General features: G+C 46.0%; 2 protein-coding genes and 1 pseudogene across 5 annotated transcripts; 1 reads left to right on the forward strand and 2 right to left on the reverse strand.

The window, feature by feature from the left end:
- Positions 1 to 6,424: 6,424 nt before the first annotated feature.
- On the reverse strand, positions 6,425 to 8,332 carry LOC123413562 (annotated as a pseudogene).
- A 1,204-nt stretch (positions 8,333 to 9,536) lies between these two features.
- On the reverse strand, positions 9,537 to 26,722 carry LOC123413447 (uncharacterized protein At3g28850-like). 4 transcript variants are annotated; one of them, XM_045106385.1, is made up of 3 exons: positions 25,959 to 26,722; positions 10,160 to 10,204; positions 9,537 to 10,078 (listed from the first exon to the last, which is right to left on the reverse strand). In XM_045106385.1, exons 1-3 carry the CDS (start codon positions 26,554 to 26,556, stop codon positions 10,053 to 10,055), a joined length of 669 nt encoding a protein of 222 aa, XP_044962320.1. In that variant the 5' UTR covers positions 26,557 to 26,722; the 3' UTR covers positions 9,537 to 10,052. The 4 variants fall into 4 exon arrangements, with proteins under 4 accessions (XP_044962320.1, XP_044962319.1, XP_044962321.1 ...); XM_045106383.1 differs by lacking the exons at positions 9,537 to 10,078; positions 10,160 to 10,204 and adding exons at positions 17,635 to 18,017; positions 18,100 to 18,301 and having other exon boundaries at positions 25,959 to 26,711; XM_045106384.1 differs by having other exon boundaries at positions 9,537 to 10,204; positions 25,959 to 26,717.
- LOC123413445 (disease resistance protein RGA4-like) lies at positions 13,960 to 17,262 on the forward strand. The gene is made up of 3 exons (XM_045106382.1): positions 13,960 to 14,823; positions 14,929 to 16,886; positions 16,991 to 17,262. Exons 1-2 carry the CDS (start codon positions 13,988 to 13,990, stop codon positions 16,865 to 16,867), a joined length of 2,775 nt encoding a protein of 924 aa, XP_044962317.1. The 5' UTR covers positions 13,960 to 13,987; the 3' UTR covers positions 16,868 to 16,886; positions 16,991 to 17,262.
- Positions 26,723 to 72,089: the final 45,367 nt, after the last annotated feature.

Here is a 72,089-nt window from a genome sequence, read left to right on the forward strand (position 1 = left end):
CGTAATCAGAAGACACTGACTATCTTTGATCAACTGGCTAGCCAACTAGAGGCTTGCTAGGGACGGTGTTTTGTCTATGTATCCACACATGTAAATGAGTCTTCATTCAATACAATTATAGCATGGATAATAAACGATTATCTTGATACAGGAATTATAATAATAACTATATTTATCATTGCCTCTAGGGCATAATTCCAACATGGAGTAGGACTCCTCCACCTCCAATTTCGGCCAAACCTTGAGGGTTTGAGGCTGCCTCTTCCCTCCCCCTCCCTCCTATATATACTGAGGTATTAGGGCTGATTTGAGACAACTTTTGCCACGGCAGCCCGACCACATACCTCCACGGTTTTTCCTCTAGATCGTGTTTCTGCGGAGCTCGGACGGAGCCCTGCTGAGATTAGATCACCACCAACCTCCGGAGCGCCGTCACGCTGCCGGAGAACTCATCTACCTCTCCGTCTCTCTTGCTGGATCAAGAAGGCCGAGATCATCGTCGAGCTGTACGTGTGCTGAACGCGGAGGTGCCGTCCGTTCGGCACTAGATCAGAGCGGTTCGTGGGACGGATCGTGCGACGGTTCGCGGGGCGGATCGAGGGACGTGAGGACGTTCCACTATATCAACCGCGTTTCTTAACGCTTCTGCTGTGCAATCTACAAGAGTACGTAGATCAGAAATCCCCTCTCGTAGATGGACATCACCATGATAGGTCTTCGTGCGCGTAGGAAAATTTTTGTTTCCCATGCGACGTTCCCCATCAGTGGCATCATGAGCTAGGTTCATGCGTAGATGTAATCTCGAGTAGAACACAAAAGTTTTTGTGGGCGGTGATGTGCGTTTTGCTGCCCTCCTTAGTCTTTTCTTGATTCCGCGGTATTGTTGGATCGAAGCGGCTCGGACCGACATTACTCGTACGCTTACGAGAGACTGGTTTCATCGCTACGAGTAACTCCGTTGCTCAAAGATGACCGACGAGTGTCGGTTTCTCCAACTTTAGTTGAATAGGATTTGACCGAGTAGGTCCTTGGATGAGGTTAAATAGCAATTCATATATCTCCGTTGTGGTGTTTGCGTAAGTAAGATGCGATCCTACTAGATACCCATGGTCACCACGTAAAACATGCAGCAACAATTAGAGGACGTCTAACTTGTTTTTGCAGGGTATGCTTGTGATGTGATATGGCCAACGATGTGATGTGATATATTGGATGTATGAAATGATCATGTTGTAATAGTTAATATCGACTTGCACGTCGATGGTACGGCAACCGGCAGGAGCCATAGGGTTGTCTTTAAACTAACGTTTGTGCTTGCAGATGCGTTTACTATATTGCTAGGACGTAGCTTTAGTAGTAATAGCATGAGTAGCACGACAACCCCGATGGCGACACGTTGATGGAGATCATGATGATGGAGATCATGGTGTGACGCCGGTGACAAGAAGATCGTGCCGGTGCTTTGGTGATGGAGATCAAGAAGCACATGATGACGGCCATATCATGTCACTTATGAATTGCATGTGATATTAGTCCTTTATGCACCTTATCTTGCTTAGAACGACGGTAGCATTATGAGGTGATCTCTCACTAAAATTTCAAGACGAAATTGTGTTCTCCCCGACTATGCACCGTTGCGACAGTTCTTCGTTTCGAGACACCACGTGATGATCGGGTGTGATAGACTCAACGTTCACATACAACGGGTGCAAAACAGTTGCACACGCGGAACACTCGGGTTAAACTTGATGAGCCTAGCATGTGCAGACATGGCCTCGGAACACATGAGACCGAAAGGTCGAGCATGAATCGTATAGTTGATAAGATTAGCATAGAGATGCTTACCACTGAAACTATTCTCGACTCACATGATGATCGGACTTGAGATAGTGGATTTGGATCATGTACCACTCAAATGACTAGAGAGATGTACTTTTTGAGTGGGAGTTCTTAAGTAATATGATTAATTGAACTAATTGTCATGAACATAGTCTAATGGTCTTTGCGAATTACGATGTAGCTTGCGCTATAGCTCTACTGTTTTTAATATGTTCCTAGAGAAAATTTAGTTGAAAGTTGATAGTAGCAAACTTTGCGGACTAAGTCTGTAAAACTAAGGATTGTCCTCGTTGCTGCGCAGAAGGCTTATGTACTTAATGCACCACTCAGTGTGCTGCACCTCGAGCGTCGTCTGTGGATGTTGTGAGCATCCGACATACACGTCTCTGATGACTACGCGATAGTTCGGTGCAAAATACTTAATGGCTTAGAAGCGTGGCGCCGAAGACGTTTGAAACGTCACGGAACATGAGTGATGTTCTAAAGATATGAAATTGTGATTTCATGCTTGTGCCCTTGTTAAGAGGTATGAGACCTCCGACATGATTCTTTGTCCACGAAGTAGAGGAGAAAAGCTCAATCATTGAGCGTGTGCTCAGATTATCTGAGGACGACAATCGCTTGAATCAAGTGGGAGTTGATCTTCCAGATAAGATAGTGATGGTTCTCCAAAGTCACAGCCACCAAGCTGTGAGAGCTTCGTGATGAACTATAACATATCAAGGATAGATATAATGATCCTTGAGCGATTCGCGATGTTTGACACTGCGAAAGTAGAAATCAAGAAGGAGCATCAATAGTTGATGGTTAGTAAAATCACTAAGTTTCGAGAAAGGCAAGGGCTAGAAGGGATACTTCATGAAACGGCAAAGCAGTTGCTGCACTAATGAAGAGACCCCAGATTAAACCCAAGCCCGGGACTTAGTGCTTCTGTTATTGGGGGAACGGTCACTGAGGCGGAGCAACTCTAGATACTTGGTAGATAAGAAGGCTGGCAAAAGTCGAAAGAAGTATATTTGATATACATGATGTTGATGTGTACTTTACTAGTACTCCTAGTAGCACGAGGGTATTGGATACCGGTTCGGTTGCTAAGTGATTAGTAACACGAAATGAAAGCTACGACATAAACGGAGACTAGCTAAAGGCAAGGTGACGATACGTGTTGGAAGTGTTTCCAAGGTTGATATGATCAAACGTCGCACACTCCCTCTACCATCGGGATTGGTGTTAAACCTAAATAATTGTTATTTGGTGCTTGCGTTAAGCATGAACATGATTGGATCGTGTTTATTGCAATACGATTATTCATTTAAAGAGAATAATGGTTACTATATTTGCTTGAATAATCACCTTCAATGGTTTATTTAATCTCGATCGTAGTGTTACACATGTTCATGATATTGGTGCCAAAATATACAAGGTAATGATGATAGTACCACTTACTTGTGGCACTGCCGCTTGAGTCATGTTGGTATAAATTGCATGAAGAGGTTCCATCCTGATAGATCTTTATACTCACTTGATTTTGAATCACTAGTGACATGCAAATCATACCACATGAGCAAGGCCTTGTTTTCATTGAGATGAAACAAGATAGTAACTTGTTGGAAGTGATACATTTTGATGTATGCAGTCCAATGGGTGCTGAGGCACGCAGTGGATATCATTATGTTCTTACTTCAATGACGATTTGAGTAGATACAAGTGTATTTACTTAATGAATCACAAGTCTGAAATATTGAAAAGTTCAATTCTGTTTCAGGAGTGAAGTTCGTCGTAACAAGAGGATAAACTGTCTACGATATGATCATAGAAATGAATATCTGAGTTACGAGTTTTGGTACGCAGTTAAGACAATGTGGAAATTGTTTCGCAGTTCATGCCACCTGGAACATCATAGTGTGATGATGTGTCTGAACGTCATAGCCACGCACTATTTGGTATGGTGCATGCTATGATGTCTCTTATCGAATTACCACCATCGTTTATGGGTTATGCATTAGAGACAACCGCATTCACTTTAAATAGGGCACCGCGTATTTCCGTTGAGATGACACAGTATAGATTGAGGTTTAGAGAAAACTAAATTGTCGTTTCTTGAAAGTTTGGGGCTTCGACACTTATGTGAAAAAGTTTCAGTCTGATAAGCTCGAACCCAAAGCGGATAAATGCATCTTCATAGGATATCCAAAACAGTTGGGTACATCTCCTTCGGTATGTTACTTGCCCGAGATTCGATCGTCGGTATCCGCATACCTATTTCAATCTCGTTTACCGGCAAGTCTCTTTACTCGATCCGTAATACAAGACCCCGCAACTTACACTAAGTCACTTTGCTTGCAAGGCTTGTGTGTGATGTTGTATTACCGAGTGGGCCCTGAGATACCTCTCCGTCACACGGAGTGACAAATCCCAGTCTTGATCCATACTAACTCAACTAACACCTTCGGAGATACCTGTAGAGCATCTTTATAGTCACCCAGTTACGTTGCGACGTTTGATACACACAAAGTATTCCTCCGGTGTCAGTGAGTTATATGATCTCATGGTCATAGGAATAAATACTTGACACGCTGAAAACAGTAGCAATAAAATGACACGATCAACATGCTATGTCTATTAGTTTGGGTCTAGTCCATCACGTGATTCTCCCAATGACGTGATCCAGTTATCAAGCAACAACACCTTGTTCGTAATCAGAAGACACTGACTATCTTTGATCAACTGGCTAGCCAACTAGAGGCTTGCTAGGGACGGTGTTTTGTCTATGTATCCACACATGTAAATGAGTCTTCATTCAATACAATTATAGCATGGATAATAAACGATTATCTTGATACAGGAATTATAATAATAACTATATTTATCATTGCCTCTAGGGCATAATTCCAACATGGAGTAGGACTCCTCCACCTCCAATTTCGGCCAAACCTTGAGGGTTTGAGGCTGCCTCTTCCCTCCCCCTCCCTCCTATATATACTGAGGTATTAGGGCTGATTTGAGACAACTTTTGCCACGGCAGCCCGACCACATACCTCCACGGTTTTTCCTCTAGATCGTGTTTCTGCGGAGCTCGGACGGAGCCCTGCTGAGATTAGATCACCACCAACCTCCGGAGCGCCGTCACGCTGCCGGAGAACTCATCTACCTCTCCGTCTCTCTTGCTGGATCAAGAAGGCCGAGATCATCGTCGAGCTGTACGTGTGCTGAACGCGGAGGTGCCGTCCGTTCGGCACTAGATCAGAGCGGTTCGTGGGACGGATCGCGCGACGGTTCGTGGGACGGTTCGCGGGGCGGATCGAGGGACGTGAGGACGTTCCACTACATCAACCGCGTTTCTTAACGCTTCTGCTGTGCGATCTACAAGGGCACGTAGATCAGAAATCCCCTCTCGTAGATGTACATCACCATGATAGGTCTTCGTACGCGTAGGAAAATTTTTGTTTCCCATGCGACGTTCCCCAACATGAAGATGCTCTAGTCAGTAAGATTGGAAGTCGTCACTCTTTCAACAGCTTTCTTCGATTCATACATGGTTGATTGCAAGGGCTCTCTATAGATTGGACCTAAAGAGTAAAACACCTGACACTTCTCATTATCATAAAATTAATAGGAATGACAACTCATTAGAAGGGTCTGTCTAGTTTTTTATTAGTCATAATTATACTTAATCAAAGTTGTACGATAACAACTACTACCTCCATTACGGTTTAGAAGACACAGTTAAACTTACGTACATTTTCATAATAGACATGATTTAAGGCGCATTGCATTTACTCTTGGCAGCTAATTAATAGTATTTCATTGTACTACTTATATGTGCATGTGTAGTATGAATACTATTTTTTACCTCATCTCATAGCCAATCAATAACCACCTAGCTTCGGGAGAATTTTCAAACACGTCTTCTAAACCGTGACAGAGGAAGTAGTAAACGAGGTAAGAGCGCTTATTCCAAAATTTATTGATTTCCATTAAGTTCAATTGAATTAAGGAGCTTTGAGTCCCACATCATATTTAATAAAAATAAGGAAATTATTGGTCATGCATGCATCTTTTTTTACATGCATCCTGCAAATTCAATGAAAAGAAGGGTGTTGCACTTAGGCCAACTCCACCGTGCGACCCCAAACGAATGTCCGTTTTGCCATGATTTTGTCCGTTTAGGTGGGGAGATGGGGTCGTGTCCGGCCCTGTCCTGGGATGCGCTTGCCACGTGCTAGCCCAACGCGCTGCCGCATCCGTTTTTGCCCTATCTTGTCCGCCCCTGTGTTGTAGCTGAGAACAATGATTCAGATGCTAGCGGCCTAGTTCATGTCAGCGGCCCTAGTTCACGCCGGCGACATAGCCAGCGGCCTACATGTCCTCGCCAGCAACAAAGCCAGCGGCCGGCAACACAGCCAGTCTCCAAAATGAATAGTTTTTGCCGGCAACACATCCAGCGGCCGACAACACAGCCAGCGGCCGGAAACACAGCTAGACTCCAAAATGAATATGTTTCTCGCTGGCACACAACCAGCGGCCCAGCGGGTGGCACCCATGCCAGCATCCAAAAAAGAACGACCACGTCCGATCGGACGACCTAGTTCAGGTCGTCGGCGTCGAACATCTCCTTCTTCCTGGCTTCGAACCAGCTCCCCGTCTTCTCGCTCATCTTCGTCAAGTCCACGCTCATGATCGCAAAGGGCCACCTCCTTCACTTTGGTTGAGACATTGGTGGCCTCGATGTCGAGCTTCCTCTTCCTGGCCTCGACATTGGCGGCCTCGATGTCGAGATGGCTTTGCCGGGCCTCCTCCTCCAGGTCGATCTTCCTCTTCTTGGTCGCCTCCTCCATCTCTAGCTTCTTCCTTTGAAGCTCCAGGCATTGCTTCATTTGCTCGTCCTTGCTTTGCCGCTTCTTCTCATCCCTCATGTCCTTTTGAGACATCATGCCATGCAAAGTCTCATGCATGGCCATGGATGCGGCATCACGTATGTCGTCCACCTTGGAATTGGTCTTGCCCCTCGGCCTCTTCAACGCCTCGCCATCTCCACCTCCGGCAAACTTGGTCGTCTTCTTTCCTCTCTTCCTTTGAAGTTCACGGTATTGATCCTTGAACTTGGGGCAATCGTTGATGATCGTCCAACAATGCGTATGCGTGAATGGCTTGTCGTTGTGTCGGGCCTTGAATGCTTCCAAAGATTGAAATGCCTACGCCACATGATCAACAAAGATTTGGACATGCAAACATATACAAGGCCGAAGCAAGGAAAGGACTAGGATGAGGAGAGCATACCATGTTCCCAATGCCGAGACCACTCACATGCCGTGCTTCAATGCTCTCCAATGCGGCGCAATACTTGTTGCACTCTTGTTGGATGAACTACCACCTCTTTTGAATCGAGGTGATGCCACGGCCCCTTGTGATTTGATAGGGCTCAAACATCTTCCTTTCATGGAAAGTTTTGTGGACTCTTGTCCAAAAAACTAGGCCTTTTTGTTATGCGCCCGTCCTCGGATCTTGGCTAATCTCCATCCAAGAGTTGCAAATCAGCTTGTCCTCATCTTGGGTGTATGAACCCGTGCGAATGCTCTTCTTCGTCTTTTGTGCTTCTGCACTTTGGGTGATCTCGTCGATGAACAATGCTCACAATGTCATTGACTTCATCTTCATCGCCATCGCCTTCGCAATAGATGTCGTCGTCTCCATGCCACGAGTCACCATGGTCGTCGGCCTCTTCATCGGCAATGAACTGGGCGCGGCCATCCTGACCTTGGGTCTCGTCGGGATCGTAGGCAGGGACATGCCCACCGTTGTAGATCACGTCCTCTATGAACTGGTCGTAGGTGTCGTCGAACGGTGCCATTGGTGTTGGCATTTCGTCGAACAGGACGCGCGGGGACGGGATGATGCGTGCAAACGGCGGCCGTGCTTGTTTTCTTTGCATCTCGACGGACGCCCGGCCGCCGCTGCTGGACCCAGGTGCGACGTTGAGGTCGATGCAGGCCTAGGTGCGTGGGGTGGAAGGCGCAATCACGCTCACGTCCGGCGACCCCGAGAAACGGGTGTGGGCGTCGTGACTTGGCAGGGGGTAGCCGGGCAACACAGTCGTGGTCCGCGATGTCGGCGATTGGCATTGAGGAGGCCGGGTGACCGACGAGCCTGTGCTCGCAGGGCCGACGACCGCTGCAGAGAAACCGGCCGGACGACAAATGCCAAGCATGAGGAGGGTGTGCGCTTTGTTGACGATGGCCTCCTTCTCCTTGACCCCGATCTTGCGCCGCGCGGCCTCCATCGCATCGCGTTCGGCGGCGAACTTGCGTGCGGCGGCGTTGTCCTTCACGACCGCCCTACGGTTCCTCCTCTTCGCCGATTCCGCATCCAGCTTGGAGATCTCCTCCGGCGTGCACTCCGCCCGCGGCTTCCTTGGTGCCTTGGCCTTCTTCTTCTTGGGCATTTCGGGCTGGTCGACGGCCGGGCCGCCGGAATTCGCGTGGGCGTCGGCCATGGACGGGGGAGAGAGAGGGAGACGGCTGGAAGTGGGAGGGTTCGGGGGGAAATGGCGCCAAAAGGGGTGGGGTGGGTTTTACTTTGTGCCACCGACTGGCGGGCCAGGGGCGGACGAGCGCGCGCGTCCCGCCTGTTCGCGCGTTGTCCGTTTCACCCCAAAATCGGCGCAAAGTTGGACCGGGATGGGTCAAAAACGGACACAAAACGGACAAACGTCTGTTTGCTTCCGCACGCTGGGTCGTCCGTTTCACCCCAAAATCGACGCAAAGTTGGGCCGGGATGGATCAAAAACGGACACAAAACGGACAAACGTCTGTTTGCTTCCGCGCGCTGGGTCATCTGTTTTGTCTATTTTACCCAAAACGAACACGCGCGGACAGGATGCGGTCGCGCGACGGTGTTGGCCTTATTGCCTCCGAAGTTCAATGAGTAAGGAATATTTCATTTGGACAGTTTTGTATTCACAAAACTCGTGTCATCCACTCATAATTTATATTGATTGATGAGATTTTACATTTAAGTCCTACAAATAGGAAAGGAGGGATTAGTAGTGCATTCAATATATATATAGTATGGCTAGCTCAGTCTCGTTTTTCAATTGTTAGATTGAAGTCAGCTCCGAGGGATGAGCGCTGACTTTCTAGATTTTTTTAAGCATATAAAAGTTTTGAGATAAATGAAAAAAATACCATCCCATGGCCAGAATTATCTCATGGTTACAATGGAAGAAAAAAAGAGAGTTGGATAGAAGATAAGACCTGCCGAGTCATGCCGAGTCAGCTAATAATTGTCGACCTTTCACTATGTTCGAGGCATGGGCATGATATCAATGTGGTAGCTGTGCGGGCATGGGCATGTACTGTAGGTGATTCCACTGTAACAATGAGAGAATTCTGGCCATGTGCATGTACTGTAGGTGATTCCACTTTGAATTATTGGTTAGCATCTGTCATCCAACAACACACGACTCTCTCTCTTTCTTCCATTGTAACAATGGGAGATTTCTGGCCATGTGCATGTACTGTATACTGCCACCGTTCGTCACGGTAAAATTTGTCACAGAACCAATCAATGTTACTTCGCAGACTAAATGATAGACCTTCTAAATCTAGTGTCTCCTTTGGTTTCGAGGAATATTATAGAAATTCTATAGGACAAGATTTTTGTAGACTAAATTTCGCATGTTTTTTTTTTCAAAATAATTATGTTTACCAATGCATTAATTGCAACGCATGCACGCTTTATCAATAAATAACTAAAAACTTTTACATGGATTGATGATTTTTTTTAATCTTTACATGCATTGATTTAACGCACCTTGATATCTGAGCTTGTGATTGGAAGCAATAAAAATAAGACTTACATATAAAACGGAAAAACGATAGTTTTGAGATAAGCCCTATAAACCAGAAAAATGGTACTACTACTTAAGCAGCAAAATTTAAATAAATATTAATTGTTGGATGCTACTTTCCAATAATATTATAATATTATATTTAGTATTCAGTAACATTATAAATAATCAAAGCATGACTCGAAATACGAGAATAACTGGTAAACGAGGTAGTATTACATTCACATATACTAGTACGGCTAGCTCAGTCTCGTTTTTCCAATTGTTAGAGTACTGAAGTGAGCTCCGAGGGGTGGGCGCCGACTTTCAAGATTATTAAAGCATATAAAGGCTTGAGATAAATTGGAAAAATAGTACTACCATGTCATGGCCACAATTCTCTCATGATTACTGCAAGAGCAAGAAGACCCTTACAATGAAAGAAAGAGAGAGGCGAGAGAGAGAGAGAGAGAGTTGGATAGAAGATAAGACCTGTCGAGTCATGCTGAGTCACATCAGGTGGGTAGAAGATAAGACCTGTCGAGTCATGCTGAGTCACATCAGGTCTAATCAATATAATTGTCCTTTCACTACGTACAACGAAAATGGATATCAAAGTGTTAGCTGTGCGTGCATGTGCATGTACTACTTTGTGCTTCCACCTTGAATTATTGATTGTCATCTGCCATATACATCAATGGTGCCATTGTTCGTCGCAGTAAAAATTCCCGGAAAAAAAATGGCACTATACATCAAGACACGACATGCAACCGCCGTACGCTGCGTCTATAGTGCTATCATTTCTTTTTGCGGGAACTATAGTGCCATTGTTCGTCGCAGTAAAATTTGCCACACCACAATGACAGACCTTCTATATCTAAGAGGGCCTCCAGAAACTGTAATCTCCCTTGTCTCAGTGATTTTTTGATCGTTTTAGTGATCTAAAAGGTCTTATATTTCATTATAGTGAGGGGGAGTACCAAATTACTCTACATAAAATAATGCTATACCTGCCCTAGCTAAACAACGGACTAGTCCGTACTCTCGTGTGTGGGGACAGGAATCAAGTATAACTGTTGTCATTATCAGCAGAAAACGTGTGTATTATTAAGAAAATCCAAGTTAAAGCGCGCACACGGCCGCGTTTTCACGGACCACCTTTTGCGCCTCTAACATTGCGAGCTTCTGCGCATAAAAGCATCACCACAACTCAAAGTACTATTTAAGTATTTTGCAAACTATAAAATATATCTCAGTGTTCATCATGTACCTTGATTGAAGAGATTTTTAAATTGACTACTATAAACAAAAAAGGAGGGAGTATGAAATTTATTCCACTAATCACCATCCCCTTTGGTTCAAGCCATATAAATCAATAAAGAAAGGAGTAGTACACGGGACAGTAGAGTGATAAATGCTGTGACAATGTGAACGACCAAGACTTATTAGACTAGCCATGCATTAATTCATGACCTCGAAATCTGCTTGTCCTATTGCGTGAAAAAGAATCTCTGCTTGTCCGTCTTCTTTTGAAGCGGGGCTGCAGCCGGCAGCCGGTCACATGCATCTGAGTGACCGGGGCAGTAAGGCCTATGTTATCTCAGTGCATCGTCTTTTATTACGCTATTTTAGAAGTATTAATAATTTAAGATATAACTATGTCAATATATTGTTTCTTATGAGTTATATTTATATTTAATAATTTGGGGTAATGCATGTATACGATTAGGCTAGAATTTTTTTTTATATATTAGTTAAGATATAACCTCACTCTCTTTCTTTGTTAACTAGTATGCCACATTCGTAAAATGCCTATAAAACGGTGTTAAGAAGCCAGCATTAGTACAAGCGGACCAGTAAACCGCTCGCACCCGTTTGGACCGTACTGTCCTCACCGCGAAAGCCATTCAACACGCTACAGTATCAGTTATGGAACGGTTCAAAGATGATTTCTTCCGCAAACTGGAGACAAACATGGGGACCCGGCCCGCGTTCGATGCTATTTTCTCCCCTCTCAATGCCGCATCGCAAACGTCGTGGTTTATTGATACCCTTTGTATTTTGTGTCAAATTATGAGCTTAGATTTAACTAAAAAAAATCTTAATGCATGTCACCAGAAATAGCATCATTGAGAACTATATACAAATACGAATTCAACGATATAATTTTTGTGAGATGCATTCATATTTTTTTAATTAAATTTATGAGTAAAATTTGACACAAAATACAAAGGTGAGCAATAAACCAGGACGAGGTAGTAATTGACAGGCTACCTGCCGGCAATCTTCTCATTAAATGGGACGCGCGTAACTACTCACTCCGTCTCGGTCTATAAGTCATCTTATAAAAATTTAATGATTTTAAAACACTTAGACACGGTGCATAACTTTTACCTCGATTATTGTTTTATGAAATGAATAAAGGAATCAACCAATAAGTGATGTGGGATGTGTATGTTTTTAATGAGTTGAGACTAACTAGCACGACATGCAATGGTCAATTCATTGCATGCAATGATATTAATTAGCAAACTGACATTAATTTCTCTTGTTTTCCTTTCTGTCTTGATTGCGGTGCACAGCTAAAATGACCTATACACCAAAATGAAGGGAGTAATACAATTTTAAAAAGGTAATGCATGAATTACATGGGAGTCGACTGGAATATAGCACCCACCGTTCTTAAATATATGTCTTCTAAACATTTCAATATAAATTATGCATGGTGAAAAATAATTGAGTTTACATTCTAAAATATGTTGATGTGCATGGATTTTTAGTTCATATTAAAATATGTTGATGTGCATGGATTTTTAGTTCATATTAAAATGAGGGAGTACAATATATTGTCACACTAATCTCCCTATAATTGAAGAGTCCACGTTCAATTGAGGTCTCCAATTAACATTGTGACACTCGATTTTGTCATGGTTAATAATTTCTCAAAGCTCTTACATTGAATTATTTTATTTATTTATATCCTATAACATTATACTACTAAGTTTTAAAGATTCACATTTAATTTAGGTCTACAAGACTCCAATTAAAATTGGGTCATCCGATTTTGATCGGATCAACAATTTCTCAAAACTCTCTCATTCAATTCTTTAGGCAAATACATTATGCTTATTAAAGGGTTTGGTTTATGATTTTGACCGAATTAACCGTTTTTGAAATCAATCAACAACAACTCGCAGCTGGCAGTTTGTGTGCCATTCCTCGTCGCCAGAGCGGGCCACTTGACCATTGGCCATCAGGACATGTCCTACTCGGAACCACGTCACACATAACTGATGATCGATTCAAGTTCTGTTTTTTGTCCATAGTAAAGGACGACCGATTTATGTTTTTACTTTTTTTTCATAGTTCTATAGCAAAGCACGGGCACTACGCTAGTCTAATGACAATAATTTGATATATTTATCTATGAATATTATAAAATTTAAGAGGTTTGACATTTAGAAAAACATATACATTGTATTTTGAAACAACGCGATTAGATTTGTTTTAATCTAAAGGCGCGGCAAACCGCGCCGAGTCCTTCTAGTCGTAGACTCAATCCTAAGGGTGAGTTCTTTTGATAGCTTCTAGAATAAGCTGGGTAGCTTATTCTAGAAGCTCAATCAAATATACTCCATCCGTCACGGTTTAGAAGACGTGCATGAAAATTCTCTAGAACCTAGGTGATTATTGATTGGCTGTAAAATGAGTTGAAAAATAATATTCACACTACACATGCATATGGAAGTAGTATAACGGAGTACTAGTTAGCTGTTAGGAGTAAATGCAATGCGCCTTAAACCTTGTGTGTTGTGGAAATGCACGCAACCTTAACCGTGCCTTCTAAACTGTGACGGAGTTAGTATTCTTTTAGAAGCCTACTAATTAAGTCTTGATTATTAGGCTTTTAGAAAAATATTTTTAATTGGATTTCTAGAATAAGCTGGCTAAGGGGCAGCTTATTCTAGAAGCCCTAAAAAGCTACTCCCTTGATTCGGAAATACTTGTCTAAAAATGTATACAAAGGATACATAAAATAAGTTTAGATACATCCATTTCTAGGACAAGTATCGCCGGACGGAGGGAGTATTAAAAGAACTGGTCGTTAAGCATAGTACGCAATGGCCGTGAGAACAAGATATTACGGTGGCATGATCGTGCGTGCGCGGGTTCCAATTTTTAACCGATACAGTAAAATCGTACACTAGCTCCTATCCTGAGCCTGACCGGGCTCAATGCTTTAGCTCAACCTCATCCCGTCATTGCTCCTCATGATGTGAGCTTGCAAAAAAAAAAAAAAAAACACAGAGAGTGAGAAAGATGGAGGTTGTGGCGACGGCGGCGGCCACCTCTTTCGTGGAGTGGATGGTGCCGAAGCTCTTTGATTTCTTAGATAAAAATCACGAGCTTCGGAAGAACCTGGAGCGTGACATCAATTTCATCAAGTATGAGTTTGGCATGATTTCTGCCGTCATCCAGGATGAGCAAAACAGTCGCCATGGAAGGGGTGAAGAGGTGCATAAGGAGTGGATCAGGATGGTACGTGAGGTGGCGCACGCCATCGAAGACTGCATCGACCGCTTCATGCACCGAGTGAGGATGGCCAAGACAGGGGCCGGGTGGCTCCGACGGGCTGTCCACCGGGTGAAGACGGTGAAGGCCCGTAACGAGTTCGCCATGGCTATCCAGGAGCTCAAGAAGATATCAGAGGATGCGTCCAAGCTCAGAGGAGCATACTCCTACTGTGGCAGTGGCAGCACCACCTCTGACTCTGAGCAGACAGAGACGGCAGCCGCGACCCAAGAGGATGAAGACGACGACCATTCAGCGGCAGCATCCTGCCCTGTTCCCATGGGTATGGATGTTCCCCGCGACGAGATTCTGGATCTGATCCGGCAGCAGCAGCAGCAGCTCAAGGTGATCACCATTGTTGGGTTCCATGGTATGGGCAAGACTCTGCTGGCCGATCATGTGTACAAGGCAATTGAGAGCCAAAGCCAATACGAAGCACGGGCTTGGGTTCCTCCAGCGAAACTGGGAGTGGGAGGAACAGCCTCCAATACTCTCAGGCATATACTCGAGCAACTTGGCCATCCCACCGACGGCCGTCTCGCCAAGCTTCAGCAAAGCATCAAAGATTGCATTGGGGACAAAAGGTAATTTACCTACTACTCGATATCGATGTACCAAACTCCTTCGTCGATCATTGTATTCCTTGTCTAATTAGCTTGTCATGTTTAATTTGGTACATATATATATAGGTTCTTCATTGTGATTGATGGCTTGCGGAAAGCAGGACATTGGCACGATATAAAAGTGGCCTTTGAGGGGTTAAGGGGCAGATTTCTGGTGACGACAGCTATTCAGCGTGTAGCAAATACGTGTAGCAGCTCAGCTGTTCATGATCATGTGTACACAATGGCAACTCTTGCCAATCAACACTCGAAACTATTGTTCTTCAAGGAAATTTTCCAAGATGATGATATACCACCAGATGTGGAGGAGCTCGGCTCCGAAGCGCTCAAGAAATGTGATGGCCTCCCGCTTGCTCTTGTTACCACTGCCAGGTTCTTGCAAAGCGCAGGTAATCCGACACCCATGAAATGGGCCAAGTTATGCGCCGACCTGGGTACACATTTGGAAACCGATGAGCTATTTTCAAGAATGAGGAGTGTGCTTGTGCAGAGCTACACCAGCCTTGATAGCCAGGTTGCCAGGACATTCTTGCTATATTTGAGTACCTACCCAAGTGGGCGTCCAATCAAGAGATCAACCCTGATAAGGAAATGGTTAGCCGAGGGGTTTTCACCAGGAAACATTACAAGCAATGCCCTCGACGCCGCTACCAGCTGTTTTGATAAGCTAGTTGACCGGAGTATCATCCAACCTATTATTGATGCCGGTGGTAACAGCACAGAGGTGAAGACATGCCATACGCATGGCATGATGCTGGAGTTTGTCATCCGCAAGTCCATGTCTGACAACTTTCTTACCTTGTGTGATCAGCCGTCTGCTCCGCCCCTACCCAGCAAAATCCGCCGTCTGTCTCTGCATCATGCGAGGCCCAGAGAAGTGAATGATCTATCTCTTGTACGGTCATTGACTGTCTCCGGCGAGACGCACCCATCAATCCTAGACTTTTCCAAGTATGAACTCATGCGGGTTTTGGATCTGGGAGAGTATGACCATCAGTTGGGGGATACCGATCTCAAGTTGGTATGCAGTAGCCTGTTGCTGCTGAGGTACCTAAGCCTCGGAGCCGCTGTTACGGCGCTACCAAAAAATATCAAGAAGCTTCAGTTCTTGGAGACACTGGATGTAAGAAGGACGAACATAGAGGTTCTGCCAACACAAGTCATGGAGTTGCCATTTTTACTTCATCTGTTTGGGAAGTTCAAGCTGAAACAAGATGTAGGAGCCCGCAGAATGAGTAAGCTACAGGCTTGGTTGTCAGCCAACAGCAAATTGGAAACAGTAGCAGGATTTGTCGTGGACAACAACAAGAGCCAAGGATTTGCACAGCTCATGGATCATATGAAGCATTTGACAAAGGTGAAAATATGGTATGGGTCTTGCGCCGATGCCAGCAGCACAAGTACTCTTTCGAAGGCCATCAAAGGGTTCATCGAGCGAGCCACCAATTTCACAACTTCACATGCAGTCTCACTCAATCTCACTGGTGAACGGTCTCAAGACTTGCTGAATTTCTCCCTACAAACTGGCAAAACCTTCTATCTTAGCTCACTCAAGCTACAAGGGGACGACAATATACTCAGCCTCCCTCCCTTTGTTACCATGCTGGCTGGTCTTAATAAGCTGTGCCTTTCATTCCCTCATCAGCTGAGAAGTGACATTATTGCTGCCCTGAGTGAAATGCGCGGCCTGAAGCAGCTGAAGCTGACTGCAACTCAACTGGAGAAGCACATCATCGGAAAAGGTGCATTCGGAATCCTGCAACACCTATGCATCACGGTGGAAGTGATGAGTGAGCTGGAAATCCAAGATGGAGCTCTGTCATGCCTCAAGTCGCTCCGGCTGCTATGTAAAGATCTAGATGGCTTTTCCGGCACATCGGCGATCAAGTACTTCAAACATCTCGAGGAGATTGCTCTTCATCGTGAAGTGGGTGGTGACACCAAACAGGAGTGGAAAGAAGCAGCAAGGAAACACCCAAGATGTCCCAAGATCTTGTTTGTCTAAAAGGCACATCCACATCCAGGTAATGAATTGTGTCGTACTTGCCTTGCATTGAGCTTCCTTCTCACCTCTCTACAGTGGCACAGTTCACATCCTGGTAATGCATGACACTTTTTTATTGTGCAGGCAGTACAGGCTGCGACTTGCTAATGGCACAGTTCACACTCTGGTATGCTGCAACATGATCAAGTGCGTCAAATAATTTAGTCCTCTTTGCTCTCGTGTCGATTAAATGCGTTCCCCGCCGTTTGTACTTTTATGTTCAGTCACCACTAGGACTTATTTATTTTTAAAGAATCGAAGTTAATGACCTGTTAAGCGGAGCAAACGATTTTCTTTTCAAGAACTATGGGACTTCCTGCTGTAATAAATAAGTTTACTCTGTTTGTTGTTGGACATGTATTTGGCTATTTCGGTTCTAGTCAACTTAATTGGCTTCTACGGAGTATTATCTCTTACAAATTTAGCACTACAAATATCCTAGTACTTGTTTGGGATAAATTCTGAAATCTTAACTATTGGCTGGTAAGGTACCTATCAATTCTGAAATCTTTCTATTTATCAAGGATAATACACACTAGACTGTGTGATACTCGATCTACGGCGTCAAAAACCCGAGCTACCTAGGTATAGACCGAACAGGTAAGTATGAAGACGCGACAAGCGACCTCTACCGCAACCGCCGCCTCCAGCTTGATCGATCATGAACACCAGGTACACCAAGCTGGAGCTGCAGAAACCAAGCAAGCAAGCCATCCAGTGCTCATTGGTTGACAATCACACACCAAACCAATCCGATCAATGTTTTAGTGATCTGTGTAGTTGGTTTATAAAAATTACTGGAGAGGTTAGAAATTTGATGGCTGTCATAGTTGCTGCTTTAGTTTAGAGTACATGGATAGCTAGAAATGATGTCTCCAAAAACATGTTTCCTACTGCTAATGGCTTTTCAATGTCTCCAGAACTGACTGATAGAGACTGCAATTGTGCTCTTCTTCCTCTGCTTTTTCTAAACTCTGAATGTTCCTGTAGTCCTCCTCTGCTCTGCTCTGCTCTGCTGTGTTTTCTCAACTCTGAATAGTTGCATGCCCCTTCCTCTGGTTTTGCTCTGTTCCTGAGCTCTCACTATTTGGCTGTAGACTCCACACGGGGCCTGACAGACAGAAATGCACACAACTATATAATATTTAGATACAGCGCTGGATTGACAGTTTTCTCAGGAACCCAACACTTACATATCAATCGAGCTCTGGGACAGGATGGTGCCGGCGCTGGGCCACCGCCACCGCTGGACCAAACCGTTCGCTCGCCGCTTCTCCGCAGCAGAGTTCAGAGAGACGCCCCCGTGTGGCCGTGTCAGCGGCGACCTTTGCTCACACGAATCGCGGCGTGAATCTGACGGCCACGGAACTCGGTTGCTGCTCCGCAATGGCTCTTCTATTTTCAGATAATCCATAATATCGTCACCAAAGCACTCGTGACAGTATATCATGTCGTGCTTCATCAACCAAACACAAATTAAGCTTGAACTTTTATTTACTTTCATGCAATTAAATTTAAGCTGTGTGGTCAAACGCCAGCCACCGTGTAGAGACGCGAGGATGGCGGCCCCCAGCCTGCGACGCACCACATGGCAAGGGGAGGAGGATGCCCGAGATCCACGCCCAGCCGAGTCCGACGGCCAGCCACGCCTCCGCCACCACCACACACCCATCATCGAAGTCGCTGCAGCCCTCCATGCCGATGCAGCAAGAGTTGCAGTGCTTCCATGCCCCATGCAGCATGGCGCCTCCGCCTGGCGAAGTCATCCCGAACCAACCTCCACCACGTGGAGGAGAGAGGAGGCCTCGCCGCCGCCCATGCCGTAGGGCTTCGCCCGCTGGCGAGATCTTGCGGCGGCTGAGGGAGGAGGCGTGAGAGGGGCCTAGGTCCGGCGGCGGTGCAGGTTGCCCCTTGGTCGCATGCGGGCCAGCGCGTGGGGGGGGGGGGGGGGGGGGGGGTTGAGTCTAGCAGGCTGGGGTTCCTTCTCTTGTTTTCTTTAAATTGGTTTGTGCTTTCTCTGCTTAAGTGATGAATGTGTGTTTTGGTTCTTGCATCTTGCAATGATCAGGTAGGAGGGGTAGTGGCAGTGGGTAGGTTCTCTATCTCTCCCTCGCCGCTTCTCGCCTCTTCCTCTGCCTCTCCATCGCCGCTCCCTCTACCACCATGCTGTCGCGCAGCCGTGCATCCTCGGGTTAATGCCGCGTCAGTGTGTGCCCCTCCGGCACCTACTACGCCGAGATCCGGTCCGGCGACGTCCGCCTCGACCTTGGCACGTTCATGACCGCGCACGAGGCCGACCACACGTACGACGCGGCGGCGTGGCGACTAGGAAAGCCTCGCGCGCAGATGAACTTCACGAAGTCTACACGCGCGAGCAGGCGTAGAGCCTCGCCCCTCCCCCTCGTCTGATCACGGAGCAAGACCGTCAAGAGCACCGTCGACAGCAGTGTCGGCTCCTCGTCGCCGAGGAGGACGAGCGAGCCATGGCGGAGTGACGCCGGCACCACCCGGAGGACGTCGCCGCCGAGAACGCCTACTGGGCGGAGAGGACGACAACTCGGCAAGGCGTCGCGCGGAGCAGCAGGACAGGCGTCGGCGCAAGTTACTTGCCATATCGCAGTGCGGAGCCGTCCATCTTCACTTCCACGATGAACGTTGGGAGGCGCATTTCTATCTACCTCGGACAGCACCCACAGTGACGACTTGGAGTAGTTTTATCTATATATGCTAGTTTTATTATCTATGTGTTGAACTAGTTTTATTATCTATATGTAATATATTATCTATATTATCTATGTTTTATTATCTACATGTAATATATTATCTATGTTTTATTATCTATATGTAATATTTTATCTATATTATCTATATGTTTTATCTATAGACAACAATGGACTATATGCGTGTCGGACAAGTTTTTGATGTTATTTGCAGCGACTGCTGGAACGGTGCGCGCGCTAATTATGCTGCGACCGCTGGAGCCGGCGCTTGTCGACGCCTTACAAAAAGCTAACCGCACACTGTAAATCATTTTTTGAACGCCGGTCGAAGCGTGAGATGCTCTTAGTAGGTAACCATTATGTGAAGGGTTAGTGATAAGGGAGATACACATGTGTTGCTTGCCTGACAAGGTCTCGAGATAGGATTTGTTATATGGGATTCAGGTAAGGGAGATACACATGGTCTTCTCACAATTTTCCTTCTTTTCTCTGTAGCTTTGGCATTAACAAAAGATACAAATTTAAGTAACTTGCCTTCACGTTCGTGATACTTGGTTTGATGCTCATAATAGTTTAGAGGACTTGTTTCTTTCTGATGGTTGTTTGTGTTACTCCCTCCGTTAATGAAATCTGGACAATGCCTAAAGTTTAGGCCCTAAACCAGGCTGATTTGTCACTGGTGCCTCTGCTTTGCTTGGTAGCTCCTCATCCAATATTTGTTTCTCTGCTGTTTGTTATCAACATTTACTTTTCAAAAACCAGGTTGATCTAAGAAAGTTACAAGTAGCCCACTACTAATAATTTTGTATGTACCTACATGTGCACTCACCCCTTCTATATACATATGTTTTAAAAGCAGGTGTTACTGTAGATTTGTTTCCTTTGCTCCATACAAAAACTATAAGTGTTGTTCCTGGTATTTCCCTTCGCCTAAATATACAACAGACCCTCTCCAGTCTCCACACCCTCGTTTGTTTTTTTCCTTTCCCTAAATATACTATAGACCGTTATGTATGCAGTCCTGACTAATTGGTGTATACAATATTTTGTGATCGATAGCATAGCACGGACATCTTACTACACTAGTAGAAAAACTACTTTACGTGAGATACTTTCGTCCCGGTTTGTAAACATTAGTGCCAGTTCCAATGGCTAGAGGGCCGGCATCATTAGTCCTGGTTCGTGTTGAACCTATGATACTGGTTCGTGACACAAACTGAGACTAAAGGGGTGGTGGCAGGCTGGGGCCCCACTAGCACCTTTAGTCCAGTTTGATAACAATAACCGAGACTAAAGGGTCTACCTTTAGTCCGGATTGATAACACCAACCCGGACTAAAGGTCCTTCATAGGCTAGTCCAAAAGCAAAGCATCTCACCTAAGGTCCCACGTGCTTTGTAGTTGGGGTGGTAAGCTGCCTAGGACATACACATGAGGTCTTGAGTTCAAATCCCCTAGGTTGCACTGGTGGGAGCATTACATTTTTGTAGCCTGAAGGACCTTTACTCCCGGTTGTGACAACCGGGACTATAGGATCATGCTTTTAGTCCCGAATCCATAGTCCCGGTTGGGATAACCGGGACTAAAGGGGGTTGGGAACAGGACTATATGTCCTTTTTCTACTAGTGCTAGTATGATATATAATGCTTTGACGGCTTGCTGATGTGCTAACGTCTTTTCTATGATGTATGTAGTTGCTGCTAAATGCATTGTAGGAAGAGGACCAGAGGAAAGCACATAACAAGGGAGGGGCAACATGTTGGAGAGAACACAAGGTTATAAGTATACCTCCAGTTTACATTTTAGCATGATTTATGTTGCCTGTCTCCGTACAATTGTCAGACGATTCTGGACATGTTGTTTGTGGATGCGACTGGTCACATATGTATTTCTTTCTTACCAATGATTGAAATATATCACAATTGATATTTGTGGTTTCAAGAAAGATTGTGTATGTATGTGGGGATACTAACTAGTCTACTTGTGGTTGATGCCCATTTCTCCTATGGTCATGGATTCATGGCTTATCTCTGTCCATGTACTTTATATAAGTAGTGTTAATGGTGCGAAGCTTATCTCTGTCCATGTACTTCAATAATTATAGAATTTACATTTTGTGTTTGTTCCATTGAATATTTCTTAGAAGGAAGGTGGAATAGCTGATCATGAACTCATGGTCTTATTTTGAAGTGAAAACATGAGTGTGTGCTGAAGGCCAACTACAGCAACCACTGCTCCAACGACAAATGGTGGATACAACTTTTAACTTGAGTCCAGAAGAGGAGCTAAGGCGACGACTAAAAGCTGTGCCAACGACGATCTAGCCGTTGTGTCAAGACCGCATCATGACGGTCTTATTTGGTTCAACTTGTTTAGTTTTGTTTTATCTCCCCAAAATAGTAAATATGCCTTGTCTGGATAGGCTCCAACAGGATTCTCCATGTGTGTTTCTCGCTTTTTTTGGGTTCATGATCAGAGTGATTAGGAGAACAATTTAGTTGTGAATGCACTGGATCCAACCTGTGTTTGTATGGCTGTATAAGTGATGGATATTACATAGTTGTGGGCTCAACTGAAGTTGCCTGTGTTTTGTTTTTGTTTTCTGGAATTAGTACTACTCACGAGCTGTATGAAGCATTCGTCACAAGTGCATGCATTAGCACTGGCGGGCAGTACCAGGTACCAGTGGCCGGCCAAAATTCATGCCTGCCACTGCTACCTAATTAGCAGTGGTGGCCTGGGTCCGCCACTGTTGGCCTTTTACCAGTGGCAGGAAGTCAGTGGCGGGTTTGCTTGGGCCAGTAGCCCTTCACTGATGGCCATTTTTCAGCCGCCACTGCTAGCCACTTGTGCAGTAGTGGCAGCATCGGGGAGGTGGTGCCATCGCTAGGACGTCATGTAGGAGCCCCACTCTGGATGAAGATTTTGTTGAAGGTGCATGCATCCCGGTCTCCCGTAAGGGAACTGCTGTCCCTTGCTCCCAGAGGAAGGCACCCCACTTCTAGGACAGCAGAAGATGTCAACTTACGTGTTTATCACAATGATGCGGATGCGAATGCCACATATGCCAACGCCTTCAAGAAGAAATAAGCGCCCTCGCGCCATCATGTTCACACCTGGCCGAAGAAGACTAGGACAAGGATTTTCATCCTACATGTCGACACTGACCACCAAAGGCTAGCACATTAGCAGGGGTGACTGCACATTGAACAAGGTAATGTCACAAGTTCATCACTACTGATCCCAACCAATAAATACAACAACAAGAGTTTACACCCAGGACATGAAGCGATGTTCCAATCATCGTCTTGAACATGGATCTTTTGGGAGTTGGCATGTATTCAATGCCATTCCAGGAAGGCAGGGAGTGGGTGGGAAGTAACATCCACCTTGACCCCGGGACCGTTGGACCAACGTCCTCTACATGAGCCACCTACACAACATCGCACGCCACTCGACCTACCACTCGCAGCCGCCCAAGGTCGTCGCATCATTGTCTGCAGCATGCAGTCCGCTCACACCACCACACTATCTACCGTCATAAGTTGTTATGTTCCCGAACCACCAGTAATAGATCGAGATAGGCAAGTGAACTGAAGAAGACGTCACCAACACCATAGCCGATGTAACCATGGTGCACACCACACCGATAACTCACATAAGTCGACGGATGAGAGGTAGAGGCATCCCCACGGCATGGCATGCACTGTCATGGGAGGTTGTCTCATGAACTCGATGACTTCTTATACGTCGTCATCATCATCTATGATCACACTTTCTCCTTCGATCCTCTCCCTCCTTATTGAGACCTTCCATGTCAATGGACATGGGGTCAGCCGCCTATACCACCGTGAACACTGCCCTGCTACTGCCACAAGAGGTTGGGTTAGGATTAATGTTGCAATTGTTGTAGTCTCCCCTCCCTCCATAGCGGTCGTGTCGAACCCCAATGTATGAGAAACTCCTACTAGAGTAACCAATAGAGTCGATGGTGTAGTTGTCGGTTTGGCCTCGCGTGTGTACGTTACGACCATCACCTCGCGTGGAGAAGTCGCGAACATGGTCCCTATAACCAATATGTTTCTATCTTCCACTGCCGTACAAGCTTGCACTGCCGTCTGCATGGCAGTCACTGTGGCCGTAGTCTCTAGGTGCTGCTCCATTGAAGAAAAACATGCCAGTGATCGTCAGGGAAGACTTGGTGGTCGGGAGGAAGAGATCGCCTATCTAGTTTATCTTGATTGGGAGGTTCCTTTTTTGCCAACTGGCTCTCATTGCTTTGGTCTTGTACCACTTTGTTATTTGCCAGCATTTTCTCATTCTGTGTGTCCGTTCGAGCGTATCCTAGTTATGCAAACGTCGGGTGTGCATTGGTTGTATTTGTATCCCCTTAATGCTTCATTTTGAGTGAATAAAATCCATTCTTCATTGATCTTTTGGAATTCCGACGACTATTATTATTGTCTGTAGATGTTGTCGTCCTATTGGCTCCTTATCATTACGTGGTACTATGAAGTTAATGTTGGGTTTCAGTTCTTTTATGCCCTGATATTTTGTGAGATGAGTCCTTGATTGCTAAATTCCGAAAGCTAAGTTATTTTGCTTAAGATGGGCCAATTGTCGTTTGTGACCTGCTACTCGCCGAGGAGGATACCAGTTCCATGTTTCATCTCCCCTTGTCTAGTGTAGCCTTTCAGGAGTATTGATGCATTGTCATACATGGCTTGGAGCAATCACAGGATGGGTGACCAACTAGAAAGTTTATCCAAAGTGTGCACGAGCGAGTACATAGTGCACATGAAATACTAGTATTGTCGTAGATGGTAGTCAGGCATACCGACCATACACATGCTAAGGAAAATGTTGCACGCGAGAGGAGGACAAGCATGACGACCTCACCTCACAAAGCAAACTTCATCATATACCATGGCACACAACGCAAGCTGTCAAACTAGATCACCACTAAAGACACATTTTGAAGCAACCACCACTGTCTGCACATCCCCCATGCCGAAGACCCGACCACGACCACGTTGTCCCAAGGTGACACCTTCAAGAAGGACATAATGTCGGGGTATCGTTGCCGCACAAGCCAAGGAATTTGAGATTTCACCTAGACCCACGAAGGAGGAGAGAAGGGGATGTACTTCGATGTCGCCTATTGGAAGGAGGACGACGCTCCTAGTGTCACCGTGACCGCCATAATAGGCAAAGAGTTTTCCCCGTTCCAGAGCCCTATCCCCAACCACCCCCAACCAGCCACCGAATTCGGAAAAACCAGAGTCGGCCGAGATCCTGGGTCAGCGGACCGGATGAGAAGCGCGTGCGAAGATGCCATCTTCAGATCCCACGAGAAGGGTCATCGGGGCAGCCCATGCGCCAAGAACAATGCATGTCGCCGCCTGCACGACCAAGGGCATCTCCCAGCAGCACCCACGGTAGTTACCCGCTGCCAAGATGGAGACGCTCTCGCAGCCGTGCGACCAAGCCCGACGACAACCTCTAGGAGTGGCAAGGTGAGGGTATAGGAGGGGAGATGGTAGTGGTGGCGCTAGGTTTCACCCTCATGCCGCCAAGAGTGAATAGAGCTATCTACTAACTTGCAAGGGAGATCGTGCGCGGGAAAATCTTGTAGGATACCCACAATTGCATGCGACTACCATATTATTATTAGTATAGAAAGGCCACCATACACAATATATGGCATCACTTCAACAATCTCGCCGGAAACCTTTGTGAGTTCGAAGAGAGTATCCACATCCATCACAATGTTAAAAGTATAGGGGCTAGTGGGTCACACTGATGGAGTCCACCTTCGTCATAGATTTTTGTAGCGACCTCAGGTCAAGAGATGAAATTACGGACCCCACCGCACAATTTCTCAGAAGAGGCCTTCATTCTTATATAGTATCCCTTTGTTTTTAAATATAAGATTTTTTAGAAATTTCACTACGGACTATGTACGGAGCAAAATGAGTGATCTATACTCTAAAGTATGTCTATATACATCCGTATGTAAACTATAGTGAAATCTCTAAAAAAAACTTATATTAATGAAGAGAGCAAGTATAAGATAAGAAAGGTAGTTTCCATCCAACGAGTTTTCTTACGTAGCACATGAACTATTGCTTGCCAAAAATGGACAGTAGTGTAGATGTATTACTGCCAGTAGTTTCAGGTTCAGCACGAGTTATGTCCTTGATAAAATTGTCAAGAAAATAATGCAGCATCCGACTATATATGTTATATGTAGATGAGAAAGAGTAATAAAGTGCAACTGAACTTTTTACCTACTGGTTAAAAGGAAGGAGAGAAACGAAGAAAAGTGTTTACCTTGGGTTGGATAAAAAAGGACGACCCTCTCCTCCTCCTGCTCCTCCTCCATAACGCCATGATCCAGCATCTTGTTGCGGGCCTGGCTGCACTTTGGGCAGGGCGCGGATCCCACCCTCTTACAGGCTTGGCACACGAAGGCGCGGCACGGCCTTGGGGCGGCGTCGAGGAGGTGCCGCAGCCCGCCGGTCTGGTGCAGCTTCCTCACATGGTCAGGGCCGCCCACGGGCCGTCCACCCACGAGGAGCTGCGGCAGGGAGAAGGCGCACCCCCGAGCCGCAAGCAACGACTTGAGCTCGCTGTGGTGTGCTCTGCTGGTGGAGACGTCGCGCTCGTCCATGGTCAGGCCGTAGCCACGCAGCAGGGCGCGCAAGGCGTAGCAGCGGTCGGCCGAGGTTTGCCCTCTGCGGCGCGACGCCGACGCAGACGCCGTGTAGAGAACCACCTCCGGCTGCAGCTCATGCTTGCCGTGCGGCCCGGACGACGAAGAGCTGCCGTCCGGCGGCCTCATCGGCGAAGTAGAGCGTAGTGGCGAGAGGAGAGCGGAAGCAGATGATTGAGAAGGGAACAAGCTAGTGGTGCCTACTCTACTTTTCATCTCCTTACATTGTCACATGCATCGCCTCTACTGCCGTGCCTGCTGCCCTGTGTTTATTTTAGTAACAAATTCCTCGGACGCCATGCCTCTTTGTCGATTGCCAGTGCTGCGTTACCTTGCCAGTGCTGATTACTTCTAAATACTGAAATCTGATTGGACACTCTTATTGGATTCTTCTCTGCTCCCGATTTGAAAGAAAAGTACTTTGCTAACTACTCTCTTTGTCTCAAAAATAACTGTCACAACTTTATACTATCTTTCATATAAAATTATATTAAAACTTAAATTACACATGCACCAATTGATTATTGTTTTCAAAGAGATTCTAGGTCAGCCGGCCCACGCATGCATGGAATGAGACAATATGGCACAATATGGCACGGTCGCTCCTCCGTGTACCCTCACCTTCATCACAACATGTCGCATGCACATGACAAAGAGTCGTTACGATCGTTGGTGGGACGATCCATGCCAACACCATGGCGAAAAGGTTGCTCGGAGTTAATTTGCCCGTGACTCTTTTTGACGGTTGGCATTATTAATTCTTGCGGCATGCTGCTGATCGCTTGTTAGGTGCCATATCTTTTATTCTGCCTTTATTAATAACTTGAATTTATTCATGCTCGATGCCTTGTCTAGATCTTCACATCGCTATTACAAGAGTCATGTAAACTATTCAAAATTCAAAGATCCGGCAAACAACAAATTAATGTTTCCACAAATGCTATTTTTAGGAAAACATCATTATTAATAATCAGCTAAGGGTGTCATCAAGATAGACCCCCAAACCGCCCGCATCCGCATCCGGACCGCGGGAGTTATTCAACGCAGGTCTATATCGGTCCACGAGACGATCCGGACACGATTTCTTCCGCAAACCGGACACAAAAGTGGGGGAGCTTTGCGGGAGTCGAACTTGGGAAACATAGGAATCTGACACCCCTGACCCACCCAAAACCCTTTCCGTACCCGCGACTTCATCCTCCCAATTTTCTCTTGTTCCTTCTTTCTTTCTTGCCTTTGCAGGCGCTCCACCCCCCATCATGCCACATCCCCACCCAAACTCTATGTCTCCGTCACCTCCAGCGCTCCAGCAAGGCTCCATCCCCTCTTCTGCTCCGTCTCGGTTCAACCCCTGTTCTCCAGTCGCCCCGCCAGGTTCCATCCGCTACTGCTATTCCCGCCATGCTCGACCACTGTTCGATAAATCACCGGAGCTAAAAACACTTGTCCCTCCTACTTTTTAGCAATGAATTCTGATTTGGAGTACATATACGAGCAATATTGAGCCGTCGGACGAGGAGTACTCCAATAAGATGGTGATGATGCATGCGCTCCTTGAGGATGTGGAGTGTGCGGGGGGAGGATGTTCTCAATTTCAATGGCTTGATCAAGGGTCACTGAGTGCTCAACCGCAATAGTGCGCGCACCCATTTGACACTGATGGCCGACTACTCTACCCCCAGTGCACTGACATTATTGTCGGCGTTTTCAGATAAGTAAGGGTGTCTACGATCGTTTGTACCATGACGTCCGGTCCTCCAATGACTACTTCATCCCAAATAAGGACTTTGTGGGGATGATTGGGTTCTCTGGTTACCAGAAGTGCACGCCGCTGATTCGTGAGACAAGTACGGAGTACCTTTGGATGTCTGAGAGCACATGCCGAAATGCCATGTTCAGGTTCTCTACTGCCGTGGTCGAGGTGTTCGGACCTGAGTACTTGAGAGAACTAACTGTGGGAGACGCCGAGAGGTTCTTGGCAGTCTCAGAAGCAAGAGGGTGGCTAGGTTTGCTTGGATCTCTTGACTGCATTAATTGGAAATGGAAGAACTGTTTGAACGCTTTACAAGGGCAATATGGGGGGGGGGGGCATATTAAGAATACCACCACCATTCTTGAAGAAGTTGCATCTCAAGATCTTTGGATTTGACACACTTTGTTTGGCATGCCCAGGTTTCACAATGACATCATTGTGCTGCAACGATCACCGTTGTTTGCGAGGCTGACTGAAGGAAAAGCTCCTCCTTGCCACTATATTGTCAATGGACATGAGTACAACAAGGGTTACTATCTGGTTGTCAGTATCTATCCTCCATAGGTTACCTTTATCAGCACCATCTCAAACCCAATTGACCAAAAAATGCCTCACGTTGTCCAAAGACAAGAAGCAACTAGAAAGGATGTCGAGAGGGTATTTGGAGTTATGTAGGGCCGTTTTGTGGTTGTTTGTGGATTTTCTAAACAACAGGATCCGAAAACCTTGTGGGAGGTGTTGGCATGTTGTGTGATCATGCATAACATGATTGTTGAGCATGAGGGTGACAATGCTGCCGCAACTCTAGAATTTAAAAACATGGGTGATTATATCCAATCTCCGGACCAGAATTTTGGCCACATTTGAAGAGTTTATCCGAATGCATCAAAAAAATTGGCAGCGACCAACTCACGAGCAGGTGAAGTAAGATCTAATTGACCATGAGTGGCCGGTGAAAACAATGTTTGGATGTAATATTTTTTTTTTAATTTGAACTAGTGTTGCATGCAACTATTTGAACATTTAGTACACTTTTTATGAGGCAATTTAATCACACATAATTAAAAGAAAATGAAGAAGGCCGGATGTATGCGGCTACGGTTCGATGGTTGTCTCTTGCATCCGTTTCCACGGACTAGTACCCTTGTCCGTGGACTGATGCAGAAAAAAAGGTGGGTTGCCGTTGGAGATGCCCCAAGGAGTCAGGCCGCACACCATTCAAGCAACTTCCAGGGCACAGAGGAGGCAGATCCACCCGGGGCCTGGTGTATCATCTTGATATTAATATGTTGCACTTGAGCTTGCGGTGGCCTCTCGCTCCAGCTCATTCAAAATAAATACCTATGCGGCCGGTCGCTCGCATTTTGTCAGAGATCGGAAGGCTCACAGTCCTCACATTCAGTCATCCAACTACTCCCGGTTCTCCGCATCAGGACCTCCATTGAGGTGGGCTCCTGGACCTCCAGTATATTCTGGTTCGACCGATGGGCGGGCAAGACCCCCTTTGTTGCCGCTTCCTCGACATGTTTGCCATCGCAGTAGACCCACCGATTTCCGTCAGGGCAGCCCTTATTGACTTAGGACGATTGACTTTCCATAGTCCATTTGGGCCCCCGGACACCGTCGCATGTCACAAACTCCTTGCGACCGTCGCCCTGCACGAACCGGACATCGACCAGTCTGCCGATCACACTTTGTGGCATCTATAGCCTTCGGGCAAGTTCTCCGCGAAGTCTTTATACCGGGCCATCGTTGTCAATCCCGCTCCGAAGCCCTTTGAGCTGATTTGGAAGAACAGGCTCCGCCTGAAGATTAGAATCTTCATGTGGCAGTGTATCTGCGGACGGGTCCCATCCGGATTGGAGGTGCTCAAGCGACACGGCCCGGGAGACGGACAGTGCCCCCTTTGCGGGATTGCAGAGGACTCCAACCACATCTTCTTCTCGCGCGTTTCCGCGCAATTCCTCTCGTCCTGCATCCGTGAGACCATTGGGGACCTTTGGTATAACACCAACTTCCCCGACCTATGTACCGATATCCAGGCCTCCCCTTCTCCGTGAGGGCACATTAGATTGCTGGTTATTGGTGTCCTCGTGTGGACGGTCTGGACAGTCCGGAACAAGCTTGTTATTCAACGTGTGCCTCTTCGACGGGGAACTGACGTGGTGTTCAAAATGTGTGGCTTTATGCAGCTCTGGCGGTCGCTTAGCCATCAACGGGACCAGGACGCCATCAACTCCATCATCGCAGACCTCCGGACGATGGCCATCCGCTTAACGCCGCAGCTACCCCACCACCCCCGAGTCAGATTAGCTTTTGCATTCGCGGTCTTTTCCGCATGTGTGTTGTTTTGCTTTTAGGGCTTGTTGAGTTGTGCCCTTAGCAGAACCCCTAGTACTTGGCGTCGTGATACCTTAGAGTGTGTGTGCTCGAATTTGAACCTATGCTTGTACTCGTAGTTTGGTGGTTGCTTTATATATAAAACGGAACGAAAACCTATTTCGGTAAAGCACACTAAATTATATCAAGTGAATTTTCCTGGGAAAGTCATGTTTCAGGCTTGTTCTATTTCCTCTCTTTTATTTCTTATCAAATACTTTTTTTGATGTATTTCTTCTTGTATTCCAGGCTTGGTAGTATATAATGATATTCATATCAATTAAATCTAGATCCTTGACTTCTTCGCAAACAATTAGTACTCCCTCCGTAAAGAAATATAAGAGTGTTTATATTAGTGATCTGAAAGCTCTTATATTTCTTACATTGAGGTGCTAAATTCGTGACAAAAAGTATTCCAATTAAGTTGACTGGGAACAAATACATATCCAACAACAAAGTAAAAGCATTTGCTACAGCAGGAAGTTGATGCTGTTTAGACAAAAAATTAATAAATCTTGGGACGTCTTGGGTGTTTCCTTGCTGCTTCTTTCCACGTATGCTCTGTGTCAACACCCACTTCACGATGTGTCTAAAGTACTTGATCGCCGATGTGCCACAAAAGCCATTTAGATTTTTACATAGCAGTCGGCTCAACTTGAGGCTCCGTGTTACACGACGGAGCTCCGTCTTAGACTCACGCCATTTTTTCACCATTGCCAGATCCTTCGTATTGGCCACAGCTCAGTTGCAACCTTGGGAAGGGCAGAAAAATAAAAAGGATCAGATGCAGCTTAGAGTTCACTGACCTGTTACTAAAGCACTACAAGCATCCTGAGAGCAAGGTTAATAATATAGCCAACTGCTGGATATAAGCCATCTTATAACTCATCTTATAGCTAGCTTGTACAATAGTTAGCTATAAAAGAGTACTACTTTTATGGTATATGATCCATCTTTCATTCTCACAAAGCACCTAGGAGCACGTGCTAGAGCTAGCTCTTCACGAAGAGCCCGCTTCCCTTCTCTCTCCTCTTCTCTCTCATCCAACTCAACAAAATTATAATATTCTAATCCTTACAGCCTGCTGATTGTACCTTATTGTACTTGCTCTGAGTCTTCATGTAAGTTCACAGTTACCAACAAAAGATATTACTTGTGGACCGCTGCAGCGCGTGTTCATAGGTTTTCTAACTCATCTCCCATGTCTCCACCCCATTGATCCAAGCTGTGTATTAGTTTAGTCTCACTAGTAGAAAACAGGCCTTTGGTTCGGGCCTGGCCAGCCCATTAGTCCCGGTTCTTTAAGAACTGGGACCCATGGGGGGCATTAGACCCGGTTCATGAGCCCAGGGGCCGGCCGGGGCCTCGTGGGCATTGGTCCCGGTTCGTCTGGACCCATTTGTCCCGGTTCTAGGCACGAACCCGGGCCAATGGACCGCGCTCCTGGCCCACATCCATTGGTACCGGTTCGTGCCTTGAACCGGTTTAGAAGGGGGGCTTTAGCCCCGGTTTATGCCACGAACCGGGAAAAATAATTTGCCTATATATACCCATCGCCGCGGCAGAGCACTCTGTTTTTTCTGGTCGACGATGGGAGAGCATTTGGGTGCTCTAGCTCACCTCCTATGCACATGAGGTGTTCGATGAAATGCCCGAACCACACTAGTTAAGCTTTCTCTTCTTGAAGCTCGACCTCGGAGCTCCATTTTTCCCGAGATTTGTCTAGATTTAGCGGTCCGTCACGCCCCGTCCCCGTTTTCACCGCTGGGGCACGTTCATGTGTATGTCCGCAATGTCGTCTGCAAGCTCCTCCGCAGACAGTGAGGTAAGTCGATTTGGATTTTCGGTTGACATTGGATTTGGGGTTTTCTCATCTAGGGTTTCGCGGGATGGGCCGTAGTATGCGCCTTTCTGGCTCGTAGGTGGATGGCTGCGGGATTGTGCAGTTCCAATCCGAGTTTTTCATTCCCAATCCAAGTTTCTACGGCCTTGAGGAGCGCTCGAATCACCGTTGCCCGGGGCATGGGCTAATTCCTGCTCGCCGTGTTTCTTGGGGTGGAGCAAGCACGGGAAGAAGGTTTTTGGGTTGTCCACTCGATGTAATTCCTCAAAACATCATTTGGTACTCTGTTTTCATCGATTTATTGCAAAGTTATGAATTTCACCTAATTATGTGAACTCTGATTTAACAGCTTCCTGATGAGTGTGATTCGGTTGTTTGGATTGACCCCCCTCCCACTAAGCTAGTGGGGCAAGCTTTTGAGGAGCTCCATGGTGGCCTTGAACGTAGTTGGATGAAAGCTAGTAGGATGGAGAAGAAGGTTATGGATCTGAACAATGAAAACAAGAAAATGCAATTGAATTCAAGAAAAGGAATGAGCTCATGGAAACAATGGGGTTTCTCTTTGTAACAACCTTAGAACTGGTACTAAAGGAATCAACTAAAAAGCTTTTATAAACCTCTAGTATTATTGAAACTAAAATTATATAGAATTTATGCAACTAAAATTATCAAAGTATTTTCTGTTTAAAACATTAAAAGCAAAAAAGAATTATCATAAAAGAAAATAAATAAGTAATTACAATTTTGTTACAAACTTCAAAAGCAAAAAGAATTATCATAAAGGAAAATAAATAAGTAATCAGAAACAAAAAAGAAAGCAAAATAACTGTTTTTTTTTAAAAAAAGTGCCACCTACACGGCCACCACGGCCCACATACGACAAGAAACCCATTACTAGGGCCAGGATGCAGGCCCGCAATAGGCTCAATAGGACCACAAGCACATAGAATGATTTTAGGCCCGTAAGCCTGCAGTAGAGAGGAGCTCGAAGTGGTTGGTTCGGCAGGGCTTATAAACCACTCCGAGCCCCTCTCGGCTAGCGAGGTGGGACTAAACAAATGATACGTCTCCAACGTATCCATAATTTTTGATGGTTTCATGCTATTACCTTGTCAAACTTTGGATGTTTTGCATGCCTTTTATATATTTTTTGGGACTAACTTATTAACTCAGTGCCAAGAGCCAGTTCCTGTTTTTTCCATGTTTTTGACCCCTTTCAGAGGAGGATTTTGAACGGAGTCCAAACTGAATGAAACTGCCAAAAAGATTTTTTCCGGAACAGAAAAAGATTGAAAAGCCGGAGAACAAGGGCAGGGGGCCACCAGGGACCCCACAAGCCCTCATGGCGCGGCCAGGGGGACCCGCGCCCCCTGGCTTGTGGGCTCCCTGAGGCACCTTTGCCCTAGGTTTTGCGCCTATATATTCGCTAAAATTCCATAAAAAATCAGGAGATCATCAAAAGTACTTTTCCGCCGCCGCAAGCTTCTGTCTCCGCAAGATCCCATATGGGGCACGTTCTAGTGCCCTGCCGGAGGGGAGATTCGGATACAGAGGGCTTCTTCATCAACACCATGACCTCTCCGATGATGCGTGAGTAGTTCACCATAGACCTACGGGTCCATAGCTAGTAGCTAGATGGCTTCTTCTCTCTCTTGGATCTTCAATACAAAGTTCTCCATGATCTTCATGGAGATCTATCCGATGTAATCTTCTTTTGCAGTGTGTTTGTCGAGATCCGATGAATTGTGGATTTATGATCAGATTATATATGAATCTTATTTGAGTTTCTTTTGATCTCTCTTATGCATGATTTCATATCCTTGTAATTTTCTTCGAGTTGTGGGTTTTGTTTGGCCAACTAGATCTATGATTCTTGCAATGGGAGAAGTTTTTGGTTTTGGGTTCATACCATGCGGTGACCTCACCAAGTGACAGAAGGGGTAGCGAGGCACACATCGTGTTGTTGCCATCAAGGGTAAAAATATGGGGTTTTCATCATTGGTTTGAGTTTATCCCTCTACATCATGTCATCTTGCTTAAGGCGTTACTCTATTCGTCATGAACTCAATACACTAGATGCATGCTGGATAGCGGTCGATGTGTGGAGTAATAGTAGTAGATGCAGAAAGTATCAGTCTACTTGTCTCGGACGTGATGCCTATATGTATGATCATTGCCTTAGATATTGTCATGACTTTGCGCGGTTCTATCAATTGCTCGACAGTAATTTGTTCACCCACCGTGATATTTGCTATTTTGAGAGAAGCCTCTAGTGAACACTATGGCCCCCGGGTCTACTCCACACCATATTTTTGTTGGAAATATGCCCTAGAGGGAATAATAAATTAGTTATTATTATATTTCTTAGTTCATGATAATCGTTTATTATCCATGCTATAATTGTATTGATTGGAAACACAATACTTGTGTGGATACATAGACAAAACACTGTCCCTAGTAAGCCTCTAGTTGACTAGCTCGTTGATCAAAGATGGTCAAGGTTTCGTGGCCATAGGTAAGTGTTGTCACTTGATAACGGGATCACATCATTAGGAGAATCATGTGATGGACTAGACCCAAACTAATAGACGTAGCATGTTGATCGTGTCATTTTGTTGCTACTGTTTTCTGCGTGTCAAGTATTTATTCCTATGACCATGAGATCATATAACTCACTGACACCAGAGGAATGCTTTGTGTGTATCAAACGTCGCAACGTAACTGGGTGACTATAAAGATGCTCTACAGGTATCTCCGAAGGTGTTAGTTGAGTTAGTATGGATCAAGACTGGGATTTGTCACTCCGTGTGACGGAGAGGTATCTCGGGGCCCACTCGGTAATACAACATCACACACAAGCCTTGCAAGCAATGTAACTTAGTGTAAGTTGCGGGATCTTGTATTACGGAACGAGTAAAGAGACTTGCCGGTAAACGAGATTGAAATAGGTATGCGGATACTGACGATCGAATCTCGGGCAAGTAACATACCGAAGGACAAAGGGAATGACATACGGGATTATACGAATCCTTGGCACTGAGGTTCAAACGATAAGATCTTCGTAGAATATGTAGGATCCAATATGGGCATCCAGGTCCCGCTGTTGGATATTGACCGAGGAGTCTCTCGGGTCATGTCTACATAGTTCTCGAACCCGCAGGGTCTGCACACTTAAGGTTCGACGTTGTTTTATGCGTATTTGAGTTATATGGTTGGTTACCGAATGTTGTTCGGAGTCCCGGATGAGATCACGGACGTCACGAGGGTTTCCGGAATGGTCCGGAAACGAAGATTGATATATAGGATGACCTCATTTGGTTACCGGAAGGTTTTCGTGCATTACCGGAAAAGTTTCGGGCTCATCGGTAGTGTACCGGGAGTGCCGGGAGGGGTGCCGGGGACCATTGGGAGGGGTGTCACACCCCAAGGGGTCTCATGGGCTATGGGAAGAGATAAACCAGCCCCTAGTGGGCTGGAATAAGTTCCCACTAAGGCCCATAAGGTTTGAGAAGGAAAAAACACAAGGTGGAAAGAGTTTCCAAGTGGGAAGGTGGAATCCTACTCCAAGTAGGATTGGAGTAGGACTCCTCCACCTCCAATTTCGGCCAAACCTTTAGGTTTTGAGGCTGCCTCCTCCCCTCCCTCCCACCTAAATATACGGAGGTTTTAGGGCTGATTTGAGACGACTTTCTCACGGCTGCCCGACCACATACCTCCATAGTTTTTCCTCTAGATCGCGTTTCTGCGGAGCTCGGGCGGAGCCCTGCTGAGACAAGATCATCACCAACCTCCGGAGCGCCGTCACGCTGCCGGAGAACTCTTCTACCTCTCCGTCTCTCTTGCTGGATCAAGAAGGCCGAGATCATCGTCGAGTTGTACGTGTGCTGAACGCGGAGGTGCCGTCCGTTCGGTACTAGATCGTGGGACTGATCGCGGGATTGTTCGCGGGGCGGATCGAGGGACGTGAGGACGTTCCACTACATCAACCGCGTTCACTAACGCTTCTGCTGTACGATCTACAAGGGTACGTAGATCACTCATCCCCTCTCGTAGATGGACATCACCATGATAGGTCTTCGTGCGCGTAGGAAAATTTTTGTTTCCCTTGCGACGTTCCCCAACAGTGGCATCATGAGCTAGGTTCATGCGTAGATGTCTTCTCGAGTAGAACACAAAAGTTTTTGTGGGCGGTGATTTGCGTTTTGCTGCCCTCCTTAGTCTTTTCTTGATTCCGCGGTATTGTTGGATTGAAGCGGCTTGGACCGACATTACTCGTACGCTTACGAGAGACTGGTTTCATCGTTACGAGTAACCCCCTTTGCTCAAAGATGACTGGCAAGTGACTGTTTCTCCAACTTTAGTTGAATCGGATTTGACCGAGGAGGTCCTTGGATGAGGTTAAATAGCAACTCATATATCTCCGTTGTGGTGTTTGCGTAAGTAAGATGCGATCCTACTAGATACCCTCGGTCACCACGTAAAACATGCAACAACAAAATTAGAGGACGTCTAACTTGTTTTTGCAGGGTATGATTGTGATGTGATATGGCCAACGATGTGATGTGATATATTGGATGTATGAGATGATCATGTTGTAATAGAAATATCGACTTGCACGTCGATGGTACGGCAACCGGCAGGAGCCATAGGGTTGTCTTTATACTAACGTTTGTGCTTGCAGATGCGTTTACTATTTTGCTAGGATGTAGCTTTAGTAGTAATAGCATAAGTAGCACGACAACCCCGATGGCAACACGTTGATGGATGATCATGGTGTGGCGCCGGTGACAAGAAGATCGTGCCGGTGCTTTGGTGATGGAGATCAAGAAGCACGTGATGATGGCCATATCATGTCACTTATGAATTGCATGTGATGTTAATCCTTTTATGCACCTTATTTTGCTTAGAACGACGGTAGCATTATGAGGTGATCTCTCACTAAAATTTCAAGACGAAGTTGTGTTCTCCCCGACTGTGCACCGTTGCGACAGTTCTTCGTTTCGAGACACCACGTGATGATCGGGTGTGATAGACTCAACGTTCACATACAACGGGTGCAAAACAGTTGCGCACGCGGAACACTCGGGTTAAGCTTGACGAGCCTAGCATGTGCAGACATGGCCTCGGAACACATGAGACCGAAAGGTCGAGCATGAATCGTATAGTTGATATGATTAGCATAGGGATGCTTACCACTGAAACTATTCTCGACTCACGTGATGATCGGACTTGAGATAGTGGATTTGGATCATGTACCACTCAAATGACTAGAGAGATGTACTTTTTGAGTGGGAGTTCTTAAGTAATATGATTAATTGAACTAATTGTCATGAACATAGTCTAATGGTCTTTGCGAATTACGATGTAGCTTGCGCTATAGCTCTACTGTTTTTTTTATGTTCCTAGAGAAAATTTAGTTGAAAATTGATAGTAGCAAACTTTGCAGACTGAGTCTGTAAAACCGAGGATTGTCCTCGTTGCTGCACAGAAGGCTTATGTCCTTAATGCACCACTCGGTGTGCTGCACCTCGAGCGTCGTCTGTGGATGCTGTGAACATCCGACATACACGTTTCTGATGACTACACGATAGTTCAGTGCAAAGTACTTAATGGCTTAGAAGCAAGGCACCGAAAACGTTTTATGATGTTCTAAAGAGATGAAATTGTGATTTCATGCTTGTGCCCTTGTTAAGAGGTACGAGACCTCCAACAAGATTCTTTGACCACAAAGTAAAGGAGAAAAGCTCAATCGTTGAGCATGTGCTCAGATTGTCTGAGTACGACAATCACTTGAATCAAGTGGGAGCTAATCTTCCAGATGAGATAGTGATGGTTCTCCAAAAGTCACTGCCACCAAGCTTTGAGAGCTTCGTGATGAACTATAACATATCAAGGATAGATACAATGATCCTTGAGCGATTCGCGACGTTTGACACTGCGAAAGTAGAAATCAAGAAGGAGCATCAATAGTTGATGGTTTGGAAAACCACTAAGTTTCAAGAAAGGCGAGGGCTAGAAGGGATACTTCGTGAAACGGCAAAACAGTTGCTGCGCTAATGAAGAGACCCAAACCCAAACCCGAGACTAAGTGCTTCTGTAATAAGGGGAACAGTCACTGAGGCGGAGCAACTCTAGATACTTGGTAGATAAGAAGGCTGGCAAAAGTCGAGAGAAGTATATTTGATATACATAATGTTGATGTGTACTTTACTAGTACTCCTAGTAGCACAAGGGTATTGGATACCGGTTCGGTTGCTAAGTGATTAGTAACGCGAAGTAAAAGCTACGACATAAACGGAGACTAGCTAAAGGCGAGGTGACGATACGTGTTGGAAGTGTTTCCAAGGTTGATATGATCAAACGTCGCACGCTCCCTCTACCATCGGGATTGGTGTTGAACCTAAATAATTGTTATTTGGTGCTTGCGTTAGGCATGAACATGATTGGATCGTGTTTATTGCAATACGATTATTCATTCAAAGAGAATAATGGTTACTCTATTTGCTTGAATAATCACCTTCAATGGTTTATTGAATCTCGATTGTAGTGTTACACATTGGTGCCAAAAGATACGAGTTAATGATGATAGTACCACTTACTTGTGGCACTGCCGCTTGAGTCATGTTAGTATAAATTGCATGAAGAGGGTCCATGCTGATGGATCTTTACTCACCTGATTGCGAATCACTAGTGACATGCAAATCATACCACATGAGCAAGGCCTTGTTTTCATTGAGATGAAACAAGATAGTAACTTGTCGGAAGTGATACATTTTTGATGTATGCAGTCCAATGAGTGCTGAGGCACGCAGTGGATATCATTATGTTCTTACTTCACTGACGACTTGAGTAGATACAGGAGTATTTACTTAATGAATCACAAGTCTGAAATACTGAAAAGTTCAATTCCGTTTCAGAGTGAAGTTCGTCGTAACAAGAGGATGAACTGTCTACGATATGATCATAGAAATGAATATCTGAGTTGCGAGTTTTTGGTACACAGTTAAGACAATGTGGAAATTGTTTCACAGTTCATGCCACCTGGAACATCATAGTGTGATGATGTGTCTGAACGTCATAGCCACGCACTATTTAGTATGGTGCATGCTGTGATGTCTCTTATCGAATTACCATTATCGTTTATGGGTTATGCATTAGAGACAACCGCATTCACTTTAAATAGGGCACCGCGTATTTCCGTTGAGATGACACAGTATAGACTGAGGTTTAGAGAAATGTAAACTGTCGTTTCTTGAAAGTTTGGGGCTTCGACACTTATGTGAAAAAGTTTCAGCCTGATAAGCTCGAACCCAAAGCGGATAAATGCATCTTCATAGGATATCCAAAACAGTTGGGTACATCTCCTATCTCAGATCCGAAAGCAAAGTGTTTGTTTCTAGAAACGGATCCTTTCTCGGGGAAAGGTTTCTCTCGAAAGAATTGAGTGGGAGGGTAGTAGAACTTGATGAGGTTATTGAACCATCACTTCAACCAGTGTGTAGCAGGGCATAGGAAGTTGTTCCTGTGGCGCCTACACCAATTGAAGTGGAAGCTGATGATGGTGATCATTGAGCTTCGAATCAAGTTACTACAAACCTCGTAGGTCGACAAGGTCGCGTACTGCTGCAGAGTAGTACGGTAACCATGTCTTGGAGGTCATGTTGTTGAGCAACAGTGAACCTACGAGTTATGGAGAAAGCGATGGTGGGCCCAGATTCCGACAAATGGCTGGAAGCCATGAAATCCGAGAGAGGATCCATGTATGAAAACAAAGTGTAGACTTTGAAAGAACTACTTGATGGTCATAAGACTATTGAGTAAAGATGGATCTTTAAAAGAAGACAGACGATGATGGTGATAAGTCACTATTAAGAAAAGCTCGACTTGTCGCAAAGATGTTTTCGACAAGATCAAACAGTTGACTATGATGAGACTTTCTCACTCGTAGCGATGCTAAAGGTCTGTTAGAATTATGTTAGTTGTTGATGCATTATTTATGAAATATTGCACGTAGGATGTCAAAACATTGTTTCTCGACGGTTTCCTTGAGCAAACATTGTATGTGATACAACGAGAAGGTTTTGTCGATCCTAAAGATACTAGCAAGTATGCAAGCTCCAGTGATCCTTCAATGGACTGGTGCAAGCATCTCGGAGTTGGAATATACACTTTGATGAGATGATCAAAGTTTTTGGGTGTGTACAAGGTTTATGAGAAACTTGTATTTCCAAAGAAGTGAGTGGGAGCACTATAGAATTTCTGATAGGTATATGTGGTTGACATATTGTGGATCAGAAGTAATGTAGAATTTCTGTAAAGCATACAAGGTTGTTTGAAAGAAGTTTTCAAAGGAGTACCTGGATTACGCTACTTGAACGTTGAGCATCAAAGATCTATGGAGATAGATCGAAAACGCTTAATAGAAGTTTCAACAAGATGCATGCCTTGACAAGTTTTTGAAAGAGTTCAAAATAGAACAGCAAGGAAGGAGTTCTTGGTTGCGTTGTGAGGTGTGAATTTGAGTAAGACTCAAAACCCGACCACGGCAGAATAAAGAGAATAGACGAAGGTCGTCTTCTATGCCTTAGCCGTAGAATCTAAAGTATGCCATGCTGTGTACCGCACCTGATGTGTGCCTTGACTCAAAGTCTGTTGAGGGTACAGAGAGTGATCCATGATTGAATCACTAGCAGCGGTCAAAATTTATCCTTAGTAACTAATGGACTAAGGAATTTTTCTCGATTATGGAGGTGGTTAAAGAGTTCGTCGTAAAGAGGTTACGTTGATGCAAGCTTTGACACTAATCTGAATAACTATGAGTAGTGAAACGGATTCATATAGTAGAGTAGATATTTGGAGCATTTCTGAATAGCACGTAGTAGCAGCATCTATAAGATGACATAAAAATTTGTAAAGAACACATGGATCTGAAAGTTTCAGAACCGTTGACTGAAAACTCTCTCACGAGCAAGACGTGATCAGACCCCAGAACTATATGGGTGTTGGATTCGTTGGAATCACATGGTGATGTGAACTAGATTATTGACTCTAGTGCAAGTGGGAGACTGTTGGAAATATGTCCTAGAGGCTATAATAAATTAGTTATTATTATATTTCTTAGTTCATGATAATCGTTTATTATCCATGCTATAATTGTATTGATTGGAAACACAATACTTGTGTGGATACATAGACAAAACACTGTCCCTAGTAAGCCTCTAGTTGACTAGCTCGTTGATCAAAGATGGTCAAGGTTTCGTGGCCATAGGTAAGTGTTGTCACTTGATAACGGGATCACATCATTAGGAGAATCATGTGATGGACTAGACCCAAACTAATAGACGTAGCATGTTGATCGTGTCATTTTGTTGCTACTGTTTTCTGCGTGTCAAGTATTTATTCCTATGACCATGAGATCATATAACTCACTGACACCGGAGGAATGCTTTGTGTGTATCAAACGTCGCAACGTAACTGGGTGACTATAAAGATGCTCTACAGGTATCTCCGAAGGTGTTAGTTGAGTTAGTATGGATCAAGACTGGGATTTGTCACTCCGTGTGACGGAGAGGTATCTCGGGGCCCACTCGGTAATACAACATCACACACAAGCCTTGCAAGCAATGTAACTTAGTGTAAGTTGCGGGATCTTGTATTACGGAACGAGTAAAGAGACTTGCCGGTAAACGAGATTGAAATAGGTATGCGGATACTGACGATCGAATCTCGGGCAAGTAACATACCGAAGGACAAAGGGAATGACATACGGGATTATACGAATCCTTGGCACTGAGGTTCAAACGATAAGATCTTCGTAGAATATGTAGGATCCAATATGGGCATCCAGGTCCCGCTGTTGGATATTGACCGAGGAGTCTCTCAGGTCATGTCTACATAGTTCTCGAACCCGCAGGGTCTGCACACTTAAGGTTCGACGTTGTTTTATGCGTATTTGAGTTATATGGTTGGTTACCGAATGTTGTTCGGAGTCCCGGATGAGATCACGGACGTCACGAGGGTTTCCGGAATGGTCCGGAAACGAATATTGATATATAGGATGACCTCATTTGGTTACCGGAAGGTTTTCGTGCATTACCGGAAAAGTTTCGGGCTCATCGGTAGTGTACCGGGAGTGCCGGGAGGGGTGCCGGGGACCATCGGGAGGGGTGTCACGCCCCAAGGGGTCTCATGGGCTATGGGAAGAGATAAACCAGCCCCTAGTGGGCTGGAATAAGTTCCCACTAAGGCCCATAAGGTTTGAGAAGGAAAAAACACAAGGTGGAAAGAGTTTCCAAGTGGGAAGGTGGAATCATACTCCAAGTAGGATTGGAGTAGGACTCCTCCACCTCCAATTTCGGCCAAACCTTTAGGTTTTGAGGCTGCCTCCTCCCCTCCCTCCCACCTATATATACGGAGGTTTTAGGGCTGATTTGAGACGACTTTCTCACGGCTGCCCGACCACATACCTCCATAGTTTTTCCTCTAGATCGCGTTTCTGCGGAGCTCGGGCGGAGCCCTGCTGAGACAAGATCATCACCAACCTCCGGAGCGCCGTCACGCTGCCGGAGAACTCTTCTACCTCTCCGTCTCTCTTGCTGGATCAAGAAGGCCGAGATCATCGTCGAGTTGTACGTGTGCTGAACGCGGAGGTGCCGTCCGTTCGGTACTAGATCGTGGGACTGATCGCGGGATTGTTCGCGGGGCGGATCGAGAGACGTGAGGACGTTCCACTACATCAACCGCGTTCACTAACGCTTCTGCTGTACGATCTACAAGGGTACGTAGATCACTCATCCCCTCTCGTAGATGGACATCACCATGATAGGTCTTCGTGCGCGTAGGAAAATTATTGTTTCCCTTGCGACGTTCCCCAACAATTTTCAGCCTTACACTTTTTACTTCGTTGCACTTTCCGCCTTCAGATCTCACTTTGCAATCAATCTTGAAGGGATTGACAACCCCTTTAAAGTGTTGGGTGCAAGCTCTTTTTTGTTTGCATAGGTACTCTGGACTTGACGAGATTCTCCTACTGGATTGATACCTTGGTTCTCAAACTGAGGGAAATACTTACTGCTCCTGTGCTGCATCACCCTTTCCTCTTCAAGGGAAAAACCAACGCAAGCTCAAGAGACGATAGAAGGATCTCTTGCACCATTGCCAGGGAAGTACTTTTGTTGCTGTAGCAGAAGGATTTCTGGTGCCGTTGCCGGGGAGGATCAAGTCAAGAACTCATCCAAGTAGGTGTCGCAAACTCATCTCTTGCATTTACTTTGTTTGCCAGATGCCTCTCGTTTTCCTCTCCCCCACTTCACAATTTGCCTTTTTCGTTTGCCTTTTCGTTCGCCCTTTTTCTCGCTTGCTCTTTGTTCTCTTGTGTGCTTGCTTGCTTGCTGAAGTCACCATGAATGAAAACATCAAACTTTGTGACTTCTCGAATACTAATAATAATGATTTTATTAGTACTCCGATTGCTCCCTCCACTAGTGCGGAGTCATACGAAATCAATGCCGCTTTGCTGAATCTTGTTATTAAAGAGCAATTCTCCGGCCTTCCTAGTGAAGATGCCGCATCCCATCTCAATACCTTCATTGAGCTTTGCGATATGCAAAAGAAGAGATATGTGGATAATGATGTGATTAAATTGAAGTCTTTTCCTTTCTCGTTGCGAGATCGTGCAAAAACTTGGTTTTCCTCTTTGCCCAAAAATAGTATCGATTCTTGGGATAAGTGCAAAGATGCTTATATATCCAAGTATTTTCCGCCGGCTAAGATTATCTCTCTCTGTAATGATATCATGAATTTCAAGCAACTTGATCATGAACATGTTGCACAATCTTGGGAGAGAATGAAATTGATGATTAGAAATTGTCCCGCTCATGGCTTGAGTCTTTGGATGATTATACAAATCTGTTACGCTGGCTTGAATTTCGCTTCTAGAAATATCTTGGACTCCGCCTTAGGTGGAACGTTCATGGAAATCACGTTAGGGGAAGCCACAAAGCTCCTAGACAATATCATGACGAATTACTCTCACTGGCACACTGAAAGGTTACCTACTAGTAAGAAGGTACACGTTATAGAAGAAATTAACTCGTTGATTGGTAAGATGAATGAGTTAATGAATTTGGTTGCTAGTAGAAGTGCTCCTTTAGATCCTAATGATATGCCCTTGTCTTCTTTGATTAAGAGTAGCAACGCTAGCTTGGATTTTAATTTTGTTGGTAGGAATAATTTTGGTAACAACAATGCTTTTAGAGTAAACTATGTTCCTAGGCCTTTTCCTAGTAACTCCTCTAATAACTTTGGCAACTCCTACAACAATACTCATGGAAATTACAATAGATTACCCTCTTATCTAGAGATTAATATCAAAGAGTTCATAAACTCTCAAAAGATTTTCAATGCGTCCATAGAGAAAAAAACTACTCAAAATTGACCATTTGGCTAAGAGCGTTGATAGAATGTCTAGTGATGTTGATGCTTTGAAAGTTAGATGTGCTCCTCCCAAGATCAACATGGATTAAACTTTGAAAGCTATGCGTGTTTCCATGATTGAGAGCAAAGAAAGAACCGCCCAAATTCGTGTTAGACATGAATGGCTTAAAAAGGCGTGTTCTCGTGATAAGAATCACGAAGATCTTAAAGTGTTTGGTGTGACTCCCATTGAATCTTTATTTTCTTGTGTCAAACCTAATGATGATGGGGCTGGATATGAATCCACTTTGGTTGAAAAGTGCCCCAATGATTTGGAGTCCATCTATCTTGATGCTAAAAGCATTGAAAGTGGAGTAGAAGATATTAAAACTTTGAGTAGTAATGAAATTACTACTATGGATTTCAAGGAATTCAATTATGATAGTTGCTCCTTGATTGAATGCATTTCCTTGATGCAATTCATGTTAAACTCTCCACACACTTATAGCCAAAACAAGGCCTTTACCGATCATATCGTCGAAGCTATGATAAAATCTCTTGAAGAGAAACTTGAATTGGAAGTCTCTATCCCTAGAAAGCTTCATGATGAGTGGGAACCTACCATCAAAATCGAAATAAAAAACTATGAATGCAATGCTTTGTGTGATTTGGGTGCTAGTGTTTCCGTGATTCCAAAGTCTTTATGTGATGTTCTGGGTTTTAATGAGATTGAAGAGTGTTCTTTTAATTTGCATCTTGCTGATTCTACTGTCAAGAAACCCATGGGAAGGATCAATGATGTTCTTATTATTGCAAATAGGAACTATGTACCTGTGGATTTCATTGTGCTTGCCATTGATTGCAATCCTACATGCCCTATTATTCTTGGTAGACCTTTCCTAAGGACTATCGGTGCTATCATCGATATGAAGGAAGGGAATATTAGATTTCAATTTCCTTTAAGGAAGGGCATGGAACACTTTACTAGAAATAAAATAAGATTGCCTTATGAATCCATGATGAGGGTCAGTTATGGTTTGAGCACCAAAGACGACGATACGTGATTCTATCGCTTTTATGCCTAGCTAAGGGCGTTAAACAATAGCGCTTGTTGGGAGGCAACCCAATGAATTTATCTTTTTCTTTCTGTTTTGTTGTGTCCACACGATCATAATTCTGTTGTGATTGTGTTTTCTGTGTTTCTTTTTGTGTTTGAGCCAAGCAAAACCTTTATAACTAGTCTTGGTGATGGTTGTTTGATCCTGCAGGAAAAAGACAGAAACTTTTCGCTCACGAGATGATTTTTCATTTTTATTCAGAAAGAGATTTTGAGTTGATTCTTTTTTCTTATGGTTTGTAAGCCTTTTTCCCAGGAAGTCGTAATTGTTCAGAATTTTTGAGGTACTAGAAGTATACGAAGTATACAAATGGCTACAGACTGGTCTGTTTTTGATAGATTCTATTTTTGTTGAGTTGGTTGCTTGTTTTGATGAAACTATGGTTAGTATCGGGGGTACTAGCCATGAAAAAGTGAGAATACAGTAGCATAACACCAATATAGATAGAATTCAAGTTTGCTACAGTATCAAAAGAGGTGGTAGTTTGTTTTCTTGTGCTAATGTTATCACGAGTTTCTGTTTAAGTTTTGTGTTGTGAAGTTTTCAAGTTTTGGGTGATGTTCTCATGGACAAAGAGATAAGGAGTGGAAAGAGCTCAAGCTTGGGGATGCCCAAGGCATCCCAAGCCAAATTCAAGGACACCGAAAAGCCTAAGCTTTGGGATGCCCCGGGAAGGCATCCCCTCTTTCGTCTTCAATCCATCGGTAACATTACTTGGAGCTATATTTTTATTCACCACATGATATGTGTTTTGCTTGGAGCGTCTTGTATTGTAGGAGTATTTTCTTTTTGTTGTGTCACAATCATCCTTTCTGCACACCTTTTTGAGAGAGAGAGACATGCACTCATCGTGATTTTGCTACAATGCTCATGGTGCTTCACTTATATCTTTTGAGCTAGATAATTTTGCTCTATGTGCTTCACTTATATATTTTAGAGCACGGCGGTGCGTGACTTGGTAGTTGGCTTATGCTATGAAAGTAGTCCCAAAGGTGATAGGTACCCAAAGAGGATGCAAAAACCTCCATCTTCATGTGCATTGAGTAAAAAGAGAAGTTTTGATTCCTCTCAATTAGTTTTGAGACGTGGATTTGGTAATATTAAGAGCTATGATAGTAGGGTGTTGTGAATCTAGAAATACTTGTGTTGAAGTTAGTGATTCCCGTAGCATGCACGTATGGTGAACCGCTATGTTAGGAAGTCGGAGCATAATTGATCTATTGATTGTCATCCTTTGTGTTGAGGTCGGGATCGCGCGATGGTTAACACCTACCAACCTTTCCCCTAGGAGTATGCGTTTAGCACTTTGTTTCGATTACTAATAAAAACTTTCGCAACAAGTATGTGAGTTCTTCATGACTAATGTGAGTCCATGGTATAGATGCAATTTCACCTTCCACCTTTGCTAGCCTCTTTAGTGTCGCGCAACTTTCGCCGATGCACAAATCCAACATATGCCTTCCTCAAAACAGCCACCATACCTACCTACTATGGCATTTTCATAGCCATTCCGAGATATATTGCCATGCAACTCCCACCGTTCCATCTCATGACTTGTGACGTCACTCTCATATTGTCATTGCATGATCGTAAGATAGCTAGCGAGATGTTTCAACGTCATATGCCAAGCTAGACCATTGCACATCCCCGTACACTGCCGGAGGCATTTCCTATAGAGTCATCATCGTTCTAAGCTTTGAGATTTGAATAAGTAAAAGTATGATGATCATCATTATTAGATCATTGTCCCATGTGAGGAATAAAAAAAAGAGGCCAAAGAGCCCAAAAAAAGAGAAAAAAAGAAGAGGCCTAAGAGCCCAAATGAAAAAAAGAGAGAAAACAAGAGAAGGGACAATGCTACTATCTTTTTCCACACGTGTGCTTCATAATAGCACCATGTTCTTCATGATTGAGAGCTTCTATCTTTGTCACTACCATATTCTAGTGGGAATCTTCATTATATAACTTGGCTCATATATTCCAATGATGGGCTTCCTCAAATTGCCCTAGGTCTTCGTGAGCAAGCAAGTTGGATGCACACCCACTAGTTTTCATTTTGAGCTTTCACATACTTATAGCTCTAGTGCATCCCTTGTATGGAAATCCCTACTCATTCACATTGATATCTATTAATGGGCATCTCCATAGCCATTTGATACGCCGAGTCAATGTGACCATCTCCTCCTTTTTGTCTCACAACCATCACAACACTCTATTCCACCTATAGTGCTATATCCATGGCTCACGCTCATGTATTGCGTGATAGTTATTAAAGGTTTGAGAAAGTAAGAGTGCGAAAATAATTACTTGGCCAATACGGGGGTTGTGCATGATTTACATTAGTTGTGTGAGGATGATGGAGCATAGCCAGACTATATGATTTTGTAGGGATAACTTTCATTGGCCTTGTTGTTTTGAAAGTTCATGATTACCTTGCTAGTTTGCTTGAAGTATTATTGTTTTCATGTCAATAGGAAACTATTGTTTCGAATCTTACGGATCTGAACATTCATGTCACGTGAAAGAAGTTTCAAAGGACAACTATGCTAGGTAGCATTCCACATCAAAAATTCAGTCTTTATCACTTCCCTGCTCGAGGACGAGCAGGAGTTAAGCTTGGGGATGCTTGATACGTCTCCAACGTATCTATAATTTTTGATGGTTTCATGCTATTATCTTGTCAAACTTTGGATGTTTTGCATGCCTTTTATATATTTTTTAGGACTAACTTATTAACTCAGTGCCAAGAGCCAGTTCCTGTTTTTGCCATGTTTTTTACCCCTTTCAAAGGAGGATTTTGAGCGGAGTCCAAACGGAATGAAACTGCCAAAAAGATTTTTTTCGGAACAGAAAAAGATCGGGAAGCCGGAGAATCAGGGCAGGGGGCCACCAGGGACCCCACAAGCCCTCATGGCGCGGTCAGGGGGGCCCGCACCCCCTGGCTTGTGGGCTCCCTGAGGCTCCTTTGCCCTAGGTTTTGCGCCTTTATATTCCCTAAAATTCCATGAAAAAATCAGGAGATCATCGAAAGTACTTTTCTGCCGCCGCAAGCTTCTGTCTCCGCAAGATCCCATCTGGGGCACGTTCTGGTGCCCTACCGGAGGGGGGATTCAGATATGGAGGGCTTCTTCAGAAATACCATGACCTCTCCGATGATGCGTGAGTAGTTCACCATAGACCTACCGGTCTGCTGCGGCAACAAAAGTCCTTCTTTGGCGCTAGGAATTCTTCTTGTTACTTCTCTGGTTTGCGTCGGTTTTTTCCTTGAAGAGGAAAGGGTGATGCAGCATAGGCGCAGTAAGTATTTCCCTCAGTTTAAGAACCAAGGTATCGATCCAGAAGGAGGGTGTCGTGGGTATAAGTCTGACAGTAGATGTGTAGGGTACGAAAGGATGGGCAGAGCCTTAGATACGGCGAGGTTGTATGAGTTCAGGCCCCTCTACGGTGGAGGTAAAAGCCCTATGTCTCAGTGCTCTTGAGAGCTTAGTGTCGAGTGGAATATAGGATTGCAGTAAAAGCCAACCCCTGCACCAGTGGGGAAGGGCGGCTTATATGGAGCGTGCTGCCCTTCACAACGGCCTGGTGGGCAGGGGTGGAATAGTGGCGAATAAATGCCTACGTTACAGGTAACGTATGCCTTAAATGCTAATAATGGTGTATGAAAACGTATGACCGTTGCCCTCCTGGGAGGTTAAGATGTACAGAGTGGAATCCAGTCGGTATGTTAAATACGCTCCGATTGCTCGTCGCCGACTGGATGATGGGGGAGTCCTTAGTTCAGTCGGAACTGACTAAGGGCCTTGTCTTCTATGAAGGGTAGTCCTTGGGTAGGACCTGTAGGGCAGGCCTATGACCCTACCCTGGGACTATAACCCCATCATTAGTCCCCGAATGGATCGGGGTTGAAACGATGAAGTGATGCTTGGAGTACGGATCCGATTGGTATGGATGTGACTTTGGCGTTGTTTGCCTCGATCCATTCTATCCTTTCAACCAGTGATCTGAGTGAATATACCAGTGAAACGAACCGTCAGGGACCGAGTGCTTCCGCGGAATCTTTCGATGTGACTGGTCAAACTGACAACGGCGGATTTTCTGGGATCCTCAAATTTCGGTTGCCGCACGCTCAACGGGGATGATGACATCGCCATCGAGTAGTTTCTACCGCCTCGATTACCGTGCCTTTATCTTCTCCACTAACATCGCAGCAGCCGGTTTCTTGTTGCGCTGCCCTTGTTACTCGCATTCACCTCGCTCCTCCCGTAGCTCCCTGCACCGTCCAAGCCTCCTCCTTCCTCTCCTCCTGTGCGGATCTGTTGCCTTCACCATGACGAAGGGGCAGACGAGCAAACTCGAGTCGTAGAAGAAGAAGAGGAAGGGGGCGGCCCCTGCTCAGCGGCGACAGCGGGCACTGCCGGCAGGTTGGATCCAGGGGGATTTCCTCCCCTCCACGGTGACGGCGGACGACTTGCTGGAGCTGGTGGAGCACGGCATGATCGCCAACAAGTCGTGGAGGCTGCCGGCGGAGGGCGAGACGGAGCCGGCGCCGCATGAGGGGGAGCGCGTCCTGCTGCTCAGCCCTGTGTTCAGAGGCTTCTCCTTGCCTCCCCACCCCTTCTTTAGAGGTATTATGAATCACTTGGGGGCGCAGCTCCATCATTTTCCTCCGAACACGATAGCCCATCTTGTCGCATTCGTCACCCTTTGCGAGTGCTTTATTGGATGTCCCCCCATTGGGGGCTCTTCAAGTACTTCTTCTCCGCTAGGTCCCAAACTGTCAAAAAGCTTAGCCAGTCGGACGATAAAACCCATCTCTTCCAGCTCTGCGGGGGCCTTGGCTTCCAGAAGAAAACGAAGAGTAGCTACCCCCTCTCCAGTTGTCCGAGTCAGTTAGGAACTGGCAGTCGACCTGGTTCTATTGCCAGGACATCGCTTGTCCGAATGTTGTGACTGGGTTGCCACCCTTTAGCCTAGACCGTCTGGCTCCTCCTAGGCAGCTTGCGCTCTCAAAGGCGAGAAAGATCCAGATCCAACCTCTGGTTGACGCGCTGATAGCTGTCGTCCGCAAGGGAGTCACCAGCACAGATTTGCTGGAGACTTTTCTGGGTCGGCGCATCCAGCCGCTGCAAGCCCGACACCACGCCATGTGGCACTACGTGGGGCCTGAGGATTCCACTCGGACTCATCTAGAATGCGTGACCGGGGAGGTTGTGATAGCGTGGGTCCACGGCATCACAGGCGCATGCGACAACCCCCGAGGAGCCCGGCGGGTGAAGCCCTTCCGCGCCGATAATCCTCCTCCGAATGAGGTGATCACCTCTTGTCGAGTGCTTTCAATCTTCTTAGATTTATCGCTTTTCCTGTATCACCGCCTGACGTCTGACGTTGTCGACTGTATTTTGTGCATGAGTGGACCAACTGGTATTCTCCCGTCTCGAACGGGAATCCAGCAGAGGAAGAGGAGGGCAGCCAGGAGGGCAGTGTGGATAGCACCGAGTACGTCTCCGACAGTGGGGAGACGGAGGAGGAGACTGAAGAGGAGGAGGGGGAGGTTGGGGAGCAGAGCTCGCCACCTCCACCATCAGAGCCTCGAACTAAGCGCCGTCACGAACCCGCGGCTCCACCGGCTCCTCCAGCGGCCCCGAGTGCTCCGCCAGCCTCTCCTGTGGCTCCGAGTGCTCGGAGCGTGAAGAGGACTAGGGACGCTGCTGCTGAGCCCACAGACCAGCCGTCCAAGGTGGCCAAACCTAGCGGGCCCAAGCCTCGGAAAGCTTTGCCTCGGATGAGGATCGCTGTTCCAGTTGCCTCAGCGTAAGTGTCTTGGTCTCCCATCTTCCTTCAGTATCTAGTTGAACTCATGCTTATCCGTCGAGTGGATTTTACTCGACAGAGCTGCTACCTCCGCCACCTCTCTGCCGCGCCAAGACGATGATCCCATGGATACGGATAACACTGCCACATCTCAGCAAGGTACGTTGTCCCGACTCCGAAAGTTTGTATTATTGTTTCGCCAGTGTTGTCTTTAATCTTGCCCTTTTTCTGCAATTCCATGTTGTTCAGTTGGGCTTCCTTCGGAGGTGATTCATCTGGAGGACGACAACCGGAGGGGGTGAGGGCCAGCTTTGGTGCTTGTCCTTGAGGTTGTTCCATCTGCTGCTGCTCCCACCACGAACGTGCCGCCGACCGAGACGATGCCGCCGACTGAGACGGTGCCCCTCGCGGCGGAACCGACTGGAGCGGAGCTTGGGATGCCCAAGGAGTGTTCTGTCGTGCCGGGTCCGTCGACCATTTAGTATGATGCCCGACACCTCCCGGAAGACCAAGTGGGGGCCGCCAAGGAGGCCATGGTGCAGGTGGAGTTGATGGTGGGTGACGCCAAGGGAGCGTATGACTCCATCGCGTCTTTGTACAAGAAAAGCTTGGAACTCCGGGACGATATCCGAGTAAGTGCGCTAGTAAGTGTTTACTTTCCTCTTGTTACCCACTGGGGGTTTCAGTGATAGACTCGGATACGGTAAGATGTTTTTGGAGTGGGTTCACTCCGAGTGAACCCAGTGGGTGTAGTCCCCGAGACTTCTGTCGAGTGCATGCACCGGCAGTTGTTTTTATATGTATTTTCCATGACCTGAACAGATCAAAGCTGATCTACCCGAATGGTACCAGTGGGGCACTCCGAGTGCACCCACTGGGTGTAGTCCCGAGAGTAGTGTTACTCAGGTCGGGTAATAGTACTCTCATAAATTTGTCTATTTGTCATGTAGCTCAATAGGGCCGACCTGTTCGAGCTTCATGCCAGTGGGGTCACTCTTAGTGAACCCACTGGGTGTAGTCCTCAAGACCGCTGTCGATTGCTTGCGTCGGCAGGGGTTTGAAGAACTTTGAGCTTTGATTGTTTTCCTTGTTGAACGTGTCTGATCTTCTCTTTGCGCTTATTTGGCAGAAGACTTGCGAAATGGGATCCGCGTACAATGCTCTGAAGGCTGAGAAGATTCAGCTTGCTGCGGACTTGGAGGCGGCTGTGAATGACCAGGCTGGTGTGAAGGGGGCTCTTGCGGACCGAGAGAAGTCTTTGGAGGAGTCCCGGGAGACCAACAAGGCATTGGTAGCCGAAATTGAAAAATTGAAGAGTCAAAGAACCGAACGGATGGCTCAGCTGAATTTGATGAACAATCGGTGCATGGCGCAGGAGAAGTACGTCAGTGACTGGGCAAGGAAGATGGTTGCACTGCTCGGTGGTAAGCTTTGTGCCGAGTGCTTCTTGACTTTGTAGTTCATTCTGCGCTTACTTTCTGCTTGTCTTTGCTTTGCAGATTTTTGTCTGGACGCTGAGGCTGAAGCAGCCGACATTGAGCAGTCGGTTGTTCCGAACGTTCCACTCGGCAACGAAGCCAATCGGGACTTGCTCCGAGCGCATATTCACCTTGGCAGAGTGGGACCTTTCATTGGCCGTCTGAGAGAAGTCATCGACCGGATCGACAAGGAGCTGTGGCCCGAAGACGATTCCCGGCAAGAAATAGAAGGGTTGATGACTCGGTTGGAGGACATCCCGAGCAGAGTGCAGGCATGGAAGAAGTCTGCCGCTCATTGTGGTGCGGACGTGGCGCTATCTCTTGTCCGAGTGCACTGCAAGGAAGCTCGCGAAGAAAAGTTGAAGGTGTTGCAGGTCGCCAACACCAAGAAGCTTCGATTTGAAGATTTCATGGAGACCTTCCTCGATACAGCCACTCGCATCGCAGACGGGATCGACCTTGACACCTTTGTGGAGCGTGCCAGTCCTGGTGACCCTTGAAAAACTTTACCTCACAATTGAAAAACTTTACCTCGGTATGCCGAGTGGTATCTGTATCAAACTTTGGCCACTACTGTTGGGCGTCACATTCGTGGTTCGGTAAGCTTGATCCATACCGAGCCGACTGATCGTGGATCAAACATTGAATTCGAATCGAATATTTTGCTCTTCTTTCACAAATTGTCTTTGACACGATTTTGGCTCGTGGTTTTTGTTTGGCGTTTCTTGGTGAAGCCAATGGCAAACATGCGGAGCATGTAGTTGTAAGTTGTCTTCACATCCACATGAGCCTCAATGAGGGTTTGCCAAGTCTCCGAGTGCGCACTCGGAGCGAGCTTCTACTTAGGCGACTCTTCGTCGCGGCTAAGTCTCCGAGTGCAACTTTTATTGCACACTCGGAGCGAGTTGCTACTGATGTAGTTGTCAGTTGTCTTTACATCCACATGAGCCTCAATGAGGGTCCGCTAAGCCTCTGAGTGGATCTCGAGGATACGCTCGAAGGAAGCTTTTTACTTAAGCGATTCTGGATCGCAGCTAAGTCCCCGAGTGCGGCTTTTAGCGCGCACTCGGAACGAGTTTGTACTTAGGCTATTCTGGATCGCAGCTAAGTCCCCGAGTGCGGCTGTAAGTGTTGGAAATATGCCCTAGAGGCAATAATAAAATGGTTATTATCATATTTCCTTGTTCATGATAATCGTCTATTGTTCATGCTATAATTGTATTAACAGGAAACAGTAATACATGTGTGAATAAATAGATCACAATGTGTCCCTAGCAAGCCTCTAGTTGGCTAGCTCGTTAGTCAATAGATGATCATGGTTTCCTGATCATGGGCATTAGATGTCATTGATAACGGGATCACATCATTGGGAGAATGATGTGATGGACAAGACCCAATCCTAAGCCTAGCACTAGATCGTATTGTTCGTATGCTAATGCTTTTCTAATGTCAAGTATCTTTTCCTTCGACCGTGAGATTGTGCAACTCCCGGGTACCGTAGGAGTGCTTTGGGTGTATCAAACGTCACAACGTAACTGGGTGACTATAAAGGTGCACTACGGGTACCTCCGAAAGTGTCTGTTGGGTTGGTACGAATCGAGATCGGGATTTGTCACTCCGTGTGACGGAGAGGTATCTCTGGGCCCACTCGGTAGAACATCATCATGAGCTCAATCTGACTAAGGAGTTAGTCACACGATGACGTGCTACGGAACGAGTAAAGAGACTTACCGGTAACGAGATTGAACAAGGTATAGGTATACCGATGATCGAATCTCGGGCAAGTTCTATACCGACAGACAAAGGGAATCGTATACGGGATTGATTGCATCCTTGACATCGTGGTTCATCCGATGAGATCATCGTGGAGCAAGTGGGAGCCACCATGGGTATCCAGACCCCGCTGATGGTTATTGACCAGAGAGGTGTCTTGGTCATGTCTGCCTGTCTCCCGAACCCGTAGGGTCTACACACTTAAGGTTCGATGACGCTAGGGTTATAGGGAATTGTTACACAAGGTTACCGAAAGTTGTTCGGAGTCCCGGATGAGATCCCGGACGTCACAAGGAGCTCCGGAATGGTCCGGAGGTACAGATTGATGTTGGAATTATGCCCTAGAGGCAATAATAAATATATAGTTATTATTATAATTCCTGTATCAAGATAATAGTTTATTATCCATGCTATAATTGTATTGAATGAAGACTCATTTACATGTGTGGATACATAGACAAAACACCGTCCCTAGCATGCCTCTAGTTGGCTAGCCAGTTGATCGATGATAGTCAGTGTCTTCTGATTATGAACAAGGTGTTGTTGCTTGATAACTGGATCACGTCATTGGGAGAATCACGTGATGGACTAGACCCAAACTAATAGACGTAGCATGTTGATCGTGTCATTTTGTTGCTACTGTTTTCTGCGTGTCAAGTATTTATTCCTATGACCATGAGAACATATAACTCACTGACACCGGAGGAATGCTTTGTGTGTATCAAACGTCGCAACGTAACTGGTTGACTATAAATATGCTCTACAGGTATCTCCGAAGGTGTTAGTTGAGTTAGTATGGATCAAGACTGGGATTTGTCACTCCGTGTGACGGAGAGGTATCTCGGGGCCCACTCGGTAATACAACATCACACACAAGCCTTGCAAGCAATGTAACTTAGTGTAAGTTGCGGGATCTTGTATTACGGAACGAGTAAAGAGACTTGCCGGTAAACGAGATTGAAATAGGTATGCGGATACTGACGATCGAATCTCGAGCAAGTAACATGCCGAAGGACAAAGGGAATGACATACGGGATTATACGAATCCTTGGCACTGAGGTTCAAACGATAAGATCTTCGTAGAATATGTAGGATCCAATATGGGCATCCAGGTCCCGCTATTGGATATTGACCGAGGAGTCTCTCGGGTCATGTCTACATAGTTCTCGAACCCGCAGGGTCTGCACACTTAAGGTTCGACGTTGTTTTATGCGTATTTGAGTTATATGGTTGGTTACCGAATGTTGTTCGGAGTCCCGGATGAGATCACGGACGTCACGAGGGTTTCCGGAATGGTCCGGAAACGAAGATTGATATATAGGATGACCTCATTTGATTACCGGAAGGTTTTCGGAGTTACCGGGAATGTACCGGGAATGACGAATGGGTTCCGGGAGTTCACCGGGGGGGGGGGGGGCAACCCACCCCGGGGAAGCCCATGGGCCTTGGGGGAGACACACCAGCCCTTAGTGGGCTGGTGGGACAGCCCACAAGTGGTCTATGCGCCAAGAGAAGAAAAATCAAGAGGAAAAGAAAAAAAAAGGAGGAGGTGGGAAGGGAGGAGGACTCCCTCCCACCAAACCTAGTCCAACTCGGTTTGGGGGGGGGAGAGTCCTCCCCCTTGGCTCGGCCGACCCCCTTGAGGGTCCTTGACCCCAAGGCAAGGCCCCCTCCCTCCCACCTATATATACGGAGGTTTTAGGGCTGATTTGAGACGACTTTTCCACGGCAGCCCGACCACATACCTCCACGGTTTTTCCTGTAGATCGCGTTTCTGCGGAGCTCGGGCGGAGCCCTGCTGAGACAAGGTCATCACCAACCTCCAGAGCGCCGTCACGCTGCCGGAGAACTCTTCTACCTCTCCGTCTCTCTTGCTGGATCAAGAAGGCCGAGATCATCGTCGAGCTGTACGTGTGCTGAACGCGGAGGTGCCGTCCGTTCGGTACTAGATCGTGGGACTGATCGCGGGATTGTTCGCGGGGCGGATCGAGGGACGTGAGGACGTTCCACTACATCAACCGCGTTCTCTAACGCTTCTGCTGTACGGTCTACAAGGGTACGTAGATCACTCATCCCCTCTCGTAGATGGACATCACCATGATAGGTCTTCGTGCGCGTAGGAAAAATTTTGTTTCCCATGCGACGTTCCCCAACAGTGGCATCATGAGCTAGGTTCATGCGTAGATGTCTTCTCGAGTAGAGCACAAAAGTTTTTGTGGGCGGTGATGTGCGTTTTGCTGCCCTCCTTAGTCTTTTCTTGACTCCGCGGTATTGTTGGATTGAAGCGGCTTGGACCGACATTACTCGTACGGTTACGAGAGACTGGTTTCATCGTTACGAGTAACCCCCTTTGCTGAAAGATGACTGGCAAGTGTCGGTTTCTCCAACTTTAGTTGAATCGGATTTGACCGAGGAGGTCCTTGGATGAGGTTAAATAGCAACTCATATATCTCCGTTGTGGTGTTTGCGTAAGTAAGATGCGATCCTACTAGATACCCTTGGTCACCACGTAAAACATGCAACAACAAAATTAGAGGACGTCTAACTTGTTTTTGCAGGGTATGATTGTGATGTGATATGGCCATCGATGTGATGTGATATATTGGATGTATGAGATGATCATGCTGTAATAGAAATATCGACTTGCACGTCGATGGTACGGCAACCGGCAGGAGCCATAGGGTTGTCTTTATACTAACGTTTGTGCTTGCAGATGCGTTTACTATTTTGCTAGGATGTAGCTTTAGTAGTAATAGCATAAGTAGCACGACAACCCCGATGGCAACACGTTGATGGATGATCATGGTGTGGCGCCGGTGACAAGAAGATCGTGCCGGTGCTTTGGTGATGGAGATCAAGAAGCACGTGATGATGGCCATATCATGTCACTTATGAATTGCATGTGATGTTAATCCTTTTATGCACCTTATTTTGCTTAGAACGACGGTAGCATTATGAGGTGATATCTCACTAAAATTTCAAGACGAAATTGTGTTCTCCCCGATTGTGCACCGTTGCTACAGTTCGTCGTTTCGAGACACCACGTGATGATCGGGTGTGATAGACTCAACGTTCACATACAACGGGTGCAAAACAGTTGCGCACGCAGAACACTCGGGTTAAGCATGACGAGCCTAGCATGTGCAGACATGGCCTCGGAACACATGAGACCGAAAGGTCGATCATGAATCATATAGTTGATATGATTAGCATAGGGATGCTTACCACTGAAACTATACTCAACTCACGTGATGATCGGACTTGGGATAGTGTAAGTGGATCATGAACCACTCAAATGACTAGAGAGATGTACTTTTTGAGTGGGAGTTTAGCATATAATTTGATTAAGTTGAACTCTAATTATCTTGAACATAGTCTAAGTCCACTTTGAATATATTTGTGTTGTAGATCATGGCTCACGCGACAGTCATCCTGAATTTTAATACGTTCCTAGAGAAAGCTAAATTGAAAGATGATGGAAGCAACTTTGTAGACTAGGCTCGTAATCTTAAGCTAATCTTACAAGCTGGGAAGAAGGATTATGTCCTTAATGCTGCGCTAGGAGATGAACCACCCGCTACGGCTGATCAGGATGTTAAGAACGCTTGGTTAGCACGTAAGGAGGACTACTCAATAGTTCAATGTGCAGTCTTGTATGGCTTAGAACCGGGACTTCAACGTCGCTTTGAGCGTCATGGAGCATTTGAGATGTTCCAGGAGTTGGAGTTTATCTTTCAGAAGAACGCCCGGATCAAGAGATATGAGACCTCCGATAAATTCTATGCTTGCAAGATGGAGGAAAACTCGTCTGTCAGTGAACATGTGCTCAAAATGTCTGGGTACTCAAACCGTCTAGCTGAGCTGGGGACTGAACTCCCGCAAGAAGCTATCACTGACAGAATCCTTCAATCACTGCCGCCAAGCTATAAAGGCTTTGTGTTGAACTACAACATGCAAGGGATAAACAAGTCTCCCGGCGAGTTGTTTGCGATGCTGAAAGTCGCAGAGTCTGAACTCCGTAAAGAGCATCAAGTGTTGATGGTGAGCAAGACCACTAGTTGCAAGAGAAACGGCAAAGGCAAGAAGGGCAATTCGAAGAAGAGCGGCAAGCCTGTTGCCAATCCGCCGAAGAAACCCAAGGCTGGACCTAAGCCTGAAACAGAGTGCTTCTATTGCAAGGGTATGGGTCACTGGAAGCGCAATTGCCCCAAGTATCTGGCAGATAAGAAGGCGGGCAAAGAAAAATCAGGTATATTTGATATACATGTTATTGATGTGTACTTAACCGGCTCTCGTAGTAGTGCCTGGGTATTTGATACCGGTTCTGTTGCTCACATTTGCAACTCGAAGCAGGAACTGCGGAATAGACGAAGGCTGGCGAAAGACGAAGTGACGATGCGCGTAGGAAATGGTTCCAAGGTTGATGCAATCGCCGTCGGCACAGTGTCACTTCAGCTACCATCGGGATTAGTGATGAACTTAAATCGTTGTTATTTAGTGCCTGCGTTGAGCATGAACATTATCTCTGGATCTTGTTTATTGCGAGATGGTTACTCTTTTAAGTCTGAGAATAATGGTTGTTCTATTTCTATGAGTAATATCTTTTATGGTCATGCACCGAATGTGAGAGGATTGTTCATATTGAATCTTGATAGCGATACGCATATACATAACATTGAGACCAAAAGAGTTAGAGTAAACAATGATAGTGCCATATTTTTGTGGCACTGCCGCTTGGGTCATCTTGGTGTAAAGCGCATGAAGAAACTCCATGCTGATGGACTTTTGGAGTCACTTGACTTTGATTCACTTGACACGTGCGAACCATGCCTCATGGGCAAGATGACTAAGACTGTTCTCCGGAACAATGGAGCGTGCAAGTGACTTGTTGGAAATCATACATACCGATGTGTGTGGTCCAATGAGCGTAGAGGCACGCGGCGGATATCGTTATTTTCTCACCTTCACTGACGATTTAAGTAGATATGGTTATGTCTACTTGATGAAGCACAAGTCTGAAACATTTGAAAAGTTCAAGCAATTTCAGAGTGAAGTGGAAAATCATCGTAACAAGAAGATCAAGTTCCTACGGTCTGATCGTGGGGGTGAATATATGAGTTTCGAGTTTGGTGCTCACTTAAGACAATGTGGAATTGCTTCACAGTTAACACCGCCTGGAACACCACAGCGTAATGGTGTGTCCGAACGTCGTAATCGTACTTTGTTAGAGATGGTGCGATCTATGATGTCTCTTACTGATTTGCCGTTACCATTTTGGGGTTATGCATTAGAAACAACTGCATTCACTTTAAATAGGACACCATCAAAATCCGTTGAGACGACACCATACGAACTGTGGTATGGCAAAAGGCCAAAGTTGTCGTTTCTTAAAGTTTGGGGATGTGATGCTTATGTCAAAAAGCTTCAGCCTGAAAAGCTGGAACCCAAAGCGGAAAAGTGCGTCTTCATAGGTTACCCAAAAGAGACAGTTGGGTACACCTTCTATCTCAAATCCGAGGGTAAAGTGTTTGTTGCTAAAAACGGAGCTTTTCTCGAGAAGGAGTTTCTCTCGAGAGAATTGAGTGGGAGGAAGATAGAACTTGACGAGGTTGTCGAACCTCTCATCCCTCTAGATGGTGGTGCAGGGCAAGGGGAAACCTCTGTCGTTGCGATGCCGGTTGAGGAGGAAGTTAATGATGATGATCATGAAACTCCAGTTCAAGTTTCTGTTGAACCACGCAGGTCGACGAGATCACGCGCTGCTCCAGAGTGGTACGGTAATCCCGTCTTATCAATCATGTTGGTAGACAACAATGAACCTGCAAATTATGAAGAAGCAATGGTGGGCCCAGATTCCAACAAATGGCTAGAAGCCATGAAATCCGAGATAGGATCCATGTATGAGAAGAAAGTGTGGACTTTGGAGATACTACCTGAGGGCCGCAAGGCTATTCACAACAAATGGATCTTTAAGAAGAAGACGGACGCTGACGGTAATGTGACCGTTTATAAAGCTCGACTTGTGGCAAAGGGTTTTTCACTAGTTCCAGGAGTTGACTACGATGAGACTTTCTCACCCGTAGCGATGCTTAAGTCCGTCAGAATCATGTTAGCAATAGCTGCATTTTTGGATTATGAAATCTGGCAGATGGATGTCAAAACGGCGTTCCTTAACGGTTTCCTTAAGGAAGAATTGTATATGATGCAACCCGAAGGTTTTGTCGATCGTAAAAATGCTGACAAGGTGTGCAAGCTCCAGCGATCCATTTATGGACTGGTGCAAGCATCTCGGAGTTGGAACAAACGCTTTGATGAGGTGATCAAAGCATTTGGGTTTATACAAGTGGTTGGAGAATCTTGTATTTACAAGAAAGTGAGTGGGAGCTCTGTGGCGTTTCTAATATTATATGTGGATGACATATTACTGATTGGAAACAAAGTAGAGCTTTTGGAGAGCATAAAAGGTTACTTGAATAAAAGTTTCTCTATGAAGGACCTAGGAGAAGCTGCTTACATTCTAGGCATTAAGATCTATAGGGATAGATCGAAACGCCTGATAGGACTTTCACAAAGCACATACCTTGATAAAGTTTTGAAAAGGTTCAAAATGGAACAGTCCAAGAAAGGGTTCTTGCCAGTTTTACAAGGTACAAGATTGAGTAAGACTCAGTGCCCAGCAACTGATGAAGATAGAGAGCATATGCGCTCCGTCCCCTATGCTTCAGCCATAGGTTCTATCATGTATGCGATGCTGTGCACTAGACCGGATGTTAGCCTGGCCATAAGTATGGCAGGTAGGTTCCAGAGTAATCCAGGAGTGGATCACTGGACAGCGGTCAAGAATATCCTGAAGTACCTGAAAAGGACTAAGGAGATGTTTCTCGTATATGAAGGTGACGAAGAGCTCGCCGTAAAAGGTTACGTCGATGCAAGCTTTGACACAGATCCGGACGACTCTAAGTCGCAAACCGGATACGTATTTATTCTTAATGGGGGTGCAGTAAGCTGGTGCAGTTCCAAGCAAAGCGTCGTAGCAGATTCTACATGTGAAGCAGAGTACATGGCTGCCTCGGAGGCGGCTAAGGAGGGTGTCTGGATGAAGCAGTTCATGACGGATCTTGGAGTGGTGCCAAGCGCACTGAATCCAATAACCTTGTTCTGTGACAACACTGGTGCCATTGCCTTAGCAAAGGAACCACGGTTTCACAAGAAGACCAGACACATCAAACAACGCTTCAACCTCATCCGCGACTACGTCGAGGAAGAGGACGTAAATATATGCAAAGTGCACAGGGATCTGAATGTAGCAGACCCGCTGACTAAACCTCTTCCACGGCCAAAACATGATCGACACCAGAACTGTATGGGTGTTAGTTTATTACAATGTAATTCACATGGTGATGTGAGGGCTAGATTATTGACTCTAGTGCAAGTGGGAGACTGTTGGAATTATGCCCTAGAGACAATAATAAATATATAGTTATTATTATAATTCATGTATCAAGATAATAGTTTATTATCCATGCTATAATTGTATTGAATGAAGACTCATTTACATGTGTGGATACATAGACAAAACACCGTCCCTAGCATGCCTCTAGTTGGCTAGCCAGTTGATCGATGATAGTCAGTGTCTTCTGATTATGAACAAGGTGTTGTTGCTTGATAACTGGATCACGTCATTGGGAGAATCACGTGATGGACTAGACCCAAACTAATAGACGTAGTATGTTGATCGTGTCATTTTGTTGCTACTGTTTTCTACGTGTCAAGTATTTATTCCTATGACCATGAGATCATATAACTCACTGACACCGGAGGAATGCTTTGTGTGTATCAAACGTCGCAACGTAACTGGGTGACTATAAAGATGCTCTACAGGTATCTCCGAAGGTTAAAGTTGAGTTAGTATGGATCAAGACTGGGATTTGTCACTCCGTGTGACGGAGAGGTATCTTGGGGCCCACTCGGTAATACAACATCACACACAAGCCTTGCAAGCAATGTAACTTAGTGTAAGTTGCGGGATCTTGTATTACGGAACGAGTAAAGAGACTTGCCGGTAAACGAGATTGAAATAGGTATGCGGATACTGACGATCGAATCTCGAGCAAGTAACATGCCGAAGGACAAAGGGAATGACATACGGGATTATACGAATCCTTGGCACTGAGGTTCAAACGATAAGATCTTCGTAGAATATGTAGGATCCAATATGGGCATCCAGGTCCCGCTATTGGATATTGACCGAGGAGCCTCTCGGGTCATGTCTACATAGTTCTCGAACCCGCAGGGTCTGCACACTTAAGGTTCGACGTTGTTTTATGCGTATTTGAGTTATATGGTTGGTTACCGAATGTTGTTCGGAGTCCTGGATGAGATCACGGACGTCACGAGGGTTTCCGGAATGGTCCGGAAACGAAGATTGATATATAGGATGACCTCATTTGATTACCGGAAGGTTTTCGGAGTTACCGGGAATGTACCGGGAATGACGAATGGGTTCCGGGAGTTCACCGGGGGGGGGGGGCAACCCACCCCGGGGAAGCCCATGGGCCTTGGGGGAGACACACCAGCCCTTAGTGGGCTGGTGGGACAGCCCACAAGTGGTCTATGCGCCAAGAGAAGAAAAATCAAGAGGAAAAGAAAAAAAAAGGAGGAGGTGGGAAGGGAGGAGGACTCCCTCCCACCAAACCTAGTCCAACTCGGTTTGGGGGGGGGGGGGAGAGTCCTCCCCCTTGGCTCGGCCGACCCCCTTGAGGGTCCTTGACCCCAAGGCAAGGCCCCCTCCCTCCCACCTATATATACAGAGGTTTTAGGGCTGATTTGAGACGACTTTTCCACGGCAGCCCGACCACATACCTCCACGGTTTTTCCTCTAGATCGCGTTTCTGCGGAGCTCGGGCGGAGCCCTGCTGAGACAAGGTCATCACCAACCTCCAGAGTGCCGTCACGCTGCCGGAGAACTCCTCTACCTCTCCGTCTCTCTTGCTGGATCAAGAAGGCCGAGATCATCGTCGAGCTGTACGTGTGCTGAACGCGGAGGTGCCGTCCGTTCGGTACTAGATCGTGGGACTGATCGCGGGATTGTTCGCGGGGCGGATCGAGGGACGTGAGGACGTTCCACTACATCAACCGCGTTCTCTAACGCTTCTGTTGTACGGTCTACAAGGGTACGCACATCACTCATCCCCTCTCGTAGATGGACATCACCATGATAGGTCTTCGTGCGCGTAGGAAAATTTTTGTTTCCCATGCGACGTTCCCCAACAATTGATATATAGGACGGATGGTTTCTGATACCGGAAGTGTTTCGGGCATCACCGGTAACGTACCGGGACCACCGGGACCACCGGAGGTGGCCCCGGGGGACCACCGAAGGGGGCAACGACCCCGGGAGATAAGGTGGGCCAAGTGGGGGTGGGAACCAGCCCCTAGGTGGGCTGGTGCGCCTCCCCACTCAGCCCATTGTGCAAGGGAGAGAAAAGGGGGGGCAAACCCTAGGCCAGGTGGGCCGAAGGCCCACTAGATGGTGCGCCACCCCTTCCTCCCCCCTCTGGCCGCCGCACCTCCCATCTGGGGGGGCTGCCGCACCCCCTAGGGTGGGAACCGTAGGGGTGGCACCCCCTCTCCCCTCCCCCTATATATATCGGGCACTTTTGGCCATTGAGACACACGGTTTTTCCCTCTCTCTCGGCGCAGCCCTGCTCTTCTTCCTCCTCCTCTCCGCCGGTGCTTGGCGAAGCCCTGCCGGGAGACCTCGTCTCTCCATCGACACCACGCCGTCGTGTTGCTGGAGTTCTTCCCCAACCTCTCCCTCCTCCTTGCTGGATCAAGGTGCGGGAGATGTCACCGGGCTGCACGTGTGTTGAACGCGTAGGTGCCGTTGTTCGGCACTAGATCGGAATCGCTGCGAGTACGACTCCATCAACCGCGTTCTAGCAACGCTTCCGCTTAGCGATCTTCAAAGGTATGAAGATGCTCTTACCCCTCTCTAGTTGCTGGTCTCTCCATAGGAATATCTGAATATGCGTAGGAAAATTTTGAATTTATGCTACGTTACCCAACAGTGGCATCCGAGCCAGGTTTTCTATGCGTAGATTCTATGCACGAGTAGAACACAAAAGTTGTGGGCGATGATTTGTCAATTTGCTTACCGCTACTAGTCTTATTCTTTTCCGGCGGTATTGTGGGATGAAGCGGCCCGGACCGACTTTACACGTACGCTTACGTGAGACTGGTTCCACCGATAGACATGCACACCGTGCATAAAGGTGGCTAGCGTGTGTCTGGCTCTCCTACTCTAGTCGGATTGGATTTGATGAAAAGGGTCCTTATGAAGGGTAAATAGCTTTGGCATATCATCGTTGTGGTTGTCACGTAGGTAAGAAGGCGTTCTTGCTAGAAACCCAAATCAGCCACGTAAAACTTGCAACAACAATTAGAGGACGTCTAACTTGTTTTTGCAGGGTTTGACATGTGATGTGATATGGCCAAAGTTGTGATGTTGCATGTATGATGTATGAGATGATCATGTTATTGTAATAGGTTTCACGACTTGCATGTCGATGAGTATGACAACCGGTAGGAGCCATAGGAGTTGTCTTAATTTATTGTATGAGATGCAACGCCATGTGCTTACTACTTTTACTTCATTGCTAACAGTTAGCTATAGTAGTAGTGATAGTAGTAGTTGGCATGAAAACTTCACAGAGACACGATGATGGAGATCATGATGATGGAGATCATGGGTCACGCCAGTGACGATGATGATCATGCGATGCCTGAAGATGGAGATCAAAAGAGCAAAGATGATAATGGCCATATCATGTCACTATATGATTGCATTGTGATGTTTATCATGTTTTACATCTTATTGCTTAGAACGACGGTAGCATAATAAGATGATCCCTCTTAAAATTTCGAGAACGTATTCCCCTAAGTGTGCACCGTTGCGAAGGTCCGTTGTCTCGAAGCACCACGTGATGATCGGGTGTGATAGATTCTAACGTTCGCATACAACGGGTGTAAGCCAGATTTACACACGCGAAACACCTAGGTTGACTCGACGAGCTTAGCATGTACAGACATGACCTCGAATACAAGAGACCGAAAGGTCGAACATGAGTCGTATGGTTGAATACGATCAGCATGGAGTTGCTCACCATGGTGACTAGTCCGTCTCACGTGATGATCGGACACGGGTTAGTCAACATGGATCATGTATCACTTAGATGACTAGAGGGATGTCGATTTAAGTGGGAGTTCATACTTAATTTGATTAAATGAACTTAATTGTCATGAACTTAGTCTAAAAGTTGTCTTTATAAATATTGTAGATGTCCAACGTCAACCTCAATTTCAATGCATTCCTAGAGAAAAACAAGCTGAAAGATGATGGTAGCAACTATGCGGACTGGGTTCGCAACTTGAAGCTCATCCTTGAAGCAGCTAAAAAGGCTTATGTCCTTGATGCGCCGCTAGGTGACCCTCCCGCTCCCGCAGCAGCCCAGGACATTCTGAACGTCTGGCAAACGCGGAGTGATGACTACTCTCTGGTCAGGTGTGGCATGTTATACAGTTTAGAAACGGGGCTCCAAAGGCGTTTTGAGCAACACACGGCATATGAGATGTTCCAGGAGCTGAAGCTAGTTTTTCAAGCTCATGCCTGTGTCAAGAGATATGAAGTCTCCGACAAGTTCTTCAGCTGTAAGATGGAGGAGAACAGTTCTGTCAGTGAGCACATACTCAAAATGTCTGGGTTACACGGTCGTCTGACTTCACTTGGAGTCGAACTTCCGGATGATGCTATAATTGACAGAATCCTCCAGTCTCTCCCACCAAGCTACAAAGGCTTTGTGCTTAACTACAACATGCAAGGGATGGAGAAGACCATTCCCAAGTTGTACTCGATGCTCAAGTCTGCAGAAGTAGAAATCAAGAAAGAGCATCAAGTGTTGATGGTCAACAAGACCACTAGTTTCAAGAAAGGCAAGGGTAAGAAAAACTTCAAGAAAGACGGCAAAGCTGCTGCCGCACCCGGTAAGCCAGATGCCGGGAAGAAGAAAAAGAACGGACCCAAGCCTGAGACTGAGTGCTTCTATTGCAAGGGAAAGGGTCACTGGAAGCGGAACTGCCCCAAATACTTAGCGGACAAGAAGGTCGGCAACGTTAAAGGTATATGTGATATACATGTTATTGATGTGTACCTTACCAGCGCTCGTAGTAGCTCCTGGGTATTTGATACCGGTGGTGTTGCTCACATTTGCAACTCAAAGCAGGAACTGCGGAATAAGCGGAGACTGGCCAAGGACGAGGTGACGATGCGCGTCGGGAATGGTTCAAAGGTCGATGTGATCGCCGTCGGCACGCTACCTCTACATCTACCGTCGGGATTAGTTTTAAACCTTAATAATTGTTATTTAGTACCAGCTTTAAGTATGAACATTGTATCACGGTCTTGCTTAATGCGAGATGGCTACTCATTTAAGTCAGAGAATAATGGTTGTTCTATTTATATGAGTGATATGTTTTATGGTCATGCTCCGTTGGTGAATGGTTTATTCTCGATGAATCTCGATCATGATGTTACACATATTCATAGTGTGAGTACCAAAAGATGCAAAGTTGATAATGATAGTCCCACATACTTGTGGCACTGTCGCCTTGGTCATATCGGCGTAAGCGCATGAAGAAGCTCCATACTGATGGACTATTAGAGTCTCTTGACTTTGAATCATTTGACACATGCGAACCATGCCTCATGGGCAAGATGACTAAGACTCCATTCTCAGGAATAATGGAGAGAGCAACCGACTTATTGGAAATAATACATACTGATGTGTGTGGTCCAATGAACGTTGAAGCTCGCGGTGGTTATCGTTATGTTCTCACTCTCACCGATGATTTGAGTAGGTATGGGTATATCTACTTGATGAAGCACAAATCTGAGACGTTTGAAAGGTTCAAGGAATTTCAGGGTGAGGTTGAGAATCAACGTGACAGAAAAAATTAAATGTCTACGATCTGATCGTGGAGGAGAATATTTGAGTCATGAGTTTGGCACACACCTAAGGAAGTGTTGAATCGTTTCACAACTGACACCGCCTGGCACACCGCAGCGCAACGGAGTGTCTGAACATCGTAATCGCACTTTATTAGATATGGTACGATCTATGATGTCTCTCACCGACTTACCGCTATCGTTTTGGGGATACGCATTAGAAACTGCAGCATTCACTTTAAATAGGGCACCGTCTAAATCCGTTGAGACGACACCGTATGAACTGTGGTTTGGCAAGAAACCTAAGTTGTCGTTTCTTAAAGTTTGGGGCTGCGATGCTTATGTGAAGAAACTTCAACCAGAAAAGCTCGAACCCAAAGCGGAGAAATGCGTATTCATAGGATACCCTAAGGAAACTATTGGGTATACCTTCTATCTTAGATCCGAAGGTAAAACCTTTGTTGCCAAGAACGGATCCTTTCTAGAGAAAGATTTTCTCTCGAAAGAAGTAAGTGGGAGGAAGGTAGAACTTGATGAGGTAATTACACCCCCTCTCGAACAGGAAAGTAGCGCAGCGCGGGAAGTTGTTCCTGTGGTGCCTACACCGACTGAAGAGCAAGATAATGATGATGATCATGAAGCTTCGGATCAAGTTACTACTGAACCGCGAAGGTCCACAAGGGCACGCTCCGCACCAGAGTGGTACGGCAACCCTGTGATGGAAATCATGTTGTTAGACAACGGTGAACCTTCGAACTATGAAGAAGCAATGGCGGGCCCGGATTCCAACAAATGGCTTGAGGCTATGAAATCCGAGATAGGATCCATGTATGAGAACAAAGTATGGACTTTGGTGGACTTGCCCGATGACCGGCGAGCCATAGAAAATAAATGGATCTTCAAGAAGAAGACTGATGCAAACGGTAATGTAACCGTTTACAAAGCTCGACTTGTCGCAAAGGGTTTTCGACAAATTCAAGGAGTTGACTACGAAGAGACTTTCTCTCCCGTAGCGAAGCTGAAATTAGTTCGAATCATGTTAGCAATTGCCGCCTTTTATGATTGTGAAATTTGGCAAATGGACGTCAAAACAGCGTTCCTTAACGGGAACCTTAAGGAAGAGTTGTATATGATGCAACCAGAAGGTTTTATCGACCCTAAGGGTGCTAACAAAGTGTGCAAGCTCCAGCGCTCCATCTATGGGCTGGTGCAAGCATCTTCGGAGTTGGAACATTCGCTTTAATGAGGTGATTAAAGCGTTTGGGTTCATACAGGTTTACGGAGAAGCCTGTGTGTACAAGAAAGTGAGTGGGAGCTCTATAGCTTTCCTCATACTGTATGTGGATGACATATTATTGATGGGGAATAATATAGAGATGTTGGAGAGCATAAAGGCCTATTTGAACAAGAGTTTTTCAATGAAGGACCTTGGAGAGGCTGCATACATATTACGCATCAAGATCTATAGAGATAGATCGAGACGCCTCATAGGTCTTTCGCAAAGTACATACCTTGACAAGATATTGAAGAAGTTCAATATGGAAAACTCAAAGAAAGGGTTCTTGCCAGTTTTGCAAGGTATGAGATTGAGTAAGACTCAGTCGCCGACCACGGCAGCAGATAGAGAGAAGATGAGTTCTGTCCCCTACGCTTCAGCCGTGGGCTCTCTAATGTATGCCATGTTGTGTACCACACCTGATATAAAACTTGCCATAAGTTTGGTAGGGAGGTACCAAAGTGATCCCGGTACGGAACACTGGACAGCGGTCAAGAATATCCTTAAGTACCTGAAAAGGACTAAGGAAATGTTTCTCGTTTATGGAGGTGACGAAGAGCTCGTCGTAAAGGGTTACGTCGACGCTAGCTTCGACACAGATCCGAATGACTCTAAGTCACAGATTCAAATTGAAAAACTTTACCTCGGTATGCTGAGTGGTATCTATATCAAACTTTGGCCACTGCTGTTGGCCGTCACATTCGTGGTTCGGTGTGGATAAGCTTGATCCATACCGAGCCGACTGATCGTAGATCAAACTTTGAATTCGAATCGAATATTTTGCTCTTCTTTCGCAATTTTTTTTGACACGATTTTGGCTCGTGGTTTTTGTTTGGCGTTTCTTGGTGAAGCCAATGGAAAACATGCAGAGCATGTAGTTGTAAGTTGTCTTCACATCCACATGAGCCTCAATGAGGGTTTGCCAAGTCTCCGAGTCCGCACTCGGAGCGAGCTTCTACTTAGGCGACTCTTCCTCGCGGCTAAGTCTCCGAGTGCAACTTTTAGTGCACACTCGGAGCGAGTTGCTACTCATGTAGTTGTCAGTTGTCTTTACATCCACATGAGCCTCAATGAGGGTCCGCTAAGCCTCCGAGTGGATCTCGAGGATACGCTCGAAGGAAGCTTTTTTACTTAAGCGATTCTGGATCGCAGCTAAGTCCCCGAGTGCGGCTTTTAGCGCGCACTCGGAACGAGTTTGTACTTAGCCTATTCTGGATCGCAGCTAAGTCCCCGAGTGCGGCTGTAAGTGTTGGAAATATGCCCTAGAGGCAATAATAAAATGGTTATTATCATATTTCCTTGTTCATGATAATCGTCTATTGTTCATGCTATAATTGTATTAACAGGAAACAGTAATACATGTGTGAATAAATAGTTCACAATGTGTCCCTAGCAAGCCTCTAGTTGGCTAGCTCGTTAGTCAATAGATGATCATGGTTTCCTGATCATGGGCATTAGATGTCATTGATAACGGGATCACATCATTGGGAGAATGATGTGATGGACAAGACCCAATCCTAAGTCTGGCACTTGATCGTATTGTTCGTATGCTAATGCTTTTCTAATGTCAAGTATCTTTTCCTTCGACCGTGAGATTGTGCAACTCCCGGATACCGTAGGAGTGCTTTGGGTGTATCAAACGTCACAACATAACTGGGTGACTATAAAGGTGCACTACGGGTACCTCCGAAAGTGTCTGTTGGGTTGGTATGAATCGAGATCGGGATTTGTCACTCTGTGTGACGGAGAGGTATCTCTGGCCCACTCGGTAGAACATCATCATGAGGTCAATGTGACTAAGGAGTTAGTCACACGATGACGTGCTACGGAACGAGTAAAGAGACTTACCGGTAACGAGATTGAACAAGGTATAGGTATACCGACGATCGAATCTCGGGCAAGTTCTATACCGACAGACAAAGGGAATCGTATACGGGATTGATTGAATCCTTGACATCGTGGTTCATCCGATGAGATCATCGTGGAGCAAGTGGGAGCCACCATGGATATCTAGACCCCGCTGATGGTTATTGACCAGAGAGGTGTCTCGGTCATGTCTGCCTGTCTCCCGAACCCGTAGGGTCTACACACTTAAGGTTCGATGACGCTAGGGTTATAGGGAATTGTTATACAAGGTTACCGAAAGTTGTTCGGAGTCCCGGATGAGATCCCGGACGTCACGAGGAGCTCCGGTTTGGTCTGGAGGTAAAGATTGATATATAGGACGGATGGTTTCGGATACCGGAAGTGTTTCGGGCATCACCGGTAACGTACCGGGACCACCGGGACCACCGGAGGTGGCCCCGGGGGACCACCAAAGGGGGGCAACGACCCCGGGAGATAAGGTGGGCCAAATAGGGGTGGGAACCAGCCCCTAGGTGGGATGGTGCGCCTCCCCACTCAGCCCATTGCACAAGGGAGAGAAAAGGGGGGCAAACCCTAGGCCAGGTGGGCCTAAGGCCCACCAGATGGTGCGCCACCCCTTCCTCCCCCCTCTGGCCGCCGCACCTCCCATCTGGGGTGTCACCCCCTCTCCCCTCCCCCTATATATATCGGGCACTTTTGGCCATTGAGACACACGGTTTTTCCCTCTCTCTCGACGCAGCCCTGCTCTTCTTCCTCCTCCTCTCCGCCGGTGCTTGGCGAAGCCCTGTCGGGAGACCTCGTCTCTCCATCGACACCACGCCGTCGTGTTGCTGGAGTTCTTCCCCAACCTCTCCCTCCTCCTTGCTGGATCAAGGTGCGGGAGACGTCACCGGGCTGCACATGTGTTGAATGCGGAGGTGCCGTTGTTCGGCACTAGATCGGAATCGCTGCGAGTACGACTCCATCAACCGCGTTCTAGCAACGCTTCCGCTTAGCAATCTTCAAAGGTATGAAGATGCTATTACCCCTCTCTCG

This window comes from Hordeum vulgare, chromosome 7H (genome assembly GCF_904849725.1).
Source record: "Hordeum vulgare subsp. vulgare chromosome 7H, MorexV3_pseudomolecules_assembly, whole genome shotgun sequence".
In the NCBI taxonomy this organism is placed as follows: domain Eukaryota; kingdom Viridiplantae; phylum Streptophyta; class Magnoliopsida; order Poales; family Poaceae; genus Hordeum; species Hordeum vulgare.

Excerpts from the sequence above, each read along its gene's own strand:
- LOC123413445 (XM_045106382.1), top strand. The coding sequence starts at position 13,988 with ATGGAGGTTGTGGCGACGGCGGCGGCCACCTCTTTCGTGGAGTGGATG. Across the intron at positions 14,824-14,928 it reads GATTGCATTGGGGACAAAAG|GTTCTTCATTGTGATTGATG; the intron begins GTAATTTACCTA and ends ATATATATATAG.
- LOC123413447 (XM_045106383.1), bottom strand. The coding sequence starts at position 26,556 with ATGAAAAGTAGAGTAGGCACCACTAGCTTGTTCCCTTCTCAATCATCT. Across the intron at positions 18,302-25,958 it reads CCTTTTTTATCCAACCCAAG|AAGAGCCATTGCGGAGCAGC; the intron begins GTAAACACTTTT and ends ATCTGAAAATAG. Across the intron at positions 18,018-18,099 it reads TCCCAGAGCTCGATTGATAT|GCCCCGTGTGGAGTCTACAG; the intron begins GTAAGTGTTGGG and ends TCTGTCTGTCAG.